General features: G+C 38.9%; 1 long non-coding RNA gene across 3 annotated transcripts; it reads left to right on the forward strand.

Annotated features, from left to right (window-relative positions):
• Window positions 1–26065: 26065 nt before the first annotated feature.
• Window positions 26066–52950, forward strand: LOC109548035 (uncharacterized). Of its 3 annotated transcripts, none has more exons than XR_012332961.1 (4): window positions 26066–27317; window positions 42951–43197; window positions 48932–49090; window positions 49557–52949. It is a non-coding gene; the product is annotated as an uncharacterized lncRNA (long non-coding RNA). The 3 variants fall into 3 exon arrangements; XR_012332962.1 differs by lacking the exon at window positions 26066–27317 and adding an exon at window positions 32512–41908; XR_012332960.1 differs by lacking the exon at window positions 26066–27317 and having other exon boundaries at window positions 42181–43197; window positions 49557–52950.
• The last annotated feature ends 19139 nt before the right edge of the window (window positions 52951–72089 follow it).

The following is a 72089-nucleotide window of genomic DNA, read 5'->3' on the forward strand; positions in this document are numbered from 1 at the left end:
TCTGAATTGCAGAGATTATTTGAAATCAGCAGCTTTTCTTCATGCTGTGAAGGCTAGTATTATCCCTTTGACTAGAAAAAAATAGGTGATGTGTATAAGAAAATCAATTTATTAAAAAATGTTATATTATGGGAATTCCCTGGTGATCCAGTGGTTAGGGCTCTGCATTTATACTGCAGGGGGCATGGGTTCAATCCCTGGTTGGGGAACTAAGATCCTGCATACCGCACCGTGTGACTAAAAAACAACAAAAAAGCTATATTAAATATATTACACTAATCACAATTATAAGCATTTCCCAAATTTTGTTTAGATGAACATGTACGCCAAGACAGTTCTTAGAGAAAGGTTATGTGATCCAACACATTTGAAAAAAATTTATTTGGGGAATAGAAAAGTGGGTTTTTTGCCACTCACATATTATAGATTCACCAAGATTGGGAGTACAATAAAATCCTCTTAGCACTAGTTAACTATGCTGAATGTGATTAGTTCTTTCTTGGATGATTCAGAAAGTACGTCAAGATCTTTCCTTGTCTTGCTTTCTCTTTTTACATCCTCTGCCTAATTTCATCCATTTCTATGGCTTTAAATGCCATCTATGAGTTGATGACTCCCAAATTTATCTTTTTAGTCAAAAACCTCTTCTCTGAGTACATTCAACAGCCTACCTGGCAGTTCTACTTTGATGTTTTATAGACATTTCAAAATCAACATTCCAATCTAGAATTTTAATTCTAACCTCAGCCACAAGTATATTCCTACCTAGTCTTTCTTATTTTAATAAATGGCATCACCATTTACTTATGCTGAGAAGTTTGGAGTCATCATTGATTCCTCTCTTACATCAGCGAGTCCTATTTGCTGTTGGTTATCTTGCCAAAGTATACTTTGAACCCATCCACTAGTTCAAGACGTTACTATCAGTTAAATATGGAGGAAACGATGTTTGTCATGTTATTCTCTGAGAACTAAAGTCCTATGGATTATTCTCATGACTAAATTTTACTGTTTTATATTTTTCATTTTCTCATTACTACCTGATTAAGGAAGAGTAGGACATGTAAAATCACCTGTGATAATTTAGGTAAGGATCAGAAAAACTATGTCTGTGGGCCATATTTGACTTACCACATGTTTTTGTAGATAAAGTTTTATTGGAACACAGCAAGGTCCATTCTTTTAAATACAGTCTATGGCTACTTTTGTGTTACAACAGCAGAGAAGTTGTGACAGAGGCTGTGACAGAGGCTGTAAAACCCACTAAACTTAAGATATTTACTATCTGATCACTTATAGAAAATGCCAATTTGACAATTCCTGATTTAAATTAGTGAATCTTTGGGTCATTATCATTTTTTTTTCTACACCAGATGAGGTTACATTTCTCAGGAGATGTCAAACCATGGACATCAGGAATGGAAAGTAAAAATCTTGAGCAGCTATTTGATTTTCTACCTATCAAAAGTAATTTGTACATCCTGCCAACACCTTTAGGTAATGATGATTGATCAAATATTTTAAATAAATGTGTATATATTCAATATATGATGTTGCATATTGAAGCCAAGAAGACAAATAACAAGACAAGGATAATAACAAGATGACTATAGTAAGTCCTTACCTATCAATAATTACTTTAAATGTAAATAAATTATTTATCCAGTCAAAACACAGAGAATGGCTGAATGGATTTAAAAAGGACCCAACTATATGTTTCCTACAAGACTCACTTCACCTTTAAGAACAGACATTGGGTGAAAGTGAAGAGATGGAAAAATATATTCCATGTAAATGGAAACTAAAAGAGAGTAGGGGTAGCTATACTTACATTGGAAAAATAGCCTTTAAATAAAAAGTTGTAACAAAAGACAAAACAGGTTATTACATAATGACAGAGGTGTCAATTCCACAACAGGATACAAAAATTGTAAATACATATGCACCAAACATTAGAGTACCCAAATGTATTAAGCAAATGCTAACAAATCTGAAGATAAAAATAGACAGTGATGCAATAATAGTAGGGGACTTAAATACCCTACTGTCAACAATGGATAGATCATCTAGACAGACATTTAGTAAGGAAACACTGGTCTTAAATGCACTTAGACCAAATGGACCTAGCAGACATTAAAGAACATTCCATTCAACAGTAACATTGATATACATTCTTCTTGAACACACAGAGAACATTCTCCAGGATAGACCATATTTTAGGTCACAAAACAAGACAACAAATTTAAGAAGATTGAAATATCAAGTATGTTTTCTGATCATAATTGCATAAAACTAGAAATCAGGAGGAAAACTGGAAAATTCACAGATGTGGAATAAAATAGCACCCTTCTGAACAAAGAATCAAGAAGAAATCAAAAGGAAAATCAAAAAGTATCTTAAAAAAAGAAAAATGGAAACACAACATACCAAAACTTATGAAACACAGCAAAAGCAGTTATAAGAGGGAAATTTATAGTGAAAAAGGCTTACATTAAGAGAAAATAAAGATCTCAGATAAACAACCTACATTTACATCTTGAGGAACTAGAAAAAGAAGAATACACTAAGCCCACAATTAGCAGAAGGAAGGAAATAATAAAGATCAGAGCAGAAATAAATGAAATACAGACTAGAAAAACAGCAGAAAAGATCAGTGAAACTAAGTGCTGTTTTTTTAAAAAAATAAAGTTGACAAACCTGTAGCTAAACTAAGAAAAAAGGAGAGATGACTCAAATAAATAAAATTAGAAGTGAAAGAGGAGATATTACAACTGATATTCACAGAAATACAAAGGATCATAAGAGACTGCTATGAACAATTACACACCAACAAATTGGATAACCTAGAAGAAATGGAAAAATTCCTAGAAACATACAACCTACCAAGAGTGAACCATAAGAAATAGAAAATCTGAAAAGACCAATTACTAGTAAGATTGAATTAGTAATTAAAGGTCTCCAAACAAAGAAAAGCCCAGGATCAGATGGCTTCCTGGGTGAATTTTGCTAAAAATTTAAAGAAATAACACCAATCCTTCTTGAACTTCCCAAAACTGAAGGGGAGGGAAAACTTCCTAACTCATTTTATGAGGCTGGCATTAACATCATAACAAAGCCAGATAAGGACGTTACAAGCAGAGAAAATTACAGGCAATATCTTTGATGAACATAAATTCAAAACACTTTACAAAATATTAGAAAACAGATTCAATAGCATGTTGAAAGGATTCAACACCATAATCAAGTGGGATTTGGGCTTGGGATACAGGGATGATTCTATATAAACAAATCAATAAATTTGATAATATATTAACAGTATAAAAGGCAAAAATCATATGATCATTTCAATAGATGCAGAAAAAGCATTTGACAAAATTCAATATCTTTTCATGATAGAAATTCAACAAATTAAGTATAGAAGGAATGTACCTCAACATAATAAAGTCCACATATGAAAAGCTCACTCAACAGTGAAAAGTTGAAAACATTTCCTCTAAGATCAGGAACAAGACAAAGGTGCCCACTCTCACCACATTTACTCACACAGTGTTGTAAGTCCTAGCTAGAGCAATTAGGCAAGGCAAAGAAATAAAAAGCATCCAAAATAGGAAAGGAAGAAGTGAAACTGTCTCTGTTTGCAGAGGACATGATCTTATATATAGAAAACCCCAAAGAGTCCACCAAAAAACTGTTAGAACTAATAAACAAATTCAGTAAAGTTGCAAGATACAAAGTAAATATATAAAACCAGTTGTTTCTATATACTAACAATGAGTTATCTGAAAGAGAAATTAAGAAAACAACCTCTTTAATATCATCAAAAAGAATGAAATACTTAGGAATAAATTTAACAAAGGAAGTGAAAAACCTGTACACTGGAAAGTATAACATGGATAAAAGAAATTGGAAAAGACAAAAATAAGGGGAAAAATTTCCTGCGTTCATGGTTGGAAGAATTAATATTGTTAAAATATCCATACTACCCAAAGCAATCTAGAGATTTCATGAAATCCCTATCAAAATCCCAATGGCATTTTTCATAGAAATAGAAAAAATAGTTCTAAAACTCATATGGAACCACAAAGACCCTGGATAGCCAAAGCAATCTTGAGAAAGAGGAACAAAGCTGGAGGCATCACACTTCCTGATTTCAAACTATATTACAAAGCTATAGTAATTAAAATAGTATGGTACCAGGATTAAAAACAGACACATAGGTCAATGGAACAGAATAGAGAGCCCGGAAATAAAACCCCATACATGGTCAACTAATCTTTGACAAGAGCTCCAAGAACACACAATGGGAAAAGGACAGTCTCTGCAATAAATGGTGTTAGGAAAACTGGACAGCCATATGCTGAATAATGAAACTGGACCCCTATCTTATACCACTTACAAAAATTAACTCATAATGAATTAAAGACTTAAATGTAAGACTGAAACCATAAAAATCCCAGAAGAAAACATAGGGATAAATCTCCTTGACATATGCAGCAAAAGCAAAAATAAAGTGAGGTTATATCAAACTTAAAATCTTCCGCACAGCAAAGGAAACAATCAACAAAATTTAAAGACAACCTATAGAATAGCAGAAAATATTTGCAAACCATACATCTGTTAAGGGGTTAATGTCCAAAATGTATAAGGCACTCAAACTCAATAGCAAAACAAACAAACAAACAAAACCCCCAAGTAATCCAAATTAGCAAATAACCTGAGTAGACATTGCTCAAAAGAAGACATAAAAATGGCCAACACATACATAACAATGTGCTCAACATCACTAATCGTTAGGGAAGTACAAATCAAAACCACAATGAGACATCACCTCACACCTGCTAGGATGGCTGTTATCAAAAAACCAAGAAATAAGGAAGTGTTGTCGAGGACGTAGAGAAAAGGGAACCCTTGTGCACTGTTGGTGGGAATGTAAACTGGTGCAACAATAATGGAAAATAGTACAGAGGTTCCTCAAAAGATAAAAAAAATATAACAACCATAAGATCCAGCAAACTCACTTCTGAGTTTATATCTGAAGAAAACATGCACTTCTGTGCTCGTTGCAGCATTATTCACATAGCCAAGATATGGAAATAACCTCATTGTCTTGACAGATGAATGGATAAAGAAAATGTGGTATAATTATATACAATGAAATATTATTTAGCCAGAAAAAAAGCAAATCTGCCATTTGTGACAACATGTATAAACCTGGAGGACATTATAAGTGAAATCAACCAGATGGAGAAAGAAAAATACTATATGATCATATTCATATATGGAATCTTCAAAAAAGGTCAAGCTCATAAATCAGAGTAGAATGGTGGTTGTCAGAGGTGGGGGAGGGGAAGTGGGGAGATGTTGGTCAAAGGGTACAGACTTCCAGTTATGAATAAGTTCTGGAGATCTAATGTACAGCACAGTTACTGTTGTTAATAATACTGTACTGAAATTTGCTAAGAGAGTAGATCTTAAACATTCTCACCATACACATACACACACACACACGCACACACAGCATAGCTTTGTGCAGGGGTGGTTGTGTTAACTTGATTATGGCTATCGATACATAATACACATTTATCAATTCCTCAAGTTGTACACTTTATGTACAATTCTATTTGTCAATTATACTTCAGTAACGCTGGAAAAAAAGAAAATATGTTCTATCTTCAGGGTCTCACTTTGCTTTAAAAAGAGATGTTTATTCATTATGAATATGAATCCAAGTGTTTGGATGAATATAAGAGAACCAAATGCAACAGAAATTTAAGACCATCTTTTCCTTTAACATGAAAAATTTGGTATTTTGTATTTCATTGGATAAATTATGAATCATTTTCTGGACCCTGAGGTTGTATATTTTATGATGCGGCTGTGACATAGCTGCCGTGATGGGCTTCTTTTTAATACATATGAATTGTTGTGCCCCACAGGAAGAGAGCATAGATTATTTCATTGTATTTATGAGTTTCCTGTAATTTGAATAAATTCCATGATCAATGCAGATGTTTACTTGGAAAAAAAGAAAGTAAAAATCTCTTGGCTCTTGAGAGAAAACAATTATAAAGTTGGATCTCAAGTTACAGGATCAAGAAATGCATGTTATGTTGATAAATGAATACATTAACCATAGTAATAGTGTTCAGTAAGTTTACAAACTGAATGTCATATTGGCTGATTTTGGTGCAGAAGCTCAAACAGCTACATACTCCATCCTGTGACTCATTTCCTCTAGCTAGTCACTGAGTCATAACTCATCTTTGTTCATCATATCCACGCAAAACGTCTCATGATGAGCTCCAAAGTACCTTATGTTCTTTTTAAATAGGTAGGGAGGTATCTAAATACATCTTCATTTTCTGTCAACAATATATTAAGTGACTCATGGGCAGCACCATGAGTTATCATTAAACATTAATTGGATGGTTCAGCCTCTTTCTCCTCATTTTCCTTTCTTACATACTTGTCCTCCTTTAAACTTTCTCTAACTTTCACATCCCCTTTTCTGCCTCTAACACAATCCAAGTAAACTAACTTTGTGCTTGGAACTGATTTGAAATTTTCCCATAATTGAGGTCAAGTTTTACAACTGAATCAAAAATCCACTCCCTTTCAATTGTTACCTACCTCAAGTTACCTGACAATTACCCCACTCTTTCCTGGATTTAGCTTCTGCACCAAAACAATAATTTCCTCCCCTGTCACATCTTAATGCCCCTCTACCAGGGAGAAGGGCTAGTTGCTGAGGTGGGATAATAAAGCCATTCCTAAGAGGACAAGGTGGCTGGATTCAAAACACAGAGGCAGGAGTCTGAGACGTAGATGACTTAAATTGGTTCTTGTATTGTAGTCAGGATGATAAAGACATTAGCTTTGTATGTGTGTGCAGACTGAGTCAATCTCCATTTCCTGTGTTGGAGAGGAAGAGACCTTAGAGAAAATTTGGTTGAATGACCAGGAAAGAGTAGAAACAATGTGTGCTAGATTTTATGAAATTGAGAGACTTCAAAAGGTGCTAAGAATAGATTGGGACATTTTCTAACAGTATTTGTACTTGTTTGTAATGAACAAAAAAACCTGCCTTCTTCATCTAATGAATGTCATTTGGAGGTAAGAAATAACATCTGGGAAAGGATAAGACTTTGGGTCCATATAGCTTAGATCTCAGTTTGTTCCAAGAGTCCATACAAAGTCATTTTAAAGAATACATCCTATAGTTTCTCCTTCTTTAGGACAGTGATGACAGTATTTAGTGACCATTTAAAATCTGTTAATGACAAGAAGAAGCACTGCTAGGGGAAGAGCAGGATAAACAGTCTTTCTCCTTGAGCACACTCTGCAAATGTAGCTCCTTTTCAACAATATTTTTAGAATAGTATGTTGCCTAAAGTTAACAACACTGTATTGTGCACTTAAAACTTTTGTTAAGAGGGTAGATCTCATGTTAAGTGTATTTACCACACACACACAAAATAACAAAGAAAAAGACCACAGAGGGGCAGGAGGAGTCTTCTGAAGTTGAGGGATATGTTTATTACCTTAATCGGAGTGATGGTCTCACAGGTGTATGCATATGTTTAAACTCATCAAGTTGTATACATTAAATACATGCAGTTTTTTGTATATCAATTGTACCTCAATAAAGCTATTAAAAAAAAGAGTAACGTGTTAACTCAACAGGGAAGGCTATGCTGAGACTATTTTAGGAAAAGCAAGACTGTGAAATAAAAGGAAGGTATATAGTTGGTTATGGGGATGGGGGGCTATACATATGTTGCCCCACCAATGAAGGAGACAGATCCCGGCCCCTCACCCCCACCGAGTCCCAAGTATTGCTCCCTTTGTAGTTAGAATCAAATTGTGCCTCAAATGATAATGTGGGTACAAAACGTATAGGTGATCTACTGCCTGAATCGGGAGAGCAGTGGGAATCAGTACTCCCAATGCAGGTGATAAATCAGTCCTTAGCCTCCCTCTCAGAGTTGACCCTGGAAGCTACTGTGTCAGAGAGAATTACCCTCCTGACCTGCAAGCCCAGGTGGGTGTTGTGTCACACACCTTGGCAGACAACTTCTATCACCGTGCTGTATATGTATGTATGTATGTATGTATATATATATATATATATATGTATTTGTGAAATGTACTGGTTTTTTCCTATGCTGAGTAAAACCTATCTCTCAGCTTCTCTGAGGTTATCTCAATATTGATGAGGGAGTAGTTTATTTATTTCAAAACCCCAGGGGCCAGATCATAGTGTTCTCTAGACTGAGTCATAAAAAGAAAGCTAAATGTATTACCTGTTCCTTAATGAAAAACATGGGTGTGAGATCTCACTAAAGTTCATATGATTCACAAGGAAGAAATGAAAAGGACAGCCTATGGAACAGTATCAAGCAGTTGATCTTTCCTTCTCCTGGTAATTATAATCCCTCAATTTTATTTGGGTTCAGCATGTTTAACGAAGGAAAATCAGTTTCTAAGGAGAATCATTTTACTAAAATAGATGAACTAATAACTGGTACTAATGACATTTTTTAGCTATGGAAATTATGCTCTGCATTTAGTACTTTTAATTTTTCTTTATTTATTTTTAACATCTTTATTGGAGTATAATTGCTTTAAAATGGTGTGTTAGTTTCTGCTGTATAACCAAGTAAATCAGCTATACGTATACATATATCCCCATATCTCCTTCCTCTTGCGTCTTCCTCCCACCCTCCTTATTCCACCACTCTAGGTGGACACAAAGCACCAAGCTGATCTCCGTGTGCTATGCAGCTACTTCCCACTAGCTATCTACTTTACATTTGGTAATGTATATATGTCCATGCCATTCTCTCACTTCGTCCCAGTTTACCCTTCCCCCTCCCCATGTCCTCAAGTCCATTCTCAATATCTGCGTCTGTAGTCCTGTCCTGCCCCTAGGTTCTTCAGAACAAATTTCTTTTTTTTACATTCCATATATATTTGTTAGCATACGGTATTTGTTTTTCTCTTTCTGACTTACTTTACTCTGTATGACAGTCTCTAGGTCCATCCACCTCACTACAAATAACTCAATTTCATTTCGTTTCATGGCTGAGTAATATTCCATTTTATATATGTGCCACATCTTCTTTATCCATTCATTTATTTTTGGACACTTAGGTTGTTTCCATGTCCTGGCTATTATAAAGAGAGCTGCAGTGAACATTGTGGTACATGAGTCTTCTTGAATTATGGTTTTCTCAGGGTATATGCCCAGTAATGGGATTGCTGGGTCATATGGTAGTTCTATTTTTAGTTTTTTTAAGAAGCCTTCATACTGTTTTCCATAGTGGCTGTATCAATTTACATTCCCACCAACAGTGCAAGAGGGTTCCCTTTTCTCCACACCCTCTCCAGCATTTATCGTTTGTAGATTGTTTTGGTGATGGCCATTCCGACTTGTGTGAGGTGATACCTCATTGTAGTTTTGATTTGCATTTCTCTAATGATTAGTGATGTTGAGCATACTTTCATGTGTTTCTTGGAAATCAGTCTATCTTCTTTGGAGAAATGTCTATTTAGGTCTTCTGCCCATTTTTGGATTGGGTTGTTTGTTTTTTTGATGTTAAGCTGCATGAGCTGCTTGTAAATTTTGGAGATTAATCCTCTGTCAGTTGCTTTGTTTGCAAATATTTTCTCCCATTCTGAGGGTTGTTTTTTCATCTTATTTATGTTTTCCTTTGCTGTGCAAAATATTTTAAGTTTCATTAGGTCCCATTTGTTTATTTTTGTTTTTATATCCATTTCTCTAGTAAGTGGGTCAAAAAGGATCTTGCTGTGATTTATGTCATAGAGTGTTCTGCCTATGTTTTCCTCTAAGAGTTTTATACTGTCTGACCTTACATTTAGGTCTTTAATCCATTTTGAGTTTATTTTTGTGTACGGTGTTAGGGAGTGTTCTAATTTCATTCTTTTACATGTAGCTGTCCAGTTTTCCCAGCACCACTTATTGAAGAGGCTGTCTTTTCTCCATTGTATATTCTTGCCTCCTTTATCAAAAAATAAGGCGACTGTATGTGCGTGGGTTTACCTCTGGGCTTTCTATCCTGTTCCATTGATCTATATTTCTTTTTTTGTGCCAGTACCATACTGTCTTGATTACTGTAGCTTTGTAGTATAGTCTGAAGTCAGGGAGCCGGATTCCTCCAGCTCCATCTTTCGTTCTCAAGATTGCTTTGGCTATTCAGGGTCTTTTGTGTTTCCATACAAATTGTGAATTTTTTTGTTCTTGTTCTGTGAAAAATGCCAGTGGTAGTTTGATAGGGATTGCTTTGAATCTGTAGATTGCTTTGGGTAGTAGAGTCATTTTCACAATGTTGATTTTTCCAATCCAAGAACATGGTATATCTCTCCATCTATTTGTATCATCTTTAATTTCTTTCATCAGTGTCTTATAATTTTCTGCATACAGGTCTTTTTTCTCCTAAGGTTGGTTTATTCCTAGGTATCATATTTTTTTTATTGCAATGGTAAATGAGAATGTTTCCTTAATTTCTCTTTCAGATTTTTCATCATTAGTGTATAGGAATGCAAGAGGTTTCTGTACATTAATTTTGTATCCTGCTACTTTACCAAATTCATTGATTAGCTCTAGTAGTTTTCTGGTAACATCTTTAGGATTCTCTATGTATAGTATCATGTCATCTGCAAACAGTGACAGCTTTACTTCTTGTTTTCCAATTTGGATTCCTTTTATTTCATTTTCTTCTCTGATTGTTGTGGCTAAAACTCCCAGAACTATGTTGAATAATCGTAGTGAGAGTGGGCAACCTTGTTGTGCTCCTGATCTTAGTGTAAATGGTTTCAGTTTTCCACCATTGAGAACGATGTTGGCTGTGGGTTTGTCATATATGACCTTTACTATGTAGAGGTAAGTTCCATCTATGCCTACTTTCTGGAGGGTTTGTATTATAAATCGGTGTTGAAATTTGTCGAAAGCTTTTTCTGCATCTATTAATATCATATGGTTTTTGTCCTTCAATTCATTAATATGATTTATCATGTTGATTCAATTGTGTATATTGAAGAATCTTTGCATTGCTGGAATAAACCCCACTTCATCATGGTGTATGATCCTTTGAATGGACCGTTGGATTCTGTTTGCTGGTATTTTGTTGAGGATATTTACATCTATGTTCATCAGTGATATTGGTCTGTAGTTTTCTTCTTTTGTGATATCTTTGTCTGGTTTTGGTATCAGGGTGATGGTGGCCTTGTAGAATGAGTTTTGGAGTGTTCCTCCGTCAGCTGTATTTTGGAAGAATTTGAGAAGTATAGGTGTTAGCTCTTCTCTAAATGTTTGATAGAATTCTCCTTTGAAGCCATCTTGTCCTGGATATTTGTTTGTTGGAATGTTTTGCTCCGGATGCACAGGCTCAGTGGCCATGGCTCACGGGCCCAGCCGCTCCGCGGCATGTGGGATCCTCCCGGACCAGGGCACAAACCCATGTCCCCTGCATCGGCAGTCGGACTCTCAACCACTGAGCCACCACTGAAGCCCTGTTGGAAGATTTTTAATCACAGTTTCAATTTCAGTGCTTGTGATTGGTCTGTTTGTATTTTCTATTTCCTCCTGGTTCAGTATCGGAAGGTTGTGTTTTTCTAAAAATTTGTCCATTTCTTCCAGGTTGTCCAGTTTATTGGCATATAGTTTCTTGTAGTAATCTCTCATGATCCTTTGTAGTTCTGCAGTGTCAGTTGTTACTTCTCCTTTTTCATTTCTATTTCTATTGATTTTAGTCTTCTTCCTTTTTTTCTTGATGAGTCTGACTAATTGTTTATCCATTTTGTTTAACTTCTCAAGGAACCAGCTTTTGTTTTCCTGATTTTTGCTATCATTTCCTTCATTTCTTTTTCATTTATTTATGATTTCTTTCCTTCTGCCAACGTTGGGGTTTTTTGTTCGTCTTTCTGTAATTGCTTTAGGTGTAAAATTAAGTTGTTTATTTGAGATGTTTCTTGTTTCTAGGTAGAATTTTGTTGCTATAAACTTCCCTCTTAGAACTGCTTTTGTTGCATCCCATAGGTTTTGGGTTGTTGTGTTTTCATTGTTATTTGTTTCTAGGAATTTTTTGATTTCCTCTTTGATTTCTTCAGTGATCTCTTTGTTATTTAGTAGTGTATTGTTTAGCCTCCATGTATTTGTATTTTTTACAGATTTTTTCCTGTAATTGACATCTAGTCTCACAGCATTGTGGTCAGAAAAGATACTTGATATGATTTCAATTTTCTTAAATTTACCAAGGCTTGATTTGTGACCCAAGATATGATCTATCCTGGAGAATGTTCTATGAGCACTTGAGAAGAAAGTGCATTCTGTTGTGTTTGGATGGAATGTCCTATAAATATCAATTAAGTCCATCTTGTTTAATGTATCATTTAAAGGTTGGTTTTTCTTATTTATTTTCATTTTGGATGATCTGTCCATTGGTGAAAGTGGGGTGTTAAAGTCCCCTACTATGATTGTGTTACTGTCAGTTTCCCCTTTTATGGCTGCTAGCATTTGCCTTATGTATTGAGGTGCTCCTATGTTGGGTGCATAAATATTTACAATTGTTAAATGTTCTTCTCAGATTGATCCCTTGATCATTATGTAGTGTCCTTCTTTGTCTCTTGTAATAGTCGTTATTTTAAAGTCTGTTTTGTCTGATATGAGAATTACTACTACAGCTTTTCTTTGACTTCCATTTGCATGGAATATCTTTTTCCAGCCCCTCACTTTCAGTCTGTATGTGTTCCTAGGTCTGAAGTGGGTCTCTTGTAGACAGCATATATACAGGTCTTGTTTTTGTATCCATTCAGCCAGTCTATGTCTTTTGGTTGAATCATTTAATCCATTCTTACTTAAGGTAATTATCGATATGTATGTTATTATTACCATTTTCTGAATTGTTTTGGGTTTGTTATTATAATTCTTTTCCTTCTCTCGTGTTTCCTGCCTAGAGAAGGTCCTTTAGCATTTGTTGTAAAGCTGGTTTGGTGGTGCTGAATTCTCTTAGCTTTTGTTCGTCTGTAAAGCTTTTAATTTCTCGGTCAAATCTGAATGCGATCCTTGCTGGGTAGAGTAATCTTGGTTTTAGTTTTTTCCCTTTCATCACTTTAAATACGTCCTACCACTCCCTTCTGGTTTGCAGAATTTCTGCTGAAAGATCAGCTGTTAACTTTATGGGGATTCCCTTGTATGTTGTTTTTCCCTGGCTTCTTTTAATATTTTTTCTTCATATTTAATTTTTGATAGTTTGATTAATATATGTCTTGGTGTGTTTCTCTTTGGATTTATCCTCTATGGGACTTTCTGTGCTTCATGGACTTGATTGACTATTTCCTTACCCATATTATGTAAGCTTTCAACTATAATCTCTTCAAGTATCTTCTCAGCCCGTTTTTTTTCTCTTCTTCTTCTGGGACCCCTAAGATTCAAATGTTGGTGTGTTTAATGTTTTCCCAGAGGTTTCTGAGATTGTCCTCAATTCTTTTCATTCTTTTTTGTTTATTGTGCTCTGTGGTAGTTATTTCCACTATTTTATCTTCCAGGTCACTTATCCGTTCTTCTGCCTCAGGGATTCTGCTATTGATTCCTTCTGGAGAATTTTTTTTTTTTTTTTTTTTTTTTTGCGGTACATGGGCCTCTCACTGTTGTGGCCTCTCCCGTTGTGGAGCACAGGCTCTGGACGTGCAGGCTCAGCAGCCGTGGCTCATGGGCCCAGCCGCCTCACAGCATGTGGGGTCTTCCTGGACCAGGGCATGAACGCATGTCCCCTGCATCGGCAGGCGGGCTCTCAACCACTGTGCCTCCAGGGAAGCCCCTTCTAGAGAATTTTAAATTTCATTTATTGTGTTGTTCATCATTGTTTGTTTGCTCTTTAGTTCTTCTAGGTCCTTGTTAAACATTTCTTGTATTTTCTCCATTCTATTTCCAAGATTTTGGATCATCTTTACTATCATTATTCTGAATTCTTTTTCAGGTAGACTGCCTATTTCCTCTTCATTTGTTAGGTCTGGCGGGTTTTTGCCTTGCTCCTTCCTCTACTGTGTGTTTCTCTGTCTTCTCATTTTGCTTAACTTACTGTGTTTGGGGTCTGCTTTTTGTAGGCTGCAGGTTTGTAGTTCCCAATGTTTTTGGTGTCTGCTCCCAGTTGGTAAGGTTGGTTCAGTGGGTTTTGTAGGCTTCCTGGTGGAGGGGACTGGTGCCTGTGTTCTGGTGGATGAGGCTGGCTCTTGTCTTTCTGGTGCACAGGATCATGTCCAGTGGTGTGTTTTGGGGTGTTTGTGACCCTATTATTATTTTAGGCAGCCTCTATGCTAATGGGTGGGGTTGTGTTCCTGTCATGGTAGTTGTTTGGCATAGGGTGTCCAGCACTGTCGCTTGCTAGTCATTGAGTGGAGCTGGGTCTTTATTGTTTGTAGAGTTTTTGATGATGGCCATTCTGACTGGTGTGTGTCTTCAGTCTTAAAAATTCTAAGCCTATGCCGTTTTTACATTTTAGGTTTCTTTGTGTGAGGGGTTAAAAATCATTAAAATGAAGTGTCCATAGCTTCTCCACTCTCTGTATCCTTCATCCTTTTTTTTTTTTTTTCCTGCGGTACACGGGCCTCTCACTGTTGTGGCCTCTCCCGTTGCGGAGCACAGGCTCCGGATGCGCAGGCTCAGCGGCCATGGCTCACAGGCCCAGCCGCTCCGTGGCATGTGGGATCTTCCCGGACCGGCGCACGAACCTGTGTCCCCTGCATCGGCAGGCGGACTCTCAACCACTGCGCCACCAGGGAAGCCCTCTGTACCCTTCTTGAATTCTTCTTGCTCCTCCCATTCTCTTAGGGGAGTAAGAAAATAACCAGTGAATGTACTCTGTCCTCCGAGAGAGGACAGAGCATTATGAGGAGGAAAGAAGGACTCAAGGGACCTCAAGGTGAAGCAAGATGACTTGGGTAAGATAGTTCTGTTTTTGAGATGGGAGGCAGTAGAATGAAAGACCTCCAAGATTAGACAGGGTGGAAGTGGAGGTGGAGACTGTGGTACAAGGGTTTATATATTAGGTTTTGTAGACTAATTCTTGGACAATATTAAATGCTTGAAAAGGAATAAAAAATTGAGACTTCTAATGCATCGTGCTTCTTTGAATGTGGTTCTTCTGTGGACTGGATTATGGAGGAAAGTCCTTTATCAGTTAGGAATGCTGGAATCATTTGTGGACTTCTTAATGATATCAACAAGCCAGCGTCGTTCCATTGTTTTACTTCTTCAGCCATAGTGTGCTGGTCTTTTGTCTTTTCTCTTGCTCCTCGGTGGTCAGAAGATGGCGTCACATCCAGTTTCAAAGGTGCAGAAAGAACAGGGAAGAGGTGAAGCCAGGAGTATGTAGCTTATACAAGTCCTTCTTATAAAGAAACAAGAGTTTCCCAGTCACGCTAGCAGGTCTCCCCTTGTGAGTTATTTGCCATACTGGGTCATGGTGACATCATATTTCTAGTAGCTGAGAGAGATCCTACAAAAGTGAATATTCAGCTTTTCTGGCATCTACATTGGAGGGCAAGTGGGAGAACCAGGCTAGAATTGGCTACTGGGTCAGCCAGCCAGCAGTGTGTATCATGGCATGTCATAGGTCTTACCTTTGAGTGACAAAAATTGACCAAAAACAAGCCCCAGAAAAAGGAATTGGGAAACTACTGTTTTAGAACAGTCATTTTCAAGTTTTCCAAATCATTTAAAACTTGTTGAAAGCAGATTTCTGGGCCTCAGTCCCACGGATTCTGATTCAGTAGGTTTGGGATAAGACCTAGAAATTTACCTTTTTAATAATCTTCCCAGATGACTCTGATGCAGGAAGTCTGTGGATCACACATTCAGAAACAGTGGTTTTGAGAGACAGGCTAAAGTTAATTCAGCGATTCTTAAACTGACTGAATGTTAGAATCACTGGGAAGCTCTTCAGAAATATCCAAGCAATGCTTGTGCATGGACCCTTTTCACAACTAATTAAATCAGAAAATTTGGGGTTGAGAGATCAGAATCATTTAAATCTCCCGAAGTGATTCTAATATGCAGTCAGGGATGAGAATCACTGACTTATATTGAAGATTCTCCTGATTAACAAGCTTCTTGTACAAAGAGTGAAGCCAGAGACAGATGGGGTAGCAGAAAGACATCCCATCCTCTCCATGCTGACTCTTGGAAATCTGTGAAAGGAATGGGTAGAGAGGAGAGAGTAAAACAGGCTGGCAACCTTAGATAAGATAAATAACAACAGATATGCAAGAAATAAAGAGTATAAGGTGAGGAATCTCAAATAGATCAGTCTTTCTTGTCTTTTATATACTGGCTTTAGGTGCAGGCATTTAAATGCTGCTTTTAAGGTATTACATCATTTGCATGAGCATAAACTTATTAATATTTATGTACATGCTGTGATTAAATGTGTATTTTTTTCAGGGAACGGAAATAACGTTAGAAGTAGTAGTCTCTGGAATCCTCTGCAATCCTTACCTATAAACCCCCTAGTTGTCTGAGATGCTACTAGTGTCAACTAGAAAAAGCCACACAACACAGTCTCCTTGGAATCTGAAGAGGCTCTTGTCTTCAGCTGCAGGTTTAGCAGGTTAAATACGTCAAATTCTTTATGTTAAGTCTAGTGGCATTCTGCTAGTAGAGCAAGAATTTAAACACGTGTGTAATTACCTGTGTAAGACACTAGCCTGGTGTTCTGGACCAAGTGGCTTTGTTTGTGAGAAATGTCTGTGCTGCTATGGTAAGACTTCTCAAACATCAGCTAAAATGTTAAGGAATGTGGTTACTTCATGTATGTCACCAGCTCAGCTCTGTGGTGATGTATGTTGCCAGGGAATGAACCCCCCCTGGGGTGTGGCTTCTTGGTAGAAAAACAGGAATGAAAAAGTGACTACACAAGAATGAAGAGGAGATTAAAATTCTATACTGCAAACACGGATGAGGTATTATTCATGAAGAGAATATGAAGATCAACAAGACATCCATCTTACCTTCAGGAGAAAAACATACATGGTGAACAACTAGGAAACACAGAAGTGTATGATGTACCATAAGACATTTGAAAGTCATTCAGTGTGAATCGACCTTGTAAATTCAGAGGAGAGGAACTTACATCTTGCCTTGGAACTTGAGGATTTTTTTTTTTGAGGGGGAGCATTTTTAAATGAAGTGGTAGTTTTTGATGTAAGAATTGAACCATTGTGTTATGGGTTGAGTTGTATTCCCCCAAATTCCTATGTTAAAGCCCTTAGCCTTGGTACCTCAAAATGTAAACTTATTTGGAAATAGGGTGGTTGCAGATGTAATTAGTTAAGATGAAGTCAAACTAGAGTGGGGTTGGTCTCGAAACCACTTTGATTGGTGTCCTGATAAAAAGGGGAGATTTGGACACTGACGCACTCGGAGAATGTGATGGGAACATGAAGGCAGGGATTGGAATGATTCATCTACAAGGCAAGGAGTGCCAAAAATGACCAGAACACCACCAGAAGCTGGGGAGAGGCATGGACCAGATTCTCCCTCATAGTCATCAGGAGGAACAAACCCAGCCAACACTTTGATCTTAGACTTCTAGCTTCCAGAATCGTGAGACAATAAATTTCTGGTCTTTTAGCCACCCAGTTCGTGACACTTTGTTACAGCAGTCCTAGCACACTAATGCACATGGATATTGTTCTGACAGACAATGGTTAGGAAAAAGGTATAATTGGTAGAGGGAACAGCATGAACAAAGACATGGAGGGAAAGGCATGTTCTGGTAACAGAGGTACGAGGTCCTGTGACCTAGGGTCAGTGTGTGTGCTTGGGGGGAAGATAAAGGGTGGCTGAAGGGTATGTTTGGGGAAGATTGTGAAGACCTGTGGTTCCTTGTTTAGGGTTATGGACATTTTCCTTTGGGTACTGAGCTGTTGAAGGTTTCAAATGGGTAGGGTAAGATGTCTAGAGCTATTTAAATTATTTTTAATCTACATGGAACATTTTTGGAGGAAATATCTGAGGAAATGATGTGAAGAAACTGACCAACTCTCTTTAGCCTATAGATGATGTAGCCTTATTAACTGTAGTCCAGTTCTGCCGAATTCTATCTAATACTCACACACTGCTGTCTTACATCTCACCTTTAGTAAATGTCACTGCTCTGCTTGGCAGGAGATATTTCCTAACCGACCCACCGTCCCTTGATTGTACCAGAAATTAATTACACAGACATTTCAGAATCCTGTCTCCCTGAATATAGTTGGCAGATGTACAGAAGAATTGACCATTATAGGAGTTTAAAAATAGAGGAATTGTTTGATGAACTGAAAGCAACACTTTCATTTTCAGTACACCTCATTTTTTCTCAGTTCCCCAGTCTAGAAAACCAGGGTAATGATACAATAGAATCCATCTCATGTGTAATTGTGAAGGTTAAGTGAGATGATGCATGTAATGTGCTTAGAGAGTGCTCGACAAATGTTAAGTATATTACTGGTAGGACTGGAGGAGCTGGGTTTCAAATCTCGGATTTTTGACTCCAAATTCTGTGTCCTTTCAACCCCTCTGCTCTGTTTTCCTAACTGGTGTTCATCTGTAACAATGATAGGCTTTATGCTACACTCCTGGTGGTTTCTTATCACTACTTTTCTCTCCTGACACACGTCAGGTAGTGTCTTCCCATGCAAACTCCTCATCCGTGACAGATGTTGACAAGACTCAAGGGGTCCTCCCCACCTCAGGGAGGAACGGTTGAGAGCTGTCGGGGCGGTAAACAAGTGGAGAGTGGGCTGCTGGTGTCTCACGCAGTAGAAGCATTGATGGATCTGGGCAAATAGAATGCTTTCTAGAGAGTCTGGGATCCCTGGGTAGAGGCAAACTCTCCACTGAGAGAGGCTTGCTTCTATGGTGTCTCAAGATCTCATCCTCATGAGCGTGAGAAACGAATTGCAGCTGGAAAATAAAAACAACAGGGCATCTGGTTAAATGTGAAACTTAACATCTGGCAAGAGGTGTATTCCTGCCGGGGCTCTTCATGTTTGCCTCTGCAAGTGATATTTATAAGCAGAAGATCAGTGTGTAACTTCCTTGCAGATGGTTCATTGCTTAAAGAGTTTTTTATACAGAGTGACCAAAGTTCATAAAGAAAGCTGTACCTACTTCGTGGTTCCTTTGTTTAAATGCAAAGCACTCTACCATCAGTTGACTTTTGTATCAATCAGGAGGGGCTAGTTATACGCAGTGGGTAACAAACATTCCCAAAATATTAGTGGCTATGACAACATAATTTTATTTCTTACTCTTACTTGACAAAAACCCACCAGATTTGTAGCTCTTCTCCTCCTTAGTAACATCTACATTTTTTTTTTAGTATCCACAATGTGACAATCATGAGACTAGCACTTTGCATATAATATCTTCTTTAATCTCATATAATTCTATGAGGTTGGCATTATTATCTCCTTTTTGCAGATATGAATTTGAGATGCAAGTTCAGTGAGTAAGCAGTTGACTGAGTTTTGTATCCAGATTCTTCCAATGCTAAACCGGTTATGCTACTCTTTTAAACATAATCTTCAGTTTCAATTTTTAAATGTAATTCACTAATGTTATCTCTCCAGTATTCCTAGCAGAAAGGTTCAAATGTCATTATTCTGATATATAGATTGGCAAATCAAGACATGAGAGATTATGTACTTTGTATATGCTGGCCAATACATTTAGTGACAAGGTTGAAAATAGAATCTTGAGCAGTGTTCTCACATCAGAATTACCTTGTGTAGTTTGTGGAAATGCAGATTTCAAAGCTGTCCCTGGTGGTCCTGGGTGATTCCCATTCTGGAGAAAAAGAAGGGCCCAGTGGGAATCACTGACCTATATCTTCAATTCTCCCAGTACTATTGGCACTAGGTCATGTTGTCACTGAAAGTTGAGAAACTCTTGGGCAGGACATGATTACAATCTGCAACTTTGCTAATGCTTTTGCCCAGAAAGATTGCCTGAACTTGAAGGTTGAATTTGAGAGCATAATGGAATTGCTGATTAAACTCCAACCGTAGCATTAGTCATGTGGGAATAAACTGTAACTGTTTATAGTATATTCAAATCTAGATTTCTGAGAAGGCAATTAGCCTAATTAGTTCGTAATGAAGAGCGTTAACCCTTATATGTCATTATGGAGTCCACAGACTTTGATTTTTTTTGCTGAAAAGTCATTAAATAGTTACAGATTAGTTTACCAAAAGTTGATTTGTGACATTTTTACTTCCTAAGTCAGTATTTCCAAATTGACTTTCCATTAATTTTTAAAAGCTGGGGCACTTTTAAAATATGTAGATTCCCTGATGGACTCAAGGAATTTGTATTTTAATCTATAATCTGGGTCATTTTAAAAAAATAGTTCTTTATTGGAGTATAATTGCTTCACAATGCCATGTTAGTTTCTGTTGCACAACAAAGTGAATCAGCCATATGCATACACATGTCCCCATATCCCCTCCCTCTTGAGCCTCCCTCCCATCCTCCCTATCCCACCCCTCTAGGTCATCGCAAAGCACCGAGCTGATCTCCCTGTGCTATGCTGCTGCTTCCCACCAGCCAACTATTTTACATCTGGTAGTGTGTATATGTTGATGCTACTCTCACTTCGCCCCAGCTTTGCCCTCCCACCCCATGTCATCAAGTCCACTCTCTATGTCTGCCTCTTTATTCCTGCCCTGCAACTAGGTTCATCAGTACCATTTTTTTCTTTTTTTTTTTAGATTCCATATATATGCATTAGCACACAGCATTTATTTTTCTCTTTCTGACTTACTTCACTCTGTATGACAGACTCTAGGTCCATCCACCTCACTACAAATAACTCAATTTCGTTTCTTTTTATGGCTGAGTAATATTCCACTGTATATATGTGCCACATCTTCTTTATCCATTCATCAGTCGATGGACATTTAGGCTGGTTCCATGTCCTGGCTATTGTAAATAGAGCTGCAATGAACATTGTGGTACATGACTCCTTTTGAATTATGGTTTTCTTAGGATATATGCCCAGTAGTGGGATTGCTGGGTCATATGGTAGTTCTATTTTTAGTTTTTTAAGGAACCTCCATACTGTTTTCCATAGTGCTTGTATAAATTAACATTCCCACCAATAGCATAGGAGGGTTCTCTTTTCACCACACCCTTTCCAGCATTTATTGTTTCTAGCTTTTTTGATAATGGCCATTCTAACTGGCATGAGGTGATACCTCATTGTAGATTTGATTTGCATTTCTTTAATGATTAGTGATGTTGAGCATCTTTTCATGTGTCCCTTGGCCATCTGTATGTCTTCCTTGGTTAAATGTCTATTTAGGTCTTCTGCCCATATTTTAACTGGATTATTTTTTTGATATTCAGTTCCATGAGCTGTTTTTATATTTTGGAGATTAATCAATTGTCTGTTGTTTCATTTGTAAATATTTTCTCTGATTCTGAGGGTTGTCTTTTTGTCATGTTTATGGTTTCCTTTGCTGTGCAAAAGATTTTAAGTTTAATTAAGTCCCATTTGTTTATTTTTGTTTTTATTTCTGTTACTCTAGGAGGTGGGTCAAAAAAGATCTTGCTGTGGTTTATGTCAAAGAGTGCTTTTCCTATGTTTTCCTCAAAGTTTTATAGTGTCTGTTCTTACATTTAAGTCTGCAATCCATTTGGAGTTTATTTTTGTGTATGGTGTTAGGTAGTGTCCTAATTTCATTCTTTATTTTAACATCTTCATTGGAGTATAATTGCTTTACAATAGTGTGTTAGTTTCTGCTTTATAACAAAGTGAATCAGCTATACATATGCATATATCCCCATATCTCCTCCCTGTTGTGTCTCCCTCCCACCCTCCCTATCCCACCCTTCTAGGTGGTCACAAAGCACCAAACTGATCTCCCTGTGCTATGCGGCTGCTTCCCACTAGCTATCTATTTTACATTTGGTACTATATATAAGTCCATGCCACTGTCTCACTTTGTCCCAGCTTACACTTCCCCCTCCCTGTGTCCTCAAGTCCATTCTCTACGTCTGTGTCTTTATTCCTGTCCTGCTCCTAGGTTCTTCAGAAATATTCTTTTTTTCTTTTTAGATTCCATATATATGTGTTAGCATATGGTATTTGTTTTTCTCTTTCTGACTTACTTCACTTTGTATGACAGTCTCTAGGTCCTTCCACCTCACTACAAATAATTCAATTTCATTTCTTTTTATGGCTGAGTAATATTCCATTGTTTATATGTGCCACATCTTCTTTATCCATTCATCTGTCGATGGACACTTAGGTTGCTTCCATGTCCTGGCTATTGTAAAAAGAGCTGCAATGAACATTGTGGTACATGACTCTTTTTAAGTATGGTTTTCTCAGGGTGTATGCCCAGTAGTGGGATTTCTGGGTCATATGGTAGCTCTATTTTTAATTTTTTTACGGAACCTTCATACTGTTCTCTATAGTGGCTGTATCAATTTACATTCCCACCAACAGTGTAAGAGGGTTCCCTTTTCTCCACACCCTCTCCAGCATTTATTGTTTGTAGATTTTTTGAGGGTAGCCATTCTGAGTGGAGTGAGGTGATACCTCACTGTAGTTTTGATTTGCATTTCTCTAATGATTAGTGACGTTGAGCATCCTTTCATGTGTTTGTTGGCAGTCTATATATCTTCTTTGGAGAAATGTCTATTTAAGTCTTCTGCCCATTTTTGGATTGGGTTGTTTGTTTTTTTTTGATATTGAGCTGCATGAGTGGCTTATAAATATTGGAGATTAATCCTTTGTCAGTTGCTTCATTTGCAAATATTTTCTCCCATTCTGAGGGTTGTCTTTTTGTCTTGTTTATGGTTTCCTTTGCTGTACAAAAGGTTTTAAGTTTCGTTAGGTCCTATTTGTTTATTTTTGTTTTGATTTCCATTTCTCTAAGAGGTGGGTCAAAAAGGATCTTGCTGTGATGTATATCATAGAGTGTTCTGCCTATGTTTTCCTCTAAGAGTTTTATAGTGTCTGGTCTTACATTTAGGTCTCTAATCCATTTTGAGTTTATTTTTGTGTATTGTGTTAGGGAGTGTTCAAATTTCATTCTTTTACATGTAGCTGTGCAGTTTTCCCAGCACCACTTACTGAAAAGGCTGTCTTTTCTCCATTGTATATTCTTGCCTCCTTTGTCATAAATTACGTGCCCATATGTGCATGAGTTTATCTCTGGGAATTCTATCCTGTATCATTGATCTATATTTCTGTTTTTGTTCTAGTACCATACTGTCTTGGTTACTGTAGCTTTGTGGTATACTTTGAAGTCGGGGAGCCTGATTTCTCCAGCTTTGTTTTTCTTTCTAAAGGTTGCTTTGGCCCTTTGGGGTCTTTTCTGTTTCCATATGAATTGTAAGATTTTCTGTTCTAATTCTGTGAAGAATGCCATTGGTAGTTTGATAGGGATTGCATTGAATCTGTAGGTTGCTGTAGGTAGTATAGACATTTTCGCAATATTGATTCTTCCAATCCAAGAACGTGGTATATTTCTCCATCTGTTTATGTCATCTTTGATTTCTTTCATCAGTGTTTTATAGTTTTCTGAGTAGAAGTCTTTCACCTCCTTAGGCAGATTTATTCCTAGGTATTTTATTCTTTTTGCTGCAATGGTGAATGGGAGTGTTTCTTTAATTTCTCTTTCTGATTTTTCATTGTTGGTGTATAGGAATGCCAGGGATTTCTGTGCATTAATTTTGCATCCTGCAACCTTACGAAATACACTGATTAGTTCTGTTCTAGTAGTTTTCTGGTGGCATCTTTAGGATTCTGTACGTATAGTATCATGTCATTGCCAAATAGTGACAGTTTTACTTCTTCTTTTGCAATTCGTATTCCTTTTATTTCTTTTTCTTCCCTGATTGCTGTGTCTAGGACGTCCAAAACTATGTTGAATAAGAGTCGTGAGAGTGGACATCCTTGCCTTTTCCTGATTCTAGTGTAAATGCTTTCAGTTTTTCACCATTGAGAATGATGTTTGCTGTGGGTTTGTCATATACAGCCTTTATTATGTTGAGGTAGGTCCCCTCTATGCCCACGTTCTGGAGAGTTTTTATCATAAATAGGTGTTGAATTTTGTCAAAAGCTTTTTCTGCATCTATTGAGATGATCATACGGTTTTTCTTCTTTGATTTGTTAATATGGTGTATCACATTGGTTGATTTGCATATATTGAAGAATCCTTGCGTCCCTGGGATAAATCCCACTTGATCATGGTGTATGATCCTTTTAATGTGTTGCTGGTTTCTGTTTGCTAGTATTTTGTTGAGAATTTTTTCATCCATATTCATCAGTGATACTGGTCTGTAATTTTCTTTTTTTGTAGTATCTTTGTCTGGTTTTGGTATCAGGGTGATTGTGGCCTCATAGAATGAATTTAGGAGTGTTCCTTCCTCTGCAATTTTTTGGAAGCATTTGAGAAGGATGGGTGTTAGCTCTTCTCTAAATGTTTGGTAGAATTCACCTGTGAAGCCATCTGATCCTGAACTTTTGTTTGTTGGAAGATTTTTAATCACAGTTTCAATTTCATTACTTGTGATTGGTCTGTTCATATTTTCTATTTCTTCCTGTTTCAGTTTTGGAAGGTTATACCTTTCTAAGAATTTGTCCATTTCTTCCAGGTTGTCCAGTTTACTGGCATAGAGTTGCTTGTAGTAGTCTATTAAGATGGTTTGTATTTCTGCGGTGTTTGTTTTAACTTCTCCTTTTTCATTTCTAATTTTATTGACATGAGTACTCTCCCTCTTTTTCTTGATGAGTCTGGCTAATGTTTTATCAATTTTGTTTATCTTCTCAAAGAACCAGCTTTTAGTTTTAGTGATCTTTGCTATTGTTTTCTTTGTTTCTATTTCATTTATTTCTGCTCTGATCTTTATGATTTCTTTCCTTCTGCTAACTTTGTGTTTTGTTTGTTCTTCTTTCTCTAGTTCCCTTAGGTGTAAGGTTAGATTGTTTACTTGAGATTTTTCTTGTTTCTTGAGGTAGGCTTGTATAGCTATAAACTTCCCTCTTAGAACTGCTTTTGCTGCATGCCTTAGGTTTTGGATCGTCGTGTTTTCATTGTCATTTGTCTCTAGGTATTTTTTGATTTCCTCTTTGATTTCTTCAGTGATGTCTTGGTTATTTAGTAATGTATTGTTTAGCCTCCATGTGTTTGTGTTTTTTATGTTTTTTTCCCCTGTAATTCATCTCTAATCTCATAGCATTGTGGTTAGTAAAGATGCTGGATATGATTTCAATTTTCTTAAATTTACTGAGACTTGATTTGTGACCCAAGATGTGATCTATCCTAGAGACTGTTCCGTGTGCACTTGAGAAGAAATTGTAATCTGCTGTTTTGGGATGGAATGTCCTATAAATATCAATTAAATCTGTCTGGGCTATTGTGTCATTTAAAGCTTCTGTTTCCTTATTTATTTTCATTTTGGATGATCTGTCCATTGGTGTAAGAGAGGTGTTAAAGTCCCCTACTATTATTGTGTTACTGTCAATTTCCTCTTTTATAGCTGTTAGCACTTGCCTTATGTATTGAGGTGCTCCTATGTTGGGTGCATATATATTTATAATTGTTATATCTTCTTGGATTGATCCCTTGATCATTATGTAGTGTCCTTCCTTGTCTCTTGTAACATTCTTTAAATAAAGTCTATTTTATCTGATATGAGTATTGCTACTCTAGCTTTCTTTTGACTTCCGTTTGTATGGAATATCTTTTTCCATTCCCTCACTTTCAGTCTGTATGTGTCCCTAGGCCTGAAGTGGGTGTCTTGTAGACAGCATATATATGGGTCTTGTTTTTGTATCCATTAAGCAAGCCTGTGTCTTTTGGTTGGAGCATTTAATCCATTCATGTTAAGGTAATTATCGATATATATGTTCCTATGACCATTTTCTTAATTGTTTTGGGTTTGCTTTGTAGGTCCTTTTCTTCTCTTGTGTTTCCCACGTAGATAAGTTCCTTTAGCATTTGTTGTAGAGCTGGTTTGGTGGTGGTGAATTCTCTTAGCTTTTGCTTGTATGTAAAGCTTTTGATTTCTCCATTGAATCTGAATGAGATCCTTGCTGGGTAGAGTAATCTTGGTTGTAGGTTCTTCCCTTTCATCACTTTAAGTATATCGTGCCACTCCCTTCTGGCTTGTAGATTTTCTGCTGAGAAATCAGCAATTAACATTATGGGAGTCCTCTTGCATGTTATTTGTCATTTCTTCCTTGCTACTTTCAATAATTTTTCTTTGTCTTTAATTTTTGCCAGTTTGATTACTCTGTGTCTTGGTGTGTTTCTCTTTGGGTTTATCCTGTATGGGACTCTCTGAACTTCCTGGACTTGGGTGGCTATTTCCTTTCCCATGTTAGGGAAATTTTTGACTCTAATCTATTCAAATATTTTCTCAGGCCCTTTCTCTCTCTCTTCTCCTTCTGGGACCCCTATAATGTGAATGTTGTTGCGTTTAATGTTGTCCCAGTGATCTCTTAGGCTGTCTTCATTTCTTTTCATTCCTTTTTCTTTATTCTGTTCCGCAGCAGTGAATTCCACCATTCTGTCTTCCAGGTCACTTATCCGTTCTTCTGCCTCAGCTGTTCTGTTATTTATTCCTTCTAGTGTAGTTTTCATTTCAGTTATTGTATTGTTCATCTCTGTTTGTTTGTTCTTTAATTCTTCTAGGTCTTTGTTAAACATTTCTTGCATCTTCTCGATCTTTGCCTCCATTCTTTTTCTGAGGTCCTGGATCATCTTCACTATCATTATTCTGAATTCTTTTTCTGGAAGGTTGCCTATCTCCACTTGATTTAGTTGTTTTTCTGGGGTTTTATCTTGTTCCTTCATCTGGTACATAGCCCTCTGCCTTTTCATCTTGTCTATCTTTCTGTGAATGTGGTCTTTGTTCCACAGGCTGCAGGATTGTAATTCTTCTTGCTTCTGTTATCTGACCTCTGGTGGATGAATCTATCTAAGAGGCTTGTGCAAGTTTCCTGATAGGAGGGACTGGTGGTGGGTAGAGCTGACTGTTGCTCTGGTGGGCAGAGCTCAGTAAAACTTTAATCCACTTGACTGTTGATGGGTGGGGCTGGTTTTCCTCCCTGTTGGTTGTTTGGCCTGAGGCAACCCAACACTGGAGCCTACCAGGTCTTTTTGGTGGGGCTAATGGCGGACTCTGGGAGGGCTCATGCCAAGGAGTACTTCCCAGAACTTCTGCTACCAGTGTCCTTGTCCCTACAGTGAGCAACATCCACCACCCGCCTCTGCAGGAGACCCTCCAACACTAGCAGGTAGGTCTGGTTCAGTCTCCCCTGGGGTCACTGCTCCTTCTCCTGGGTCCCGATGCACACACTACTTTGTGTGTGCCCTCCAAGAGTGGAGTCTCTGTTTCCCCCATTCCTGTCGAAGTCCTGCAGTCAAATCCCACTAGTCTTCAAAGTCTGATTCTTTAGAATTCCTCCTCCCGTTGCTGGACCCCCAGGTTGGGAACCTGACATGGGGCTTAGAACCTTCACTCCAGTGGGTGGACTTCTGTGGTATAAGTGTTCTCCCGTCTGTGAGTCACCCACCCATCATTTATGGGATTTGATTTTACTGTGATTGCGCCCCTTCTACTGTCTCATTGTGGTTTCTCCTTTGTCTTTGGATGTGGGGTGTCTTTTTTGGTGAGTTCCAGTGTCTTCCTGTTGATGATTGTCCAGCAGCTAGTTGTGATTCTGGTGTTCTCACAAGAGGGAGTGAGAGCACGTCCTTCTACTCTGCCATCTTGGTTCCTAATCCATACTCTCATTTCTTATAATAAACGTTGTGTTCTTAAAAGAATTGCCACCATAATTCACAAACAGTTGTTGAACTCATACTGTGTGAGAAGAAATATGTATGCAATGAGAATGCAAACATTTCTAAGGCAAGTCTTGGCTTTTAACGAGCTCATAGCCAGATAACCACAGAAACAAATATTGAAATACAAGTCTACCAGGAGATTAGTAGAGGTGCTGTTAATACCATCTGGACTGAATACCTGGCTGAACCCCTTTAAGGCCTCTCTCTAAAGTCCTAGGATTCTGTAGAACAGGTGCAGAGATCTACTTGTGTTGCAGCTGCCCAAGGCAAGATTCATATATAAGTTCCCTTGTTTATTAAATCTGCTACCTACCAGTCGGGAGCTGTCTGCCTCTTTCTTTGGTCTCTCCTTGCCCTCTGTGTGCAGGGGCCAGTTTTGAATTTCACCTGGGGAACTCTTGAGGGTGCAAACCAACAGTGTGCTGAGAGAATAATAATAATAATTGATAATAATAATATATAATATATATTATAATATATAATAATAATAATGTCTGAGCAGAGTCTTGAAGAAAGTGAAGTTTGCCAAGCAAAAGAAGGGACCAGGGACACACAGAGCAAAGGGAACTACATGTGTACCAAATTAATTATTTCTGTGGGGTGTCTTGCCTAATAACTGAGAAGCATTTTGCAAGCCAAAGAATTCCAGGGGTATATCTCTCAACATTACCTGTGTTTTGTTTGTTTGTTTGTTTGTTTTTGGTTTTGTTTTGCAGTTCACGGGCCTCTCACTGTTGTGGCCTCTCCCGTTGTGGAGCACAGGCTCCGGACGTGCAGGCTCAGCGGCCATGGCTCATGGGCCCAGCTGCTCCGCGGCATGTGGGATCTTCCCAGACTGGGGCACAAACCTGTGTCCCCTGCATCGGCAGGCGGACTCTCAACCACTGTGCCACCAGGGAAGCCCCTGTTTGTTTTTATCAGATTATTTCCTCCTCTTCATTAATTTTCCTTCCCCCCCCCCCCCCCCATTATGGTAGCAAGTACTTTACACAAAAACTCTTTAAAATATTTTTCCCCATGCATTTCATTTTTTGCTGTGTGAATCTTTACAGGTGAAATGTCCCCTGATGTCTTCTGTCCTTGGAAAAGGAAAAGGCTGGTGGTACTTTATATCTACAGCCTCCAGGACTGACATTTTCTTCATCTCTCTTCTCATTGTCTCAGGCTCCCTCTTTTCTAATACTATCATGTTCTTATTCTGGTTGTTTGACCACACTCAGTGCCTGCAATATTGAGTATGTTGTCTGTGATCCCTGTGGCACATGAACTTTTTAGAGTCTACCAATGCCATGCACTGAGCTTGGATGATTAAAAAAATGGTTTTTGCCTTTTTGGGGAATATTTTCTCCCATTTGGTAGAGTTGTGCTCATTCAATCAATATGCAAATTTATTCTGTTTGTTCTTCAGATCCCTGGCATTGCAGGCAAATCTTCTTTTGTTAATTAGAGGTTAGATTGCATTTCTTCTTCAAAGTCACCCAACTTTCTGTTTTAAAGAAATGTGATTCCATTCCCACAATAAATGCAACCAAGAACTCTGAGTCAGTCTCAACCAGCTGTACAGTGACAGGGGTGAAGTGTTGCTGATGTTTTTCAAAGACCAGAGAAAGATTAGCTGAATGTGTTTTCCAAGTTTTGCTCTTTTCTCCCATGGATCTCTGAATTATCTGCACTTACTTGAATGAGGGAGAAAGATGGTTCACTTCCCTTGAAGGCTTTTACATTCTTGGTCCTTTATTCAGTTACAACTATATCACATTTTTTTTTTTATAGCAAATGCACCTAAAGGTGAGGAGGGCTACACAGTTTTCTCAAGGTGTCACATCTTATGTAAAGTAAGCAAGTTATGACTTTGGGAAAGATACTTAACCCTCCTTGCATCTGTTTCCTCATCAGTAACATGGGGATAAAAATAATACCTAACTCAGATGTTCATTCAGCTTAAAACGGCTATATCTATCTGAAAAATCCAGATTGTTCTCTGAGATTTGCTCACACTGTTCTGAAACTATTAGGAAATTTGTCTTGTAAGACCATCTTATTAAGCTATAGTGCTTTGCAAAGACCTGTTAGAACATGTTGGATAATCCTGTGTTCAAACAAATGTGCCCCATATTCTTAACTAGCTTGCTTGGGAAAAAGGTTAATTAGATAAATGTTTGGAATAATGTTGAGTCATGCTAATCTTCTTCTAGAGAGTGACTGGAACTTTTCATCAATGCCAGAATGGATTTTGTTATTAAAATGGTTGGAAAGGAAGGTGTGTTTTTGCACTTGAGCAGAGGAGACACTCAACAGATGTATGCTGAGCTGAAGTGGAGACTCATGGAGTCATTGGCTTCTCTGCCCATTGCAGAGACATTGCTGAATGAGAGTCTAGCCCAGGGCTGTGTACCTACTAACCACTTAGCAAGGGTTGATTATATGATGGATTTGTATTTGGTTATTTGTTTATTTTTTAATTTATATTGGAATATAGTTGATTAACAATGTTGTGTTAGTTTCAGGTGTACAGCAAAGTGATTCAGTTATACATATACATGTATCTATTCTTTTTCAAGTTCTTTTCCCATTTAAGTTATTACAGAATATTGATGTATTTGGTTATTAAATCAGCATGCATAGGGTTTCTGAGACAGTTCTCACCTTTATCATTCATATATAGCAAACTGTATACACTTACGCCTTTTACATTTTGGCCCAAACATTTTATTTTATTTTTCTCAATCTAAGTTTTCTGGTTTTATTGAGATATAATTAACATACAGCCCTGTATAAGCTTAAGATGTACAGTATAATGATTTGACTAACATTTATTATGAAATGATGGCCACAATATGTTTAGTGAACATCCATCATCTCATTTAGGTGCCAAAAAACAGAAAAAAAGTTTTTTTCCTTGTGATGAGAACTCTTAGGATTGAGCCTCTTAACAACTTTCAAATGTACCATCCAATGATGTTAACTATAGTTATCACATTGTACATTACACCCCTAGCAATTATTTATGCTATAATTGGAAGTTTGTACCTTTGACCACCTTCATTTAATTTCCCCACCCCACCCCTGCCTCCAGTAAGCACAAATCTGCTCTCATTTTCTATGAGTTTGCTTATTTGTTTTTTGGAGCTCATGTGTAAGTAAGATCATAGAGTATTTGTCTTTCTCTGTCTGACTTGTTTCATTTAGCATAATGTTCTCAAGATCCAACCGTGTTGTCCCCAAGTGACAAATGGCAGGGCGTCCTTTTTTAATGGTTGAATAATACTCCATTGTATAAATATCACAACTTCTTTACCTATTTATTCGTCCATGGACTCTTAGTTTATTTCCATGTGTTGGCTATTGTAAATAATGCTGCTATGAACATAGAGGTGTGGATATCTCTTCAACATAGTGTTTTTGTTTCCTTTGGCTATGTTCCTGGAAGTGGAATTGCTGGATCATACGATAGTTCTGTTTTTAATTTTTTGAGGATCCTCCGTACTATTTTCCATAGTGGCTGCACCAATTTACAATCCCACCGACGGTGCACAAGGATTCCCTTTTCTCCACATATTTGCCAGCATTTGTTATCTCTTGTCTTTTTGATGAGTTGGCTTAAACATTTTAAAGTGGAAATTTAAGGGAATTCCCTGGTGGTCCAGTGGGTAGAGCTCCTCATGTCCACTGCAGGGGGCGTGGATTTGATCCCTGTTTGGGGAACTAAGATCCTTCAAGCCACATGGTGTGGCCAATAATAAATAAATAAATCATAAAGTGGAAACTTAAAGTATGCTCAGGTCAAGTTATTCAGGTTCATTACTAATTTTCTACTGAGATTACATAGACACTAGTAGCAGAGTTGTAATCAGATCTACTGAGATGATTCATTTTGAAGTAATCAGCATCTCTACCTAAAGTCAGATCTTTAAAAATGACCCATATTCCATATTTTGTGTGTGAGCATGTGTGAACTTTCACTCTAAGGATTAGAGTATATGATAATGAAAGACATTCTTTCATTGTTAATTGCAAAAAAAAAAAAAATCACCTACCTAGTGTAAAAAACTAGGCTATAGTGAGCATTTTTATTCTTAGGTGTCTTAGTGCCCATCCACTAGAGCAGCCTAAAAGAGGGATAAGTTCCATAACTTCCAAAAAGAAAGCGAAGTGTTATTAATTTTTGTCTTTGTTCAGAGAAAACGAAAGTTATGTTTGAAACATACGAACGAAACATATGAACATGAAACATATGAACGAAAGTTCATAACTTCAGTAATTATATCTGTTACCACTAGAATAATAGTCTCTGGCTCGGAGCGTCAACAGTTAAGGTCTATAGTAATCAATTCCAATGTCCTCTTTAGGGAAACATTGAACAGTTTGGTTTTGACTGATTGCAAATTTCTCTAAGAATTCTTAAAACACCAATCCATTATTTCACTTTCTTATCTGTTTTCTCAACCCTAGTTCAGATCTTGACTGTCTAGTAGGTAAACCATTGCAGTGATCTGCTCAGTAATCCTAGTGTTTACCTCCTCCAAGCTAGAGTTCCTGATATACTCTGTAATGTAACAGACATTTTGTCTTGTTCATCACCACTGGCCCAACACCCAGAGTAATGTCGTACATAGCTGGCACTCAACATGTTTTGCTGAGTAAAAAAATATCTGATTACAATAGCCCCATATTTACCCCTACCCCTCAAAACACCAAATTTTAATGTTTCCCCATTGCATTTACAGAATTAAGTCCTTGGTTCAGCATTCAAGGCCCACCCTAACCTAACTCCAATCTAACTATCTCATCTCATTTCCCATCTGTTATAGACTGCATTCCACGTCACTTCCACTCCTTCCTCCATGTTCCAATTAGATCTAGAAGTTCCCTATTTCCTGAACATGCTCTTCTACTGCCCTGACCTTTGTTCATGTCCTTATTATTGCCTCGAATACTCTTTATCCTAAATCCACATATTAAGTACTACCTACCTTTCAAGGCTCAGCCCAAATAGCACTTCTATGTTCCATGGAGGTTTCATACTTCCTCTGGTCTTTTCACCATATAGCATACCTGCCCATGTACATGTCACTGTCCTCCCCCTACAATGTAAACTCCACACCTTGTATATTTCTATTTCTGACTGACTGGCCCAGAAATAAAGACACCAGAGTTGCTCAGATAAATATTGTTGAGTGTAATAATACCCACCAACCTGCCCCAAAATATCTCCATTAAATTTAGATTTTGAGGGGCTTTCAGAAACAGTGGCTTTAATTAGAATAAAGCACTATGTTGTTTTAGATCCCCTGGGAAAGATATCACACTAATTCATTAGTATCTCACTTTGGATTAGTTAGTCTGACTGAGCAATTCTGTCCAGAAACACTCATCCGTAAGCCAGGCCTTATTGAAATTATATACAGCAGGGGTTCTCAATACCGGGTAGTCATCAAAATCACCTGGGATATTTTAAAACTCTAACATCCTGAAGGTTCTGATTGGGTAGGTCTATGAGCAGGACCAGGAAAGATTGTTTGTGAACAGCTCTGTGATGATTCTAGTGTTAGACTGGTTTGGGAACTAAAAGGATAGAGAATTTGATGAAAGAAACATTTCTAGGAAGTATGTGGGTAGGAATAACATAAAAGAACTGAGTATTCTGGGTTTGAGGAATGAAAAGGAAGCAGGATGAAAATTTTAAAAAAGGTGAAGGAAAATACACTCACTCATTGAACAAGTTCTCTGAATTGCCCAACCCAGTGGTAGATGGCGGGGATGTCATGGTGAACAAGGACTTTGCTCTCACTGATGTTTCCTAGTAAGGAAGTTAAATTATCCATGCCTTGAAAAGGAAGAATACTTGGTAATTTTGCGGCAAATGGCAGGACCATCTGACTCAGGGTGTGTATAGTCAGGGGGTGGGGGTGAGGGAGGACATCCAGAGGAAATGGGAGTTAAGTGGAGATGTGAAGTAAGAGTAGGCATAAGATAGGGGCTGAGGAAGACAAAGAGTGTCATGTGAGTTGAGGAGGCCATAACAAACACAGAATACTTGAGAAACAAAAAACCTCGTAAAGGCTGGAAGATGAGGGCAGAGCAGGGAAGGGCTAAGGAGGAAGGGGATGTGAGACACTCACATCAGAGTGATGTTATAAGATGAACATTCGGACTTCAAAGTGAAGAATGGATGTTTACAAGGCTCTGCAGCAGGCACCCAAGTGAGAGATAATGGTTTGAGCCAGGGTGGTGGCAGTGATGATGGGAAAGGTGGAGAGGGACTCAGGAGGTGGATGGCAGAGGATTTGGAATAGGTCAAAGAGTAGGAGGACTCAGGGATGCATCTCACACCTCTGACTTGGACAATCCCAAGGATGAGGTTGCCATTCTCAAGGAATGTGAAGAGGTACATATTTGGCAATGGGAAGGAAGATGATTATTTTAAACCACATGATTTTTTTAAGGCTTTTTAAAAATTATTTTTATTTTATTTATATAGTTTTTATTTTTTAAAATACAAAAACTTATGATTTCAATCCCACTACTGGGCATATACCCTGAGAAAACCATAATTCAAGAAGAGACATGTACCACAATGTTCATTGCAGCACTATTTGCAGTAGCCAGGACATGGAACCAACCTAAGTGTTGATCGACAGATGAATGGATAAAGAAGATGTGGCACATATATACAATGGAATATTACTCAACCATAAAAAGAAATGAAATTGAGTTATTTGTAGTGAGGTGGATGGACCTAGAGTCATCATACAGAGTGAAGTAAAGCAGAAAGAGAAAAACAAATACCGTATGCTAATGCATATATATGGAATCTTAAAAAAAAAAATGGTACCGATGAACCTAGTTGCAGGGCAGGAATAAAGAGATAGACATAGAAAATGGACTTGAGGAGACGGGGTGGAAGGGGGAGGCTGTGGTGAAGTGAGAGTAGCATCGACATATATACACTACCAGTGTAAAATAGCTAGTGGGAAGCAGCAGAGCACAGGGAGATCAACTCGGTGCTTTGCGATGACCTAGAGGGGTGGGATAGGGAGGATGGGAGGGAGGCTCAAGGGAGAGGAGATATGGGGACATGTGTATACATATGGCTGGTTCACTTTGGTGTACAACAGAAACTAACACAGTGTTGTGAAGCAATTATACTCCAATAAAAATCTGTTAAAGAAAATTATGATCATTTTAGTTTCTGATATCTTGAGTTAGAGTGGCCCATGAGACACTGTCAAGTTACTGAATACGCTATTGAATAAATGGTCCTGAATTTTAGAAGACATTTGGATCAAACAAGCAGTTTGAAAGTCATCAGCATAATTAAATTAATAATAAAAATTACCATTGGAGGGCTTACTACATACAAGCATTGTTAAGTGCTTTATATTCATTATCTCTTTTTTCATAACAGCTCTACAAGGTAAATACTATTATCCCTTTCAAACAAATACGGAAATTGAGGCTTACAGAGGTTAAGTAACTTGCCTAAGTTACATAAATAATGCTTACCATAAATAACGGTAAAATCTAGAATTAAGCCCAGATAGTCTATTCCATAATGCACTCAGCTACATACCACCCAGATGATCACTGAGAGCATTAGAATAAGTGATATCTCCCAGGAAGTTTATCTATAATATAAGAAGAGAACTCTGCAAGAAGCCTGAGATCCCCCAGTACCACAGGGATGGACAGAGGATGTAGGAACAACCTGTGAAGCAGAAAGGAAACGACAGTGAAGTGAACAATAGTGTGGCGAATGCTGCCAAGATGTCAAGTGGGAAATGGCCTGGAGGGTGACTTGGGTTAAGTGATGAGGGGGTTGTTAGTAAGCACGGTGAGGCTGTTTTAGAGGCATGATGAGCATAGATGCCAGGTTTAATGGTTTGGGGTGTGATTGGAGACAAGGAAGAAGAGACAGGAAGTGGAGACTACTCTTTCAGGAAGTTTGCCTGTGACGGAGAGAACACAGAGAGCATGGAAGTGGGTAGGGATGTAAGGTAAAGGGGGAATTTTTCTTTTAAAGAAAATGGCTAGAGATGAGCATGCTGATGGAATCACATATTATTAGGATTAAGTTGGTAGTGAAGGAGAGATTGAAAATAGGGTAGCAAGGGGGCATACTGGCAGAAGGCTAAAAAGAGAAGGGACAGGATCGGTAATAGAGGTAAAAGGTTTACTGTATTTAAGATCAGGAACAACTTTTCCATTGTCACAGGAAGGAAGACCAGCTCGGGGCAGATGTAAGTACCTTTGCAGAATAGGTTTAGAAAATTCATGGAGCTCTTGTCTGATGGTACCAATTTCCCCTGTAATTTTCAGAGAGTGAGAGGGAGATGTGAGCGTTAGGGTATGGAATGCCATGGAAGATTAGACTATCCCCTCTGGGAAAACATGACTGAATGAACTGTCAGGAGGTATGAGTGCCCAACCCATCAAAATGGCATGAATGAGCATTCCTCATACGTGCTGCATGGTTCTGTCAGCAGAGCCTAGTGGTCAGGCTATAGGAGAGGTGAATGGTGAGACTGCACTAAAATTCAGACATGATTAACTGCTTCTATCATACTCACTATTCTCCCTTCCTCCTTGCTAACAGAGCCCTGTTTTTGTTTAGGTGACCACTCTCCTCACTTTAGACATAGTCTTCAAGGGAGGCTGGTCCTGATTAGTCTCAACCAACCATGGTGGTCCTTGTCAATGACTGATTTGGGCAAAGGCATGAGCATGTGATGAATTCTAAGCAATGAGGTGGATTCCGCAGACAGGAAAATGTTTTCTTACTTCTAAAAAGAGAGAGAAGGAAGAGATGGTCACTTTTCTACCTTGGGATGCTGTCTTGCCTGCAGGTGCTGCTTGGAAGTAGCCTGAAGGCAAGGTGACATATAAGGATGCAGGGTTCAAAGGTAGAACTGGGTCCTTGTTAACATAATTGAGCTAGTAACCTTCTTGTTATGTGAGAGAATTACCTTACTGCTTATGTCATTTTGAATAGGAGTTTTGCTATTTGATACACAAGATGAGCACATTGGAAAGGTAGTGGTACAAAAGACATTGAGGATATTGGCTAGATCCTGCTTGAGGTGATGGACCCTGCAGTCTAAGATGGAGAGGGAAGGAAATGATGACAGGAGAGGGCTGAGAGAATGTAAGGGCTCTTGGCCTGGAAGTCACAAAGAAGTCAAAGAGATAATGCCTTAGGCGTAATGGAGTGAGAAAGATGGAGAAACTGGAGAGAGGAGAAGAACTGAACTTATTCAGATACTTTGGGATTTTCCTAACAGTGTCATATTTGAAGATCCATTTGGTTCTTTATTTTAGTAACTGTGAGTATCCCTACAAACGATTTAGTATGGAATCTGGTCAGCAGAAGTGAGAGAGGCAAGAGTATCTTGTCACCTTTCATATGTTTTGGAAATAAAAAAGAAAATGGTATATTTTAGAAAACATTTGTGGGGAGAAGAGCTTTTAATAGGGAGCTACAAACTGTATATTTCCACCCAGACTCCAAGCCAACTGGACAAGATGGTAATTAGCAAGACACACTATTGTTCACTCTTACACACTTCATAGCCCAAGCTTGATTCACAGAAACTACAAAACAGAATAGTTACTGTGAAGCAGTGCATTTGTGTGGGGCGTTTACTTTTAATGGAAAAATATGTGTTACGGCATTCATAGTATAATTGCCTGACTGCTCCTGCTGTCCCTATTTCTTTCACTGCTACCATTTTTACAACAGATTATTCTTCTGGAAATAGTGCCCGATATTTTATTCATACTGTGTGTATAACAAGGAATGCTGAATTCAGAGGGAAGTTGTGTTTCTGACGAGGGCCCTGTAACTATACCTTGTGACATATAGAAGCATTTTCATTTTCCCACTGCTGTCCATCTTTCTTCTTTTAATTGGTGCATTTCATACTCCATTTCTTCCTCCAGCCTTTTCTAATTTATAAGAAAATAATTTCCCACAGATAAAAGCACTCACTACACTCTTGGAGTGTCTTGGAGTCTTCTCTGAGTAATATTGTGAAGACATTCTAGCTGTCTTTTAAAAACCTTTCACTTTTTACTTCCAGAAGATTCATGCCCTTAATGTCCAAAACTGTCCACTGTGCAACTTACCTAACGTCCTCACCTGTCTCCTGTCCTTGAAGAATTTAGTTATCTACAATAAATGATCCCAGATTGTATTCATGTTAAGCTACTCCTGATAAAAAATTTCTTAATGAGTTATCATTCTTATGGGTATGATCATTTAGCAAGGGGATATAAAGTGATAGAAATACCTGACTTCAAAAGAATAAAATTACTAATAATTGACAACAGAGCAATATATCAAGTATTTGGGCTGGGGAGATAGGTTAATGTTCATTGACCCCACAAGGTAGATGACAACTGACATGGCTTAATTTGTTCTAAGTAAAGTCTAATTCCATGAAGAAGTAGATATTATTTACATTATAAAAGGTTTATTTATTTATTTTTGTCATTTAGAAGCTATATCAGTCAGGATAGGCTATGCTATGCAGCAGAAACAAATAACCAGAAATCATAGATTTATTTCTCAATCAATGACCGTTGTATAGAAAGTCTCCACTAATCATAGTCACTCAAAGACCCTGGATGTTAGAAACACTATGTTAACATCATGTGCTTCCAGGTTCCAGGATCACCCCAGCTAGGGGAAGGAATGAAGAAGTATATCATGGTCAGGCTCTTTTTGTTGGCCAGATGAACTCTCATGGCTGTGCTTAATGTCAAAGGAGATAAAAGAGAGCAATGCTCTATGGCTCAGAAAGCAGACAGCCAGAAATATTCAATGAACAGAACTAATAACCTCCACAGAAGAAATGCATACTCCTTGAAGAAAAATTTAAAAAGACAAAAGAAAAATAAAAGTAAAAACAATTTGTTTTAGTCTGCTCAGGCAGCAATAACAAAATACCATATACTGGGTGGTTCAAATATCAGAAATTAATTTTCTTACAATTCTGGAGTCTGAGAAGTCCGAGATCGAGAAATGGCCTGATCTGGCTCTAGAGCTCTGTTCCCAGCTTGCAGATGGCCACCTTCTTGATGTGCTCTCGCATGGTCTTTCTTTAGTGTGCCTGTGAGGTGAAGAAGAGGGGGCAGTTCTCTTGGGTTTCTTCTGATAAGGGTATTAGTCCTATCAAATTAGGGACCTGCATTTATGACCTCATTTAAAATGGCTTACCTCTTAAAGACCCTATCTCCAAAGAGAGTCACATGGAGGTTAGTGCTTTAACATATGCAGTTTTGGGGGGACACATTCAGTTCATAATAAAAATATTGTAGTTGCAATTTTAGTAACGAGGAGGGCTAAATAGTTGTAGAAACTCTTCTTTCTACCAATAACTGAAATTCTGGCCCGACTATAATAAACACATTTATTTTGGTTTGAAAGAATGAGGACTCCTCAGATATTAAGAGAGGATTTGGTTGACCTCAGACCAAGATGTAACACAGGAGGCTCCTGAATTGTCTTCCTCCCGTAGATGTACCAAATGTACAGCTATGTATGGAGCATTTCCCTCTGAGAATTGTAAGTGTTGGCAAGGACATGAAGAAAAGGGGACACCTGGGCACTCTAGGTGGGCATGTAAATGTGTTCAGCCAGTATGAAAGACAGTATTGAGAGTCTTCAAAAAATAAAAAGTAGAACTACTGTATGATCCAGCAATGCCACTTCTGGGTATTTATCCGAAGAAAATGAAAACACTAACGTGCTAAGATATCTGCATCTGCATGTTCATTGCTGCATTATTTAAAATAGCTAAGATATGGAAATAACCTAAGCGTCCATCAGTGGACAAATAGATAAAGAAATAGTAATGGATAATAATGGAATATTACCCAGCCACAAAAAAGAATGAAATCTTGCCATTTGTGTGCGACACATGGCCAGACCTCGGGGGCACTATGCTAAGTGAATTAAGTCAGACAGAGTAAGACAAATACCGCATGATCTCTCTAATATGTGGAATCTAACAACAAATGAAACCAAGTTCATAGATACAGAGAATAGATTGGTGGTTGCCAGAGGTGGGAGAAATGGGTAAACTGCTTATTACTTTAAATAAATTAAATAAAAAGAATATATATGTGTAGTGACAGATGTGTTAATTAGCTCAAAAGTGGGAATCCTTTCACAAATTATATGTATATCAAATCATTATATTGTGCACTTTAAATATATTACAATTTTATTTGTCCATTACACCTCAATAAAGCTGAAAGAAAAAAAGAGAGGAAGAGAGAATTCAAGGTCAAAGGGGAAGCTTGAAGAGAAACTCATTTCTCAGACATCTTACCAGATGGGTCCCAACAGAATAAAGTGTAAATCATTCTAAGGAACCTGGCACAATTAGCATAGGAAATCACTTGAAATCTCATCATCCAAAGACAAAGCTGGTTAATATGCTGGTAAAATAGCCTCTAGGGATTTTTCTACATGTAGTTCCATTTTTAACATAGTTACACCCCTAATATTTTGTGTCATGGAAAGCTAAGATTTTCTGCAAAAGGAACGTAAATTGCTGAACAACATAACTGAGTTACTGCAGTAAACATTTTTTTCCCCACCTGCAGCACTTTCTTCTGAAATGGGAAATGTTTTTTTTCTCCCCTAAACCTTAGAAATATGGCTATCTTCTGCTGTAAAAAGGGGGGAAAATGAAGAATTAAAAGCAAAAGAATTTAGAGAAGGGTAGAGAGAGAAAATAAGAACCTCAGAAGACGCTGTTGATCTCAGTGTAGTGTAACAAGATCATTTCCATTTGATTGATCTATGCAGGTATTCTTTTAAGCAAAGGGGCCTTCTCATCAACTCAATACCCTCTGTATCTGTGTTTCATTATTTCTTGCTTCATGTCTAATTAGACTGGAAGATGGATTATTTCCCCAGAAAATTTGTAAAAAGATTATACATCTGGAGGCTGTTTGGATGAGTTCTGTGTCGACACTTCTGTTCTTCCTGTGCAGGAGGCATAATGGGGACAGAATGAGTGGACACAGATGATAGTTTGCTATTAAGTAGTTTCAGTTTCTTTTCAGAAATCTGAACTGCTCTTCCTTAGTCATAATGCACCTCCTTGGGCAGGGTGAACAAATATAGACAACTGCAAAGGCTTTACCCAGCAGGCCTTGTGGATGTGGGGAAGCTGCCCTCCTCACATCAGACTTGGTGCACGGCAGTGTCTGAAGGAACTAAGGTTCTCAGCCCCCAGCTGGTCTGCTCTTTATGCATATCTGCATTCCAAGCCGAGGCACCTCATTTGGAGGCCTCCAAAAAGAGCTGGGGCTTCAGGACATCTTAGCCACTCCGACTCAATACTTTTCCTCTTCTAGCCCTTCCTTCTCTTCCTCCTCCCAGCCCCTGGGTCCAAAAAACAGCAGGAGCCTTTTGTTCTGGGATCTTCTCCTTCCCTCCAATCTGTGATGCCTGTCATTTGTCCTTAGCCTCGTGCTGTGCCCTGGGGAAAAATGGACCATCATAGGCATGGAAGCTGACGCCCTTTCCCCCTTTCCTGTTAGTCCTGTTGCTTATAGTATCACAGCAAGTGAATAAAGGCTTGATACTTTCAGTTTGAGTCATTGTCTTCACTGACCATCTTGATGCCTGGCAGCTCTCTAGCACTGTCTGCCCCTGTTGTGATAAACCTTGAAGTTTGTGCAGGGTGGAGATGCCACAAGACTGAAGCAGCCTGGAATTCAGAGCCACCACTTGGAAAACAGTGACCTTGGAGAGTGTCCCACACCCACAGCAGACTTGGGTGCGAAAGCCATCAGCTTTCATTGAGCCACTGAAATTTTGGTGCTGTCTTTTACCATAGCGCAACAGAGCTGAGCATAACTGAAATGGATATAAGACTAGACATGCTAACACTTACCTTTCTCGAACTATGGACAAGTCCAAGATGGTGGGAGAGTCAAAGAGATAAGAGATGGCCCAGCACTGAGTGATGTTCAATGCAGCAGTCACAGATAACCCACTGGCTACCACGGTCCAGTGAATGTAAGGCTCTCCCCAGACTCCAGTTTTATTATTTACTCCTCAAAGTGGGCAAGGGAAAGTGGGCAGGTGACAGAGAAGGGCAGGAAAGTATTAAAATAATGTTTCCTTCAGGAAGCAAAGCAGAAATCCTGTAGTGGAAACTGTGCTGCTTCATTCCTTACATATGAGGGTTTGGGTCATGCCCCTCCGCCTCCCCCCCCCGCCTCCCCCCCCCCACCCCCGCCTCCCCCCCACCCGCCCCCGACCATGAGCCACTTGACAAAGGTGTTGGCTGAGGATGAGGGCAATCTAGAGTGAGAGGTGGAGGAGGGAATGAGAGTTCCAGTTATGATGTTAAAGTGAACCGTAGCCTCAAGAGCTATAATTTCCCCGTCCATGTTTACTGAGATGTAATTTACATAGAACATTGTAAAAGTTTAAGGTGTACAATGTGATTTGATACATGTATATGTAGAGAAAGGTTTACCACAGTAAGGTTAGTTAATACATCCTTTACCTTACATAACTACCATTTTGTTGTTGTTGCTGTTATGATGAGAATATTAAAGATTTAATCACATAGCAACTTTCATGTGTACAATATAGTATTGTCCATTATAGTCACCTGGTGATATAAATTGCCTAACTCTTTTAAGTTCCCCAGGAAACAAGACCACCAGGATCTTTGAGAAGCTATTCCCAAATGGGTCAAACTTACCGTATGACACATGTACTCCCCATAGGTTGAGGTGCAGTCGGGTTACAGACATGCTTCCCCCTCTGCCCAAACCTGCCTTCTCCATGTTCTTACAGGTCTATCTTCTGAGAACACTTCTCAATAAACCTTTTGCATACATTTCTCCACCTTAATGTCTAGTCCTAAGGAGCCCAATGTAAGGCAATTCCCCTGTGAAAAGTTGAAGGGGAGACTATATATTGGCTTTCAATACCAGAGATTCCCTATTTAGAACTTAGAAAATGTAATGAGCATAAGTGATGAATGCCCAACATGTGCCTTGTTCTGAGCAAGATTATTCTTTTTAATGTGATTCTCACACCCTAGTATGGAAATCGAGCTTAAGGAGGTGAAGTGAATGTTCCAAAGTCCTTCCCGAACTGCCTAATCACAAAGCTGAGACTTTTTCCACTATGGCTTTATGACAAAAGCCAGAGTTGTATAGAAGAAACTCAGACAAGAAATGTAAACAGGTGTGGAAATACTACCAGAGTGCTAGGCAGAGCACAGATCTCTCTGGGTGATGTTCAACATTCAGCTGAGCCTGTTTCTACATGGAGCACAGTTGATGAAGGTAACATATTGAACTGGGCTGGGTCTGGCACTTGCTCACTATTCATTTTGAGGGAACTGGTTTTATCTGCTCTTTACACTCTCAGCAAACTGGCCTTTCTCTCTTCTTTGCTGTCTTGTATCCCCTGCCCACCTCTAATTGTGGGTTTTTTTTTTTTTTTTTTTCCTCATAAAGGTGATTCAGAAAGCATTGCTAAGAGTAATGAATCCTCCCTCCAGCAGGACTGACCTTATTTTTCTTTTCTCTGATTTGAGGAGTTTTTCCAGAAGAAAATACGTTGGATTCAAAAATCTCATCACTATGGCCCTGGAAGCGGTGATTCCCTGGTTCCAAAATACAGTGTTTTTTTTTAAACTTCTGTTAACTAGAATACCCAGAGCATGGAGTATCCTGTTTACTCAACTTTAATTTGTTACTAAAATCTTTCTCAAGTACATGTGGATAAAAGTATGAGCCCACTCCTCTGCTTTAGTTTTAATATAGCATAATGATTCAGAGGAAATCTTTCTTTGATGATTCAGAGCTTTATTTCAAAGTAATCTTTTTTTATGGAACAATCCTATAAATGTAGACGGTATAGAAATTTGAGATGAATATGTGCTAACTGCTAGATAGTCCCTGCAATCTATTGTAAAGAAATCTGTAATATCATTGTTACTATTCTTTTCTTTTTTTAAAATAAATTTATTTATTTTTGGCTGCGTTGGGTCTTCATTGCTGCACGCGGGCTTTCTCTAGTGGCGATGAGCGGGGACTACTCTTCTTTGCGGTGCGCGGCCTTCTCATTGCGGTGGCTTCTCTTGTGCCAGAGCACAGGCTCTAGGCACACAGGCTTCAGTAGCTGTGGCACGAGGGCTCAGATGTTGTGGCTCACAGGCTCTAGAGCGCAGGCTCAGTAGTTGTGGTGCATGGGCTTAATTGCTCCGCGGCATGTGGGATCTTCCCGGACCAGAGCTCGAACCCGTGTCACCTGCATTGGCAGGCAGATTCTTAACCACTGCGCCATCGGGGAAGTCCCATTAGTTTTCTTTAAAGATAGTATGTGAGAGACAAAACAAAATTTGCTTAATGAAAAGTTCTAATTAGTTACAGTCTAGTCAATTGATGTTTTACTGAACAGATTAAAAGCATTATACATTACATGCTTTTAGATGAGTTGGGATATAAAAATGAAAAAATAAACCAAAACACTCCTAAAATGGAGCTGACTGAAGGTCTGGGTACCCCTCCACCTTTTTTTTTAATGTACAGAATCATATTAAACTTCTTAATTGCAGATGTTTGATAAACCTGTTTTCACAGAACTACAACTTTTTTTTTTTTAATTTATTTATTTACTTTTGGCTGTGCTGGGTCTTCGCTTCTGTGCGAGGGCTTTCTCCAGTTGCGGCAAGTGGGGGCCACTCTTCATCGCGGTGCGCGGGCCTCTCACTATCGCGGCCTCTCCCGTTGCGGAGCACAGGCTCCAGACGCGCAGGCTCAGTAGTTGTGGCTCACGGGCTTAGTTGCTCCGTGGCATGTGGGATCTTCCCAGACCAGGGCTCGAACCCATGTCCCCTGCATTGGCAGGCAGATTCCCAACCACTGCACCACCAGGGAAGCCCCAGAACTACAACTTTTGGTGCATTTCTCTGGTTAATTATTGGCTTGCTTTTCTTTTTTATTGGCTTTTATTGATTTCTTCTGGACACATGCAGGGCTATTCAATTTCAACGCAGAAAGTGTTCTGTCCCCCCTTGGTGACGAGCTCCCATTGTTTTATAGTCAGGAAATTTTCCTTTGGGGGTTGCCTGTGGAGCTCTCACAAAGAAAGAACAAGACCTAAGAAAATGACAGATGTTATCATTGTCAAGGAGAACCTCTGCCTCTATTAATATTGAATAGATTCCAAAGTGATGAAAATGGAACTTTTATCCTTTTAACTTCAAATCCTTTGCATTTCTTAAAACAAAGAAACCAACATTTTTAATTAAACACACAGCTCATATAAAAGGTAAAATAGCCAATGAAAGATATATAAGAAGAGATCTTTAAGGTATAATTTGTTTGGAAAACAAAAGTAAAATTAAATAAAAAAGGTCAACTCTGAGCACCCTCGATTTCTACCACAAGTAACTTGGAACAACCTCACTTGATTTGTCTTCAGTAGTCTTCTCATTTTATTTTAGGGATGTCCTCTGAGACCATTTGGTCTTTCTCAGTGAGGTTTTCTTAGAACAAGCCTCCAGGCTCAGTGTAAAAGCTGGAAACTGGTGGCCCCTAGTGCAGCCCTCTCAACAATTTTGTTTGGCCACCACTGTAAAGTAAGTATTTTACAGTTGAATGTCCTTAGGCAGGAAAGGCCAGTGACATTTGACCACATTTGTCAAAACTCCTTTATCTGTGAGAACCCAGAGACACTTGAGTCTGAGACCTCTGTTTCCCAGTAAGGGATAAGCTATTTTCTGGCACATCTTAAAATATAGAACATGTGGAAGATTAGAGGTGGAAGAGATCTTGTCAGAGATATGGGATATGTTGGGGTATTTGGTGAAAAGGGAAACAAGACCCAGAGGGATTAAGCAAATTAATCCCAGAGCTGTTTGGAAACTTGGGTTTCACAAGGAAGAGACTCATTACCCCCCCATGTAGCTTCCATTCCTAAGACTATACATATAGTCATTACTCCATGGACACAAGTGTCAGTGTCATGGTGCACAGGCAGTACATTATGGTGGTTAAGAACACGGATATTTGTGCCAGATTAAAACATCATCCCATTACCTACTATGTGTGTGAGCTTCCTGATCTGACAAATGGGAATAATAGCTGTATCTGCCTCATAAGCTTTTTGCAAATACTGAGTTAATAAATATAAAACTCTTAGAATAGTTTCTGGCACTCAGTAAGTACTGAGTGTTGATTATTATCATTCATTCATTTATTAAGCATTGAAAGAACATTTTCTATGTTCAAGGCACTGTAGTAGGTCCTGAATATTCAACTGTGGACTAGACAGTGCCATTCTTCAAGGAGCTAACAATCTAGTAGTGTGGGTGCTCTGACGCTACCAAAGCTTAATGCAAAGGCTAGCTTTCAACATTAGATGGAAGCCTCATCTCTTCATATCAGGTGTCATTTCTTTAAAAAAAAAAAACTACTGTAAAGAAAAAGGTAAAATTGGCAAACATGTTTTAGTAATGAAATGCATTTTTCTGTGTGTATGATAAGGCAGTTGAAATTGAAGTCTTTTGACTTCAAAATCACCTGAAAACCCTGCACATGCTGACTTGATAAAGCTCCTATTTCTAGGGATATGGCCTATTTCACATTGGAAATGTGAAGGATAGTGAGTGCCCAGTATTTTTTTTTTTAAGATATATCCCTTCTTTAATGCAAATTGAAATCCTCTTAATTCCAGGTTGTCTTATTAAGTTAGGAAATGCGGGGTGGAGCAGGGGAGGTGATTATCAAGACCTTAGAGCTTGAGGTCCCTGTTACTTCATACAGCAGACAGTGTGCTCTCAAACCCAGCATCCTGTTTGGTCCAAGCAGGTCACATGACTCCAGGAAGGCCAATCAGGGCTAATGAGATTCATTCCTGGCAAGTGGTTTGTATTATCAGGAGAGCCTTGGGACTGTAAAGCTAACAGATGGATCCTACTAACATGCTCTGAGTCCTGAATTAAGCCACACTTGAAACCACAGGACTGTTCTGTTATGTGAGTAAATATATTCCCTCTCTGTAAACCTATTAGGCTTGGGTTTGATGTTTTTGTAAGCAACTTTGGCGGACTCCCTGAACTTAATAGTTTTAAACAAATGTTTTAAAAGTAAACATATAGTGGCCTGAATGTATCAATAGAAACCTGTCCATTTGTAAATAATCAGACTTATTTGCATACAGCTGGATGGACTCTACCCTATCCAGAGAGTAATTTGAACCATCGGCTTTGACTTGAGATAAGGAGAATAAAGAACACAGGTTCCATGTTCAGGCCGACTGCACCAAAAACTTGAGAAGTCCTGAAGGTACAGCAAGAAATTAAACTTGAAAGTATACAACGTGGCATTATAAGACATTCTTTTATGGAAGCAACTTGCTGTGGCAATTTTGGACTGGCATAATTGACTCTGGAGACAGACCTCCTGGGTGTGAATCCTGTTTGGTCACTTATTAGTAGTGAGATCTTGGACAGGTTGTTTCATTTTTCTGTGCCTCAGTTTCCTCATCTGTAAAAAGGGATAATAATAGCACCTATTTAAAGGAGGTTTTACAAACCACGTTTGCAAAATATATTATAGATGCCATATAATTTTTTTAAATTACAGATATATAAGGTAATAAACTAGACCTATGAATACTGACACATCTTCTCCCCAACATGACACTCTTTGGCCTGAAATAGAATACAAAGCAGTGACCCGAAAGTTCAGTGCAGCTCTGATTCTTCCTTCAGACTATCTGGGCTATTGAGACACCGAACTTTGGGTTTCTGTGATGAACAGTGATGGATTCAAGAGCCCAATCAACTTACGCTACTACATTTCTGGAAGCTTAGGCCCATCTTTTGCAAGGTCTGCTTGCTGGTTCATGACTAAGACATGATGAAAAAAATTCACTTGAGGCCAGTGGTCATTTTCACCTGGGCCAGTCTTGGTGACCTGTTGACTCAAAAGTAATAGAGTCATTGCTCAAAAAAGGTTTGACAATAATATTTTAATAAGTACTAAAGAAAATTTTTTGGCTAATTCTGCCTCATTGACCATGGAATAAGTAGATTTTTTCATTACCATATGAACCTTTTCAACATGTTTTGAGACATTTCAATTCATTCCAAGATCCCTGATAGCCATTTGACATTTATAGTTAGGTTCACTTATCTTTATCTTTACCTGCGTCATTTTCCCTTGTGGATGTCAAATCCCACTTTGTTTTAGCCTTTGAAAGGGAACAAAGCTTTGATAATCCAGAAAAACAGCCTAAAACTATTTTCTTTTTTTTTAAATTTATTTTTATTTATTTGTTTGTGGCTGCATTGGGTCTCGGTTGCTGCACGCAGGCTTTCTATAGTTGTGGCGAGCTGGGGCTACTCTTTGTTTCAGTGCACGGGCTTCTCATTGTGGTGGCTTCTTTTGTTGCAGAGCATGGGCTCTAGGTGAATGGGCTTCAGTAGTTGTGGCACATGGGCTCAGTAGTTGTGGCCTGTAGGCTCTAGAGTGCAGGCTCAGTAGTTGTGGCACACGGGCTTAGTTACTCCGTGGCATGTGGGATCTTCCCAGAGCAGGACTTGAACCCATGTTCCCTGCATTGACAGGCAGATTCTTAACCACTGTGCCACCAGGGAAGCCCCTAAAACTATTTTCAATAGTGTTGCTTCATTACTATATTATAGGTAAGGTAAACAAGATTCAACAGGTACAGTAGTATTAAAAAGTATCTAATAAGATCAACTTCTTTTTGTGCAGCATACTGATTTGCACCCTTTTTAATAAAGTTCACAGAAATAAGCAAATATGTTTTTAATTGGGTTTTTGTATTAGACTTCTAAAATCCATACTAATATTTAAAAGAGCTATCCGTTTATAAACTGAGAAACTGTCAAATAAAATGGAAATAGATAAAATGTTTTATTGCTAATATATGACTTCATATGTTGAGTCAGTTATTCTCTTTGCTAATTTGACTAGTTTTAGCTTTTCTGGTTACTTAGATTGACTTTCTCTGTCTTCATTTTACCCTCCTTCTATATAGAGAAGTTAGAAAGCTAGGATTGTGCTTCAATATGGCAGAGGAGTAAGACGTGGACATCACCTTCCTCCCCACAAATACATCAAAAATACATCTACATGTGGAACAACTCCTACAAAACACCTACTGAAAGCTGGCAGAAGACCTCAGACTTCCCAAAAGGCAAGAAACTCCCCATGTACCTAAGTAGGGCAAAAGAAAAAAGAAAAAACAGAGACAAAAGAATAGGGATGGGACCTGCACCTCTGGGAGGGAGCTTTGAAGGAGGAAAAGATTCCGCACACTAGGAAGCCCCTTCACTGGTGGAAACGTGGGGTAGGTGGGGGTAAGCTTCGGAGCCACGGAGGAGAGCGCAGCAACAGGGGTGCAGAGGGCAAAGTGGAGAGATTCCTGCACAGAGGATCAGTGTCGACCAGCACTCACTCGCCTGAGGGGCTTGTCTGCTCACCCACCGGGGAAGGTGGGGGCTGAGAGCTGAGGCTCGGGCTTTGGAGGTCAGATCCCAGGGAGAGGACTCTGGTTGGCTGTGTGAACACAGCCTGAAGGGGTCTAGTACATCACAGCTAACAGGGAGGGGGTCTGGGAAAAGGTCTGGAACTGTCTAAGAATCAAGACACCATTGTTTTAGGATGCGTGAGGAGAGGAGATTCAGAACACTGCCTAAACGAGCTTCAGAGATGGACATGAGCCACAGCTATCACCATGGACACCAGAGACGGGTATGAAATGCTAAGGCTGCTGCTGCAGCAACTAAGAATCCTGTGTGCAAGCACAGGTCATAATCCACACCTCCACTCCCGGGAGACTGTGCAGCCTGCCACTGCCAAGGTCCTATGATCCAGGGACAACTTCCCCAGGAGAACTCACACCGCGCCTCAGGCTGGTACAACGTCACACCAGCCTCTGTCACCACAGGCTCGCCCTGCATTCTGTACCCCTTCCTCCCCCCAGCCTGAGTGGGCCAGAGCCCCCTAATCAGCCGCTCCTTTAGCCCCCTCCTGTCTTGGCTAAGAACAGACTCCAGAGGGCGACTTACATGCAGAGGCAGGGCCAAACCCAAAGCTGAACCCCAGGAGCCGTGTGAACAAAGAAGACTATAACAAACAGCAAGTCATGTCCATAACCTATGTACAGTTCAATGCAATGTAATTAACTTGTCATCCCTATCCTGGAATCCTTATATGAATATCATCTGCCCAGCCATTCAAAATGCCATGGAGAATGTATAAAACTGGTGAGTATGTAATTCATTAAGAATGCCCTTCTATCTGTCTGTTTGTAACTGATGATACGTGTACTCTTTATCCTTGATTTCATTCACTACACAAATACTTATTAAATTCTTAATCTTTGTCTAACGTTATTCTAGGGGTTAGACAGGAATTACTGAACAAGAAAACAGCCTTTGACCATGGGAAGACCCCTTGAGCAAGTAATTACCACTGTGATAATAATAGCTAACATTTTTAACAGTTACCCCCAGGATATTCTGTTGTAGGTCATCCACATACCAAACTTTAATAAGCACTGAACTTGGACTTAATTAATATGTTCCACATAATCAGTAATCTGCAAGTAAGTTTGGATGTGGAACCAGAAGGCACTAAATAGCATCCTCCATACTGAGCTATGGGTTTGAGAAAGAATATACAGCTAGGATATTTGTTGGAGATAACGGATTTCTTTGATGATTATTTCCAAACATCTGTTTTTCAAAATTCTCTCCCCACAGCCCCCATGCTGCAAATTTTGTTGGTTTTTTTTTTTGTTGTTGTTTTTGCTGGCTTTAAGCAGCTATTTCCCTACTTACTGGCACCTTTAACTTGAAGGATAGATAATATATGTTTTATTTTTGAGAAAAACATATTTGCTAATAGCAACCAACATTTGGTCTGACCAAAATGGAATTTCATAGTTGATTCTCATATTAAATATTAATTAGTAAAGCTTAATGTATTTCCTATTTTTAAAATAAAAACATATAAATAGAGGTTCTACTGTTTTCCTCTAGTTCCTAATTGATTGTCTCATGCAAAGTCCTTGATGTGTCCACCCATGTTTGGAAACCTATGGCTTAGAGGACAATCTTTGTTGGCCAACTATTTTACCTTTTATATAAAAATTTATGGCCTTTATTCACACAGAATATTCCATTATTGGATAAAGAAGAAGTGGTATATATCTACAATGGAATATTACTCAGCCATAGAAAGAATGAAATAATGCCATTTGCAGCAACATGGATGAACTTAGAGATTATCATACTAAGTGAAGTGAGCCAGACAGAGAAAGGTAAATATCATATGATACCACTTATATGTGGAATCTGAAAAAAAAAAAAAGATGCAAATGAACTTATTTACAAAACAGAGATAGACCCACAGACATAGAAAACAAACCTATGGTTACCAAAGGGGAAGGGGTGGGAGGGATAAATTAGGAGGATGGAATTAACATATACACACTACTATATATAAAATAGATAACCAACAAGGATCTACCATATAGCACAGGGAACTATACTCAAAATACTGTAATAACCTATAAGGGAAAAGAATCTGAAAATATATATATGTGTGTATATCTCTATATATTATATCTATATATAGCTGAATCACTGTACTATACACCCGAAACTAACACAACATTGGAAATCAACTATACTTCAATAAAAACAAATAAAACAAAAACAAAAAGAATATTTTAAATCTCACCTCTAAGAGCCATGGTTGCCCTCACATTTATTCATTTAATAAATATGTATTAAAAGCCTACTTTATACTATGAGTAATTTTAGGCTCTGAAGATATGTGAGTGAAGAAAACAAAATTCCTGTCCTCATAGAGCTTGCATTCTGGTCTGTATGTGAGCAAACAGACCAGAAATAAATAAAGAAGCAAATATTTAATATGTCAAATAAGTGCTAGAGGGTAAAATAAAGCAGGTTAAAGGGGAAGGGAGTGCCAAGTACAGAAATGTGCTGGAGCTACTCACGTGGGCTCTCAAGAGCCCATTGTGTGCATGTCTTCCCAAGTCAGCACTCAGTGATGTCATGTTGGCAGACTGAAATTAGCCATGATGGGGGTATTTATAGCATGGAAATGAACAAATGCTAGAAATCAGGACTTTTTTCCCCAGAGAACTAATATTTAAACATTTACCGGCACATTACTGGATGAGAGTGAGGGGTTCTATGTTATATAGGGTGATTAGAGCAGGCATCATTGGGCAGAGATAAGAAGGCAGTGAGGGAGTGAGTCATATTGATATCAGAGGTCAGGATGAACAGCATTCTTGGAAGAGGGAACAACAAGACCTTTGATAGTATAATTGGAGAAAGAAAGAAAATCTTCCACACTGGAGCAGTGTGAAATGGAGGCAACAATTGTGGGAGATGTTGTAGGAAATGTAGATGGGGCGGGATCATGTCAAGTCAGAGTTTGCTGCTTCATAGCAACCATTGGCTAAAGTTGAATAGCACAATCTGCTTTGAGAAAGATATGTGCTCTGCAGGTTGCAACAATCCCACTACTTGTGACTGTATTTCACGAAGCTCACCTGCTTCCCTGGTTTAAATTTTCTACCTGGCCCCTCTAGGTGTATTGACCCTATTCAATAGCATTTTCTTCCCTCTATATTATAGCACATATTTTATGTTGCCTTGTGTGTGTGTGTGTTTTCAGTCAGTGCAAACAGTTTCCTTAACTGAACTAAAACAAGGACTGTCTTTTTGTCCTTTTTAGTACTTGGAACAATGCCCTTCATGCAGTTGGTGTTTAATACATGTTTGCTGAATAAAATAGGACTAAGGCTCTGTATTTATACTGGTACCTTTTCAGGATGCGCTAACCAATTTTCCTCTATTTAGTGAAATCCTTATTTTCTCCCAAAATTCTGAGCCTGAACTTATGATCCAGGTTTCATTAGCATTTATAGTATATATTTTAAGCTATTAAAGTTTACCTTCAAGTGATATTATACCACTTTACATATAGTATTAGGATCTCAAAATAGTATAATTCTTTTCCCCTCCTAACCTCTGTGCTATTATAATATTATATGTTACTTTCACAGGTATTATACACTTCACACTACATTGTTATTTTTGTTTTTATAGTCAATTACCTTTTAAGGAGACAATAATAAAATATATCTTATATATTTACCCATCTACTTACCATATCTGAACTCTTCATTCTTTTGTGTAGATTCATATTTATACATTTCCATCTGGTATCATTTTTCTTCTGCCTGAAGGACTTTCTTTAATATTTCTTATAGTGAGGGTTTGCTGATGAAAAATTATGTCAGCTTTTGTACGTGTGCAAAAAATCTTTATCTTGTCTTTGCTATTTTTTTTCTTAACATCTCTGACCTTGAATCTCTCACATTGTACTTAATTATCCCATATTTGTTCAGAGCATCCTTCCTCAAAACTGTCTCCAGTATCTTAATTTCCTTGCCTTTGAAGCAGAACAAATCATATTTTCCATTTATCATGCTGAAGTGTTCAGAGAATTAAGAAAATTATGTGAAAATGTGGAACTAGAAAAAAGGCATTTGTTATGAACAGAAGGTTCACCCCCCACCCCCAGTTTGTATGTTGAAGCCTTAACTCCCAATGTGATGGTATTTGGAGATAGGGCCTTTGTGAGGTAATTAGGGTTAGAGGAGGTTATGAAGGTGGGGCCCTCATGATAGGATTAATGCCCTTATAAGAAGAGGTACTGGGAGCTTGCTCCCTCTTTCTCTCACTGAGTGCACAGAAAGGGCTCAGTGATGGCTGCCTGCAAGTCAAATCAAGTTAAGAGAAGAGGCTTCAGAATGAAACCGACCTTTGCTGGCACTTTGACCTTGGACTTCTAGCCTCTAGAACTCTAAGGAATAAATTTCTGTAGTTTGAACTACTCAGACTATGGCATTTTGTTATGGCTGTGAAGCTAACTAAGATAGCATTACTGTTTTTTTCAGTGCAATATTGCATATTTCTAGCAGACCCACCTCTCCTGGGGACTATCTAATTATCCAGGGGGGGTATATCTTTGTTAAACTTCCTATTTCCTGTTAATTAGGGATTTTCACAACCTTGTAAAAATAGATATTAACTGACAGCATTGCAGATTAGTGTTGGGGGCAAAGCAAGTAATTCCTACCCATAAAGTAGAGGAACGATTGGGTTACCATTTATTGCCTAGTAGGACATTTAGAGTTTTGAAACTATTGGCAAATTTATTTTAGCTTTCTATGGAGTGTCTGACTCTGCTTCCTTATTTATTTATTTAACATCTTTATTGGAGTATAATTGTTTTACAATGGTGTGTTAGTTTCTGCTTTATAACAAAGTGAATCAGCTATACATATACATATATCCCCATATTCCCTCCCTCTTGCCTCTCCCTTCCACCCTCCTTATCCCACCCCTCTAGGTGGTCACAAAGCACTGAACTGATCTCCCTGTGCTATGCGGCTGCTTCCCACTAGCTATGTATTTTACATTTGGTAGTGTGTATATGTCAATGCTACTCTCACTTCGCCCCAGCTTACCCTTCCCCCTCCCTGTGTCCTCAAATCCATTCTCTATGTTGGCATCTTTATTCCTGTTGTGCCCATAGGTTCTTCTGAACCTTTTTTTTTTTTTTTTTTAGATTCCATGTATATGGGTTAGCATACAATATTTGTTTTTCTCTTTCTGACTTACTTCACTCTGTATGACAGTCTCTAGGTCCATCCACCTCACTACAAATAACTCATCTTTGTTTCTTTTTATGGTTGAGTAATATTCCATTGTATATAAGTGCCACATCTTCTATACACATTCATCTGTCGATGGACACTCAGGTTGCTTCTATGTCCTGGCTATTGTAAATAGAGCTGCAATGAGCATTGTGGTACATGACTCTTTTTGAATTATGGTTTTCTCATGGTATATGCCCAGTAGTGGGATTGCTGGTTCATATAGTAGTTTTATTTTTAGTTTTTTAAGAAACCTCCATACTGTTCTCCATAGTGACTGTACCAATTTACATTCCCACTAACAGTGCAAGAGGGTTTCCGTTTCTCCACACCCTCTCCAGCATTTACTGTTTGTACATTGTCTGATGATGGCCATTCTGACCAGTGTGAAGTGATACCTCATTGTAGTTTTGATTTGCATTTCTCTAATGATTAGTGATGTTGAGCATCCTTTCATGTATTTGTTGGAAATCTGTATATCTTCTTTGGAGAAATGTCTATTAAGGTCTTCTGCCCATTTTTGGATTGGGTTGTTTGTTTTTTTGAAACTGAACTGCATGAGCACCTTGTATATTTTGGAGATTAATCTGTTGTCAGTTGCTTCCTTGGCAAATATTTTCTCCCATTCTGAGGGTTGTCTTTTCATCTTGTTTATGGTTTCCCTTGCTGTGCAAAAGCTTTTAAGTTTCATTAGGTCCCATTTGTTTATTTTTGTTTTTATTTCCATTTCTCTAGGAGATGGGTCCAAAAGGATCTTGCTGTGATTTATGTCATAGAGTGTTCTGCCTATGTTTTCCTCTAAGAGTTTTATAGTGTCTGGCCTTACATTTAGGTCTTTAATCCATTCTGAGTTTATTTTTGTGTATGGTGTTAGGGAGTGTTCAAATTTCATTCTTTTACATGTAGCTGTGCAGTTTTCCCAGCACCAATGATTGAAGAGGCTGTCTTTTCTCCATTGTATATCTTGTCTCCTTTATCAAAGATAAGGTGACCATATGTGCATCGGTTTATCTCTGGGCTTTCTATCCTGTTCCACTGATCTATATTTCTGTTTTTCTGCCAGTACCATACTCTCTTGATTACTGTAACTTTGTAGTATAGTCTAAAGTCAGGGAGCCTGATTCCTCTTCTCCATTTTTTTTCCCTCAAGATTGCTTTGGCTATCCAGGGTTATTGTGTTTCCATACAAATTGTGAAAACTTTTGTTCTAGTTCTGTGAAAAATGCCATTGGTAGCTTGACAGGGATTGCCTTGAATCTGAAAATTGCTTTGGGTAGTAGAGTCATTTTCACAATGTTCATTCTTCCAATCCAAGAACATGGTATATCTCTCCATCTGTTTGTATCATCTTTAATTTCCTTCATCAGCACCTTATAATTTTCTGCATACAGGTCTTTTGTCTCCTTAGGTAGGTTTATTCCTAGATATTTTATTCTTTTTGTTGCAATGGTAAATGGGAGTGTTTTCTTGATTTCACTTTCAGATTTTTCATCCTTAGTGTATAGGAATGCCAGAGATTTCTGTGCATTAATTTTGTATCCTGCTACTTTACGAAATTCATTGATTAGCTCTACTAGTTTTCTGGTAGCATCTTTAGGATTCTCTATGTATAGTATCATGTCATCTGCAAAGAGTGACAGCTTTACTTCTTCTTTTCCGATTTGGATTCCTTTTATTTCCTTTTCTTCTCTGATTGCTGTGGCTAAAAACTTCCAAAACTATGTTGAATAAGAGTGGTGAGAGTGGGCAACCTTGTCTTGTTCCTGATCTTAGTGGAAATGCTTTCAGTTTTTCACCATTGAGGACGATGTTGGCTGTGGGTTTGTCATATATGGCCTTTATTATGTTGAGGAAAGTTCCCTCTATGCCTACTTTCTGCAGGGTTTTTATCATAAATGGGTGTTGAATTTTGTCAAAAGCTTTCTCTGCATCTATTGAGATGATCATATGGTTTTTCTCCTTCAATTTGTTAATATGGTGTATCACGTTGATTGATTTGCGTATATTGAAGAATCCTTGCACTTCTGGAATAAACCCCACTTGATCATGGTGTATGATCCGTTTAATGTGCTGTTGGATTCTGTTTGCTAGTATTTTGTTGAGGATATTTGCATCTATGTTCATCAGTGATATTGGCCTGTAATTTTCTTTCTTTGTGATGTCCTTGTCTGGTTTTGGTATCAGGGTGATGGTGGCCTCATAGAATGAGTTGGGGAGTGTTCCTCCCTCTGCTATATTTTGGAGGAGTATGAGAAGGATAGGTGATAGCTCTTCTCTAAATGTTTGATAGAATTCGCCTGTGAAGCCATCTGGTCCTGGGCTTTTGCTTGTTGGAAGATTTTTAATCACAGTTTCAATTTCAGTGCTTGTGATTGGTCTGTTCATATTTTCTATTTCTTCCTGATTCAGTCTTGGCAGGTTGTGCCTTTCTAAGAATTTGTCCATTTCTTCCACGTTGTCCATTTTATTGGCATAGAGTTGCTTGTAGTAATCTCTCATGATCTTTTGTATTTCTGCAGTGTCAGTTGTTACTTCTCCTTTTTCATTTCTAATTCTATTGATTTCAGTCTTCTCCCTTTTTTTCTTGATGAGTCTGGCTAATGGTTTATCAATTTTGTTTATCCTTTCAAAGAACCAGCTTTTAGTTTTATTGATCTTTGCTATCGTTTCCTTCATTTCTTTTTCATTTATTTCTGATCTGATTTTTATGATTTCTTTCCTTCTGCTAACTTCGGGGTTTTTTTGTTCTTTCTCTAATTGCTTTAGGTGCAAGGTTAGGTTGTTTATTCGAGATGTTTCCTGTTTCTTAAGGTAGGATTGTATTGCTATAAACTTCCCTCTTAGAACTGCTTTTGCTGCATCCCATAGATTTTGAGTCGTCATGTCTCCATTGTCATTTGTTTCTAGGTATTTTTTGATTTCCTCTTTGATTTCTTCAGTGATCACTCCGTTATTAAGCAGTGTATTGTTTAGCCTCCATGTGTTTGTATTTTTTACGGATCTTTTCCTGTAATTGATATCTAGTCTCATAGCGTTGTGGTTGGAAAAGATACTTGATACAATTTCAATTTTCTTAAATTTACCAAGGCTTGGTTTGTGACCCAAGATATGATCTATCCTGGAGAATGTTCCATGAGCACTTGAGAAAAATGTGTATTCTGTTGTTTTTGGATGGAATGTCCTATAAATATCAATTAAGTCCATCTTGTTTAATGTATCATTTAAAGCTTGTGTTTCCTTATTTATTTTCATTTTGGATGATCTGTCCATTGGTGAAAGTGGGGTGTTAAAGTCCCCTACTATGAATGTGTTACTGTCGATTTCCCCTTTTATGGATGTCAGTATTTGCCTTATGTATTGAGGTGCTCCTATGTTGGGTGCATAAATATTTACAATTGTTATATCTTCTTCTTGGATTGATCCCTTGATCATTATGTAGTGTCCTTCTTTGTCTCTTCTAATAGTCTTTATTTTAAAGTCTATTTTGTCTGATATGAGAATTGCTACTCCAGCTTTCTTTTGGTTTCCATTTGCATGAAATGCCTTTTTCCATCCCCTTACTCTCAGTCTGTATGTGTCTCTAGGTCTGAAGTGGGTCTCTTGTAGACAGCAAATATATGCGTCTTGTTTTTGTATCCATTCAGCCAATCTGTGTCTTTTGGTGGGAGCATTTAGTCCATTTACATTTAAGGTAATTATCGGTATGTATGTTCCCATTCCCATTTTCTTAATTGTTTTGGGTTCGTTATTGTAGGTCTTTTCCTTCCTTTGTGTTTCTTGCCTAGAGAAGTTCCTTTAGCAGTTGTTGTAGAGCTGGTTTGGTGGTGCTGAACACTCTCAGCTTTTGCTTGTCTGTAAAGGTTTTAATTTCTCCATCAAATCTGAATGAGATCCTTGCTGGGTAGAGTACTCTTGGTTGCAGGTTTTTCTCCTTCAGCACTTTCAATATGTCCTGCCACTCCCTTCTGGCTTGCAGAGTTTCTGCTGAAAGATCAGCTGTTAACCTTATGGGGATTCCCTTGTGTGTTATTTGTTGTTTTTCCCTTGCTGCTTTTAATATGCTTTCTTTGTATTTAATTTTTGACAGTTTGATTAATATGTGTCTTGGCGTATTTCTCCTTGGATTTATCCTGTATGGGAGTCTCTGTGCTTCCTGGACTTGATTAACTATTTCCTTTCCCATATTAGGGAAGTTTTCAACTATAATGTCTTCAAATATTTTCTCAGTCCCTTTCTTTTTCTCTTCTTCTTCTGGAACCCCTATAATTTGAATGTTGGTGCGTTTAATGTTGTCCCAGAGGTCGCTGAGACTGTCCTCAGTTCTTTTCATTCTTTTTTCTTTATTCTGCTCTGCAGTATTTATTTCCACTCTTTTATCTTCCAGGTCACTTATCCGTTCTTCTGCCTCAGTTATTCTGCTATTGATCCCATCTAGAGTATTTTTCATTTCATTTATTGTGTTGTTCATCATTGTTTGTTTCATCTTTAGTTCTTCTAGGTCCTTGTTAAATGTTTCTTGCATTTTGTCTATTCTATTTCCAAGATTTTGGATCATCTTTACTATCATTATTCTGAAGTCTTTTTCAGGTAGACTGCCTATTTCTTCTTCATTTGTTAGGTCTGGTGGGTTTTTATCTTGCTCCTTCATCTGCTGTGTGTTTTTCTGTCTTTTCATTTGGCTTTTCTTACTGTGTTTGGGGTCTCCTTTTTGCAGGCTGAAGGTTCGTAGTTCCTGTTGTTTTTAGTGTCTGTCCCCAGTGGCTAACGTTGGTTCAGTGGGTTGTGTAGGCTTCCTGGTGGAGGGTACTAGTGCCTGTGTTCTGGTGGATGAGGCTGGATCTTGTCTTTCTGGTGGGCAGGTCCACGTCTGGTGGTGTGTTTTGGGGTGTCTGTAGACTTATTATGATTTTGGGCAGCCTCTCTGCTAATGGGTGGTGTTGTGTTCCTGTGTTGCTAGTTGTTTGGCATAGGATGTCCAGCATTGTAGCTTGCTGGTCGTTGCGTGAAGCTGGGTGTTGGCGTTGAGATGGAGATCTCTGGGAGATTTTCACCATTTGATATTATGTGGAGCTGGGAGGCCTCTTGTGGACCAGTGTCCTGAAGTTGGCTCTCCCACCTCAGAGGCACAGCACTAACTCCTGGCTGCAGCACCAAGAGCCTTTCATCCACACGGCTCCTTAATTTGGGATGATTCGTTGTCTATTCATGTATTCCACAGATGCAGGGTACATCAAGTTGATTCTGGAGCTTTAATCTGCTGCTTCTGAGGCTGCTGGATGAGATTTCCCTTTCTCTTCTTTGTTCTCACAGCTCCCAGGGGCTCAGCTTTGGATTTGGCCTCGCCTGTGCGTGTAGGTCGCTGGAGGGCGTCTGTACTTTGCTCAGACAGGACGGGCTTAAAGGAGCCGCTGATTCGGAGGCTCTGGCTCACTCAGGCCGGGGGTAGGGAGGATCACGGAGTGCAGGGTGGGCCTGTGGCAGCAGAGGCCGGCGTGATGTTTCCAGCCTGAGGCGCGCCGTGCGTTCTCCCGGGGGAGTTGTCCCTGGATCACGGGACCCTGGCAGTGGCGGGCTGCACAGGCTCCCCGGAAGGGGGGTGTGGATAGTGACCTGTGTTCGCACACAGGCTTCTTGGTGGCGGCAGCAGCGGCCTTAGCGTCTCATGTCTGTCTCTGGGGTCCGCACTTTTAGCCGCGGCTCGCGCCCGTCTCTGGAGCTCCTTTAAGCAGCATTCTTAATCCCCTCTCCTCGCGCACCAGGAAATAAAGAGGGAAGAAAAAGTCTCTTGCCTCTTCGGCAGGTCCAGACTTTTCCCCGCACTCCCTCCCGGCTGGCCTTGTTGCACTAACCCCCTGTAGGCTGTGTTCACGCCACCAACCCCAGTCCTCTCCCTGCGCTCCGACTGAAGCCCGAGCCTCAGCTCCCAGCCCCGCCCGCCCCGGCGGGTGAGCAGACAAGCCTCTCGGCTGGTAGTGCCGGTCGGCCCTGATGCTCTGTGCGGGAATCTCTCCGCTTTGCCCTCCGCACCCCTGTTGCTGTGCTCTCCTCTGCTGCCCCGAGCTCCCCCACTCCGCCACCCGCAGTCTCTGCCCGTGAAGGGGCTTCCTAGTTTGTGGACACTTTTCCTCCTTCACAGCTCCCTCCCGCTGGTGCAGGACCCATCCCTATCCTTTTGTCTCTGTTTATTTTTTTCTTTTGCCCTAACCAGGTACGTGGGGGGTTTCTTGCCTTTTGGGAGGTCTGAGGTCTTCTGCCAGCGTTCAGTAGGTGCTCTGCAGGAGTTGTTCCATGTGTAGATGTATTTCTGGTGTATTCTTGGGGAGGAAGGTGACCTCCGCGTCTTACTCTTCCGCCATCTTCCCGGAAGTCCTACTTCCCTTTTTAATGAGTCAATATCTTACTGGCTCACTCATTTATTAATGAGTGAATGGAAAATTTTACATGTGTTCATTTTGTGTTTATATGAGAATCAGGTTTTTAACTTTTTTGAAAATCATACTTTATTAGGAACATTAATGAGAAATCTCTGGCTGAAATATGTTGCCTCGTTGATATTCATTATAAGAAGGGCACTTGTAAGAGTCACGAGTCCTTCCTGAATGGTCTCTAACCTTCTATTTCATAGTTTAGTGTCTTTCATGTACCCTGGTAGCCTTTCTAGAGATTATCTTTTTAGTAGCATACAAGGGAAATCTGGTGCATTAAGGTATGCTCTCTGACAGACCATGACGTGCTTCAGCTGCTTTTTGACTTCTGAAAAATAAACTTTTCACTAATGGTTATCTTTCTTTACAGGGCAAATTAGGTGTTTTAAATTGAGTGTACTGAAATAGGACATTCTATTCACTGCCAATCTGCCAAAATGCTTAAAACAGGTAAAATGTCACCAGAGTAATTTAGGGTTGTTAAATTTGCTATTTCTCTAGTTTCACAAATTAATGGAAACAAATCAAATGTCAATCACGCTTAAGGTAGCTTATTCTACCCCAGTCAAACTATGAGATACCTGTCAGGGTAAATTGTAGAGACAAAGAGTGCTTGGTGACATGGTAAATTATGATGATTTTAGTGTTTTTTCTTTCATTCTTGTTGCAACACTGAACTGAATTTATAGATTTCTCCTATGTGTTAGAAAAGAAACAAACTCATGAAGTTAAGGTAGAACAGTCAATTCCTTAATGCTGAATTTCAGGTCTAAGTTAGTAAAAGTCTTTGGAGTTGAACAATAGGCAGTGGGTAATTTATTAATCCTGTGTAAATAGTTCTCTTTGCACAACTCTAACTGAAGTGACTCTTGGTGATTAATAATAAATTACTAAATCTTCTCACACTCAGGCTATTCTGTGTCATCATATATATCATAACAGCCCATGACTGGAAGCATTATCAGAGTGATAGCCACATACTTACAGTTAAGAATCATAGGTACAGTGGAAATGCATTCCCTATAATATTGATTCCCAAGTAATTTTAGACATGATCTTCACCTTTCCAGAGGTTACATTCTAGAAGAGGATATAATCATTAAACAAGTAATTAAATTGTGAGGAAGGCTATGATCTGAGAGTGCAGAGGGCTAGGGAGCATGACCTGTTCTCTCAGGCTCAGTGCTTCTTACATTGTTCTGTCATACTCTTTTTTTTTTCTCTTTTCTTTCCCCCAACTACTGAAACAGATTAATCACTAGTTATCTAATGCCTACTACATAGTTAGCACTGGGACGGCTGAGAATTATGAATGCCCTGATCTTTGATGATTAATAGAATAGAAACAAAGTCCATCAACACCCAAGGGTGCCTACCCCAGGAGGAAGGACAAATGAGTAGAAGACATAATGAATATAGTAGATATGTACCAGTGAAGGAACAGAACTCCATCAATTTCATGTGCTATTTGCAGCTGAGAAAGAGAGGGACCACTGTGTGCTTATGTGATAAAGAAGAGATTCATGGGGGAGGTAGGACATGAAACAGGCAAAGAAAGGTGGAGAGAAGATAGTTATCAGAGCCATTCGGGGGAAGGGGGACAGCATTTTATTTAACGAACACTTTTAGAATGCCTATTATGTTCCAGGATCTGGTCTAAGTGATTTAGAAATGCTAACTCATTTTTTAAAAATATTTTTTCTTATTTTAAAAAATATTTTTATTTTATTTTTGGCTGCATTGGGTTTTCCTTGCTGCGTGTGGGCTTTCTCTAGTTGTGGAAAGTTGGGGCTACTCTTTGTTGCAGTGCGTGGGCTTCTTATTGCGGTGGCTTCTCTTGTTGCGGAGTGCGGGCTCTAGGCGCGTGGGCTCCAGTAGTTGTGGCTCACGGGCTCAGTAGTTGTGGCTCGGGGGCTTAGTTAATCCATGGCATGTGGGATCTTCCTGGACCAGGGCTCGAACCCAAGCCCCCTGCATTGGCAAGCAGACTCTTAACCACTGCGCCACCAGGGAAGTCCCTAGAAATGCTAACTCATTTAATCCTCATAATAACCCTATGAAATATAATCACGTTCATCTTACAGATGAGAGTATCTGAAGCACAGAGAGGTTAAGAAGACTGTTCAGGTTATGTAGCTGTAAGTGGCAAGGTAGAATTTACAGCTGGGAATTACAACTGATGTGCTTTTAACCACTATACCCGTTGCCTCTCCAGTATTAACCAAGATAGAGTGTTTGGGAAAAAACCTGAGCTATGGGGAATCAATTAAACTGTGGGTGTGTTGAGATGATGGGACATCCAGGTGGACTATCAGGTGCCACTTGGGCATGCAAGCTGGGACTTGTTTTGAAGACAGAAACCTTGAGTAATAGATTGGGAAGTGAGTCATCTGCCAAGTAGTATAGGTGAAGCAAGGAATATTCTGTATAGTTAGCGATCCTTAATTGTGCTCAGATGGAACACTTGCTAAATTCTGCCTACTTGACAGTCCTTAAGCAGAAAGGGGCATTTCCATTGTCTTTTAGGGCATGCCACTTACAGAGAGACTGCAAATCAAAATGAGGGAGAATGCAAAGATATTTGTAGTTGTGAAAAGTACCCATGGAGTGATATCAATCTGCACTGTATTACTATGTCTAAAGTCAACATAAACATAGTCACTATTGGGGAAAAGCCATCTGAGGAGCAGAGAAGCTTCTATTTTAGCTATTTCTTGTTTTGCTTTGAGAGCAGAGCCTCAAAGGCTTGTTGTTGTTGAAGGTTGTTGAAGGAAATGGTTTCCGGGCCTTTTTCAAAGTCACTGCAAGTGAAATTGTTAGAGTGTTGAACTGCTGCTATCATTATTCTGACTAACAATTCAAAACCTGAATTTGAATTATTCATGGTGTTTAAATAACTTATCAACATGAACAAAAGTGATGTGAAACTGTTGCAATTAGAAAAGCTTACTTAAAGCTTGTAGGCAAATATCGTTAATTAAGTAATATTGCCTGCTGGAGATGGAGTTTCCAGGAACCGAAGAGAAATTGGAGAAATGGAAGTCCAAGAGGGTGAAAAAGAGTTCGTGGAAGGGCCCTTTGTGTTATCTCATGGTTTAGAATGCTTGAGGAGGTATTAGCAGGAGTCTTAGCAGGCCTACTACTGCCTTAGGAGAATCTAGTTAATTAGCAAAACAAAAGTTAGAACAGAATTCATTCAACTTTCAGTTACTTGCTGGAAGACTGATGGGAATGGTGGTGCTGATACAAAAATAAAAGTAGCAGAGAGAGCCTCCACCCGCAGGCAGGAGAACTAGGCTAAGGGTGGACGGGACCAGAGCTCAAGAGTGTGGCATCTGAGCACTTAGAGAAATCCTGAAGATCCCTTGTTGTATTTCATATGCTGTTTCTCCGTTTCCTTTGGGAACCATATTATTCTGAAGTCCTCCAAAGTGAGGAAGAGGTTTAGGGGAGATAGGAGACAACTCCATGAATAAGCATGATCAAAAAAAAACAAAAACAAAAACAAAAAAACATTTATCATGTGCTACTAAGATTGAGTCTGAAGCTCCAAAACCAGATATTACCTATTTCTCATTTCAAAGAGCTCACAGTCATGCTGGGCAGGCAGAAAAGCAGATGGAGGGTCATGGGTGGGACAGCAGAGGCGTGCACGAGGTGCTGAGAAAGCACAGCAGAGGGGTACAGCTGTCTGAGGGCCCAGAGTCTGAAGAAACTCAAGGTTACCAGTGTTGGGGGCCCACATGGATAGAATAGATAAGTGACTACACCAGTCAGTGTTCTTGGTTTCCAGCAACACATACCAATGCTGGTTAACTTACGCAGCAATTAATGGAAGGCAGCTCCTTTAAACAAGGGGAATTGTAGCGATAAGTTTGGCAAACTGGCAAAACCAGGGGATATTGGAAGATAAGGTCAAGGCGAAGTCACCTCACCATACTAGTTCGTGTGGGTAGCCACCACTGTCTCTTCCCAAATACGATGCTTGTCACCATGCCACTGACTTGCACTCCACATCCTTGAAAACCTTTAACTGTTCCTGCTTCATTGAAACTGTCACCAAGATTCAAAGTGCTCAGTGCTGCTTGGCTAAATTCAGTCAAATGCCCCAAACCCAGATGCCATGGGAGAAGTTGAAAATGTCTCATCCCCCTTGTTTTACTGGTGTGGCTCCTTTCCAAGCCTGCCTCCCACCTATTTGGGAATTCTCTCACATGCTAAGGATGTTTGATTCCTGGGTGGCCAACATTTTCACCAGCATCCTCTTCCAGCCCAGTGTCTTGTCCTTCAGCTATGGAGTATTAAGGCTGGCTGAACAGACAATAGGACACTTGTATGCACCCTACTTCTTGGGAGATACCTTGTTTTTCTCCTGAACGAGCTTCTATTATCTCCAGGAGTTGAGAAGAAACATGTCCTCCATGAAACATTGTCATATGCAGACATTTTGAACTTCTCAGCTAAAATTCTAACATGAATCTCCTAACCTGAGCTAATTCTACAAGGACCAGCAAAGGAGCCAGACTGTCACTCCTCCTTCCTTGTGTTGCTGCTTTACTGCTCTGATTCCCTCCTGCCCTTCCGACAGAGCCAAGGTAGTGCAAAGTTGTGAACCAACTGTATTAGTTTGCTGGGGCTGCTGTAACAAAGTACTGAAAACTGAGTGGCATAAACAACAGAAATTTGTCTCACTGTTCTGAAGGCTAGAAGTCCAAGGTCAAGGTGTCAGCAAGGTTGGTTCCTTCTGAGGACTGTGAAGGAGAAGTTTCTTCCATGCTTCCCTCCTAGTTTCCTGTGGTTTCATGACAGTCTTTGGTGTTCCTCGGCTGATAAATGCATCACCCTCATCTCTGCCCTCATGTCCATTTAGCCTCTTTCCTGTGCATGTCTTTCTCCAAATTTCCCCCTTTTAAAACACACTCGTCATAATGGATTATGGGTGGACTCTGTTCCAGTATGACCTCATCTTAACTAATTATATCTGCAATAACCCTATTTCCAAATAAGTTCTCATTCTGAGGTATGGGAAATTAGGACTTCAACATATGAATTTTTAGGGACACAATTCTACCCATAACTCCAGCCATCTAATTTACCAGTCAAATTAATAAGCTGCTCTGTTTAGAAAATTTTAGCCAGAGTTTAGTCAAAAATGTAGTTAAGGAGTAAGCCTATTGTCTGGTCAGCAAGAATGGAAAGTTCTATGGTGTGTAAAGCATGGCTAAATCAAAAACCCTCGAGTAAGATCTAAGTGATTTATTGTACATGGACATGCTAAATTAAAACCTGAAACAAAACAACCAAAAGCAAGCAAACAAGCAAGCAAGTGAATAGAAGTAATAAACCTAAATAGCTCTTGGGAGGGTCTGGTCTATGGTCTAAACAGAACACTTCAGCTGAATCTTTTTTTTTTTAATTAATTAATTAATTTATTTATTTTTGGCTGTGTTGGGTCTTCGTTTCTGTGCAAGGGCTTTCTCTAGTTGCGGCAAGTGGGGGCTACTCTTCATCGCGATGCACAGGCCTCTCACTGTCGTGGCCTCTCTTGTTGCGGAGCACAAGCTCCAGATGCACAGGCTCAGTAGTTGTGGCTCATGGGCCTAGTTGCGCCACGGTATGTGGGATCTTCCCAGACCAGGGCTCAAACCTGTGTCACCTGCATTGGCAGGCAGACTCTCAACCACTGCGCCACCAGGGAAGCCCTAGCTGAATCTTAGACTCTAGATCTTCTACCCTATCAGTGCCTGACTTCACTAATACCTATTGAGTGGATCTGTGCTAAAAAGGTTGCATATATATATTTCTAATAGAATTAGAAAATTATAATTTTTAAAACACTCCTTCTATTATGTTAATCTCCAGTCAAACACCTTTAGTTTTCACCATTTTAATACTAAGTTGCTCTGCTGACTTTCAAGACTTCACTTTCTGGCCTCACCAAGGCTATTCAAACTTATTTAGTATTTGTCAACTATTTTCTGCTCTAGTCAGATGCCTTCCTTATACCAAACACTAATCATTGGCTGAGCTCTTCAGCCTCTATTCTTTCCCTTTCCCTGTTAGAATCTTTCCATACTCTTAAGGCCCCATTCAAGTATATGCAGCCTTTCTTCTTCCCATTATGTTATAGTTGGTGGACTTTTCCACTGAAATCCAAATGGCATTCTAAACCTCCAAATATCTCAACTGTGTTGTGAACTAAAATCTGTCAAGTGCTCCAGTCATGACACCATAGAGAGTTTATAAGCTCTTCAACTGAAAGGAGATGACTTTATACCCACCTCTTGAATTTCCCTCAATTTCAGCTTAGCATTGAACACAATCAACCATCAATGGGTCCTTAGTTGGAAGTCATTTTCTGGTTAAAACCTGACCTTTCCTCCCAAATGCCATGAATGGGGTAGCATGACTGAAGTAGCTACCATGGTGTCTTTGAGAAAACTCTATACGATAGATATCTAGCAGATTATGCACTCCAATAATAATAATGCAATAATATGAGAAATGACAGATTTAAAAATAAGTGAGCCAAGCATTATGACATTGAAAAAAAGAGTAGAAGAGAATGAAATTTCCTTAACTTGATTAACTTTGGAAAAAGCCTATGGCGATATTATATATAATAGAGAAGCTATAATGTATTACATCTAAGACCAGAAAAAAGACAAAGATCCTTATACCAGCACTTGTGTTTTCAGAGCACTGGAAGTCCTTCCCCATGTGAAAGTGATATAAGGTCTTAGGAAAAGAAATAAAATTGTTGTTATTTGCAGGTGATATACACTAATCTAAGATAATGCAATCACATCAACATACAAACTTTTTGAACTAACAAAGGGATTCAGTAAGTTTAAGGATATAAAATTAAACTCCAAATAGCAATCAGTTTTCTTCTATACTACTACCAAATATAATATAATGAAAATTTAAATACCGTTTATAATAGCAACAAAACCCATAAAGTATTTAGGAATTAACTTTTGCAAAAAGACATAAACTTTTAAACTAAGTACACTGAAAATTATATAAATAAATGAAGAGACTTTTTTTGGATGTAATGACTTAAATCCTCACAAATTAATCTTTAAATTTAATGAATACCATTCAACTTTCCATTTGGACATAAAAAGAATTTGATAAACCTCTAAAATTTATCTTGGAGAAGGAAAATCCAAGAATACCCAAGTTAACCTTTAAAACATTGAGTGCATACTAGCCTTTCCAGAAATCAGAATATCCTACAGTGCTGTTACAATTAAAATGTATGGCATATATTCAAGAATAGATATATATATAGAGCAGTGAAATACAATGAAAAGCTGAGAAAGAGTCCCATGAATGTATAGAACTTCATATACTACAATAAATGTGGCACCATAAACCAAAGGGGAATTGACAGATGGTTTAGTAGGTGAGATTGGGAAAAGTGGCTCATTATACGGAGAAAAATAAAACTGGATTTTTACTAATACCACAACTAAAGGTGAACCTTAAAGGGATTAAAGACCTAAACATAAGTGGGAAAACGATAAACTTAAGAGTAAAAAAAAAAAAAAAAAGCAAGCCAACTTTGTGACACTGGGGTAAATGAAATCTTTTAAAATAAAACCTTGAATGACTACCTTAGGATAAAAAATGTTAAATTCAATGACATCCAAATTAAGGATTTATGTTCAGCAAAGAACACTATAGACGAAGTTTATAGTTGGCAGAAGGGGATAAGATAGTTGCAATGTTTAACACTGACAAGGGATTAATATCCATACTCTACAAGGCAGCAACCACAAAAGAAAAAGAGGTAAAAGATATAAATAGAAAATTTAACCAGAAGAGGAAATCCAAAAGGCCATCAAACATATGGAAGGTTGTTCAAATTCATTAGTAATCAGATAAATGCAAATTAACTTAATGAGATAACATTTTACACATATTAGTTTGGCAAAAAGTGGGAAGCTGGAAGATGCCAAAGGCTTGGCTAGGATGGGAATGTGAAATAGAGGAGTTCTTAGCCTCTGGAAAGCAATCTGGCCATCAGAAAAATAAGGATATGCACAGATATAAAGGGCTATGCACAGGGATGTCTTCTGCAGCATTGTTTGCAATGATGGAGAGTTGAAAGCAATCAGAGGACCCATCACTGAGTCAGTGGCCAGGTGGGGGGGGCATTTATACTGCACGGATTAGTTGCATGTGTAGCAACTAAACCATAGAGGTAGAGGGATGAGAGGAAAAAACAGTGCAAGATACGCAAGGAGGCATCTAACACAATAACATGCACATAAAATAAAAATACACGCATATAAAACAATAAAGCCCATTTTGTAAGAATACAAACAAAAAAGATAAACATTAAACATATTAGTATGCTTGCCAATGGGAAGGTGGCAGGCGTTGGGGAATGGGAATGGAGAACGGGGATAAAAGGGAATTAAAAAAAAAAAAACAAAACTTGCCTTCCAGGAGAGGCAAGCTACTTAATTGGGTTTGGAGAGAGGATCATTTGATGTTATGCTCTCAGGCTGTCAATTAGGAGACAACAAGAGAGGTGTTGGATGCGTCATCTCCCTGGGCTCATCATCTCTGAGGCTGGAAATAGAACCCGGAGCTTGGGAGCCTGCGTCCCACAGATGGGGTCAGAGGTGCTGGATGTTGGGCTTCTAATTGGACATGCTGTGTCAGAGAGCAGAGCAGGGGCTTCCAAAGAAATGCACAGGATGTATGTTTAGCCTCTGTGACGTATTTTAAAGAGAACGCAAGAAGCAATATGACACTCTTGCATCCTGTGATTAAGCCCTGGGAGTTGGCTATCAGCACTGTTATTTTATAGTTACAGTTATGTCAACCGTCACTCAGACTGTGTTCCTAAATGCCCTTGGGCATCAACGGAATGGCCATATTTCCCAAAACACTCTGCAATGTCCTAAGGGCTTGCTGAGAACACAGTTGCCTTCTTTCAGACAAATATTAAAAGTAAGCTCCTATTATAATCAACAGTGCTGTATTACATACTTGAAAGTTGCTAAGAGACCCGACCTTAAACGTTCTCACCACAGAAAAGAAATGATAATTACGTGATGTGACAGAGGTGTTTGTTCATGTTATGGTTGTAATCATGTTGCCATAGATAAATGTATCAAATCAACACTTTGTATACCTTAAACTTATACAATGTTATATCTCAATTATATTGCAATAATAATTAAATAAATAATAAAAAATAAACACACATACATACACACATAAAGGAAGTTCCTGACTACTTATGACTTTCTCCTTGGCAAGGTGGAGCCGCCATGTCCTGCCCCCTCATTCATGCATAATTTTACCATCCTCATGTTGCCCCAGTGGTAGAGACCCTCAGGTGAGGTTAGTGGCTATGGAGGCTCACTCGGGGTACAGCACACTAAAATGTTGATTCAACTGTCAGTTTGACTATGCCTCTCCAAGCCCCCAGACCCTCTCAACAAGTCACTGATGCCTTTAACCTACAGACCAGTGAGCCAAACCTAACTGGAATTAGGCTTATCTCACCAGTTGATGGGCTTTGAGGCTGGTCCTACTGCCACTCACCTGGAAGCCTCTCTGTCTTGGAGGAGCTCTGCATAGCTTTCTGCTTCATTCTTCCTGTGTAGTTTTGCAAGTTCTTTTCCTGGGACTGGGATATTGGTTCTTTTTCTTAGAGCATCTCTTGAAAGCTAGGCACTGGGAAACAAAAGGAAGCACAGACAGATATAGAACCTTCTCTTGGGAAGCTTACAATCTAGTGGAGGAATCACAGGAGTGACCAAGAAAAGTCCTATGACAGTAAGTGTGTTCAAGTATACCCAGGATATGTTTTCATCAGGTATGGTAAGACAGCAGACTTGGAAAAGATTGTCTTGAAAGAAGGTTTTTTTCTCCCCCAGTTTTATTGAGGTATTTCTGACATATAGCAGTGTATAGGTGTAAGGCGTACAGCATGACGATTTGACTTACATCTACCACAAAATTATTATCACAATAAGTTTCATTTACATCCATCATCTCATATAAATATTAAAAAAAAACAGAAAAAATCTTTTCATAAGTATAAGAAGTTTATACTCACAGATCCCTAAAACCAGAGACACCACATACGAGGAAGGGCCACATGGGGAAGGATTAGGGTCAGTCAGGAGGCAGAGAAGGGGAAAGGGCAGAGCATGGCCCAGAGACTTTATTGGGGTTTTGATTGGAAGGAATGGGGAGAGGCAAGGTAGATATTCTGAGCAAGTTTAGGGTTGAACAATTTGAATAATTTTGGTGGGCTTTGGATGGTAGGTCCCAAATTGCCCAGTACCTGGTTATAGGGTGATTATTAAATTACCCAAGTGCAGGGGGAATACTGATTTGATATGTGAAAGTTTGATGAGGGAGACAGTAGGGTGTAGGCTCTGGATTGGTCAGTTTCTATATCAAAGGCACACTTCCAAGGGGAGTCATTTATTCTCTCTAGGAGCTAGCTATCCCTGAAAGGGGCAGTCTCTCTAGGACCAAAAATGTCAGAGCATCAATAATACAGAAAATATAGCCAATACAATAGGAAACTGGATTCTTTGAGAGTCTGTGAAACAACAACCTATTTTAACCTGGGGTGTCAGGGATGGCTTCTGATAGGAAATGATGAGTAAAGGGAAGGCTACATACTGAATGGAAGTTAATTAGGAAGGCTTAGGAGATATGCTCCATATTTAGGAAATGGCATGTGCAAAGGTCCTGGGGTGTCAAAGGTAAGACTGGAGTGGAAAGAGATGGATCTTGGGAGACAAGCAGGGGTAGGCTCCACAGGAACTGGTGAGCAGTGTTAGGAATTAGGATATTAATTTGAGAGTAGTGGCTAGCCACTGAAGGATTTTCAGTAGGCGATGGTCAAGAATTCATACTCCACCTGCTTGGTTGGTCTCTCATACTTCACCTGGATATGAGCAGAGCCCTCCTCTGTGTAAGTTGATCCTGTTGCTCTCCCTCTAGATACTAGGATCACC

The sequence above is a fragment of the Tursiops truncatus genome, chromosome 7 (genome assembly GCF_011762595.2).
Source record: "Tursiops truncatus isolate mTurTru1 chromosome 7, mTurTru1.mat.Y, whole genome shotgun sequence".
NCBI lineage: Eukaryota > Metazoa > Chordata > Mammalia > Artiodactyla > Delphinidae > Tursiops > Tursiops truncatus.